This window comes from Lolium rigidum, chromosome 6 (assembly GCF_022539505.1).
Source record: "Lolium rigidum isolate FL_2022 chromosome 6, APGP_CSIRO_Lrig_0.1, whole genome shotgun sequence".
Lineage (NCBI taxonomy): Eukaryota > Viridiplantae > Streptophyta > Magnoliopsida > Poales > Poaceae > Lolium > Lolium rigidum.
In genome coordinates, this window is record NC_061513.1 from 95,437,689 (window position 1) to 95,509,777 (window position 72,089).

At 44.6% G+C, this 72,089-nt stretch overlaps 1 pseudogene; it reads right to left on the bottom strand.

Moving 5' to 3' along the window:
* Positions 1–17,867: 17,867 nt before the first annotated feature.
* LOC124668006 lies at positions 17,868–21,170 on the bottom strand (annotated as a pseudogene).
* Between the last annotated feature and the right edge of the window lie 50,919 nt (positions 21,171–72,089).

The window sequence follows — 72,089 nt, forward strand, 5'->3', positions numbered from 1 at the left end:
GTGGTAAAACTTGATTTATCTATGATTGTTATGATTCCCAACGTGGCAGGTCGCGTAAGAAGACTCCATGAGTAAGTGCCACTCTTTTTTGGATTTTTTTGCACACTAAATGACTCATTTAACTAGTTAATCCCATTTGTTGACTCTATGTTGACCAGCCACTTGAGGGTAAAACTGAGTATATTGCACTAGCCAGTATTAGCACTCAAGGGGAAAACTGAGCATACAAAAAATGCTAGTATATGACTCGAGGGTATACCTGAGTATGTCTAAATTTCTAGGGTTAGACTCGAGGACGCGTGTTGCGGTGCAGAAGTGGAAGACGTGCAATTGTTGACGCGTGTCGCGGTGCAGACGTGCAATAGTGGACGCGTAGGACGCGGGTCGCATTTAGGACGCGTAGGCCCCTCTCTCCCTCCCTCTGCACACAGTATGTCTCATTCTCGCTCACGCACGAAACCACGCCTCTCACGTCCCATCAACTTCTCCAAATCGAAGGAAAAAACCCCAACCGTCATACGCGCGATCCCCTGCCGGCGATGGAGAAGAAGAACTCGCCGGCGGCCATCGCCTCTGAGCCCGTCGCCTCCGAGTCCGTCGCATCCGAACCTGTCGCCGCCGAGCCCGTCGCCGCCGAGCCCGTCGCCTCCGAGCCCGTCGCATCCGAGCCAGTCGCCGCCGAGCCCGTTGCCTCCAAGGGCGGCGCATCCAAGCGCGGCGCCTCCGTGAACTGGGTCTCTCTCATGGCTGACGGACCACTTCACAAGATCGGCGAATGCTTACTGGCGAACGAGGAGCACGTGGACACCTACTCTGCTATGAGGCAAGTCTGTAGAAATTGGCGCTCAGGTTTATCTGAGCCCGACGTGCACCTGCACGAATGGATCATGGTAGACCACGCCCTTCCACGCGCCGCTGAGTTCACCTTCCTCCAACTCGGCACATCCCGCTACGTCACCATAGATCTATCGGAAGTTCATGCAAGATTCAAATTCCTCCGTATCTATAGGGTTAATCTATTTTTATTTTCAATCTTAAACATCTTAGTGCTGAATGTTATCTTCATCAATATATTTTAGTTACTATTTCGTCGGCTTTTGCCGTGGCGTCATCGTGCTTGCCCAGAAGAACCAGCCGCATAAGATACGGCTTCTGAACCCACTCACAAAGACATCGAACACTATGTTTGAGGCACAGATGTCATCTATGTTTCTGGATCCAGTCGCTGTAATGAAATCCCCGACTATGGTCTTCGTTTCCGCACATTACCCGGAGGGAATTGCTTGGGTCAATAAGAGCACTCCAACTAAGGATATACATGAAGATTGGGGAGAAGGAGAATTTTCGATCGAGCACCATTCTCTGCGTTGCATTACCCCGTTCAATGGTGAATTGTATGCAATAGCTGTGGACAATTTTGAGTTCGGAAAATTAGTGTGCACCAATGTACAGTTGGAGCAGCGCGGGAGCAATGTCAAGATGGAGACACTAATTTCATTTCCAGAACTTGGAAATGTCAAGTTCTACCTTGTGAAGTCGGATGGTGATCTGCTGCTTGTGTTGTTGGACAACATGCTTTTGGAGAACCAACGATTGGTGTACCGTGTGAATACTCAGAGCCGCTCTCTCCATGCGGTCAGTAACATTGGCAGTCATGCTTTCTTCGTGCATTATATCCGGTGTATCTCCGACGACACCAGAGTGCACCCGACACTTCGACCTGGCATCTACTACGCGGATTTGGGTTATAGCAGAGAGTACTTTCATGATACAAATGCATGTGATGAGTGGCCACTACGTGTGGATAAAATAGGAAACTACGGTCTGAGAAGTGAACAAAGGCCATACCGTTTGGAGGATGTATTGGCTGCACACTGCAGACGGAAGGAGTTCAATGAATATTTCCTCGGGATAATGCACGAATGGAGTGAAGAAAAAATATATGAGGAATGAAGAACAAATTCATTCATCCTGGGGTATCCTAATCTTCATGTTGGCCATACATTGCGTGCGTCTTGTATTTTTTTCCAGCTTAGTTTGTCGTGAACATTAACAACGTTATTGAGTGCTTTTGGCTGCTGTATGCAATATATGTATTATACTTAGTTTTCTGATTATGCTGCTGTGAATTTATCATATACTAGCTTCTAGATTTTGCTACTAGATTTGCTGCCATATTGGGCAAAAAACGAGGGTCAGAAGGCATAAATAATTGAAGAAAGACAGAAATAGAAACTTCTCTAGATTTGATACTAATTTGGTGAAAAAGACAGAGAGAGAAAGAGGGGAAAAGGTGCTCTTAAAAATGCCAATTTGGGTCGAGAGAGACAAAACCCAGCTCTCACGTACAACCAAACACGGTCTCGTCCTGTCCCACGCGGTCCCTTCCTACCAGCCCCACACGACGCGGCCCCACAAACGACGTGGCCCCACACGTCAACACGGAACGTTCAACTAAACGGATTCTTTCCGTCCGAGCTCCTTCTGCGGGTTTCAGACAAAGGCTTGGGGAAAACTGAGGAAAAACTAAGGGGCTGGGAAAAACTGAGTACAACTAAGAAACTGAGGGCACGAAAATAGAAATCCCAAAATAGTATATTCTTTTCTTCTAGACTGTTTGATTATATATTTTATATCGACAATAATTGGGGTAGAGGCTTGCTGCAAGCTTTCTAGAATGCCATTTATTTTCTACTCTCAGTCAAGTTGTTACTCTCGCTCACATATTTTTTTCGTGTCATGTATTATAAATTAATACAGGTAAGAAAATTATTTTACCATGAGATAGCAATGACCTCCTAATAAATTTGAGGTGATTATAAATCACAAAAATTGACACAAAATGATGTTAATTACATGCAGACTCGAAGGGGCATTGTTTCTTCTCTTTGGCCTGTTGGCCATATGTTATGCCACATCTAATGCCCAGCTCACACAACTTATCACTTCTGGCCTCCTCTGATAAATAAGAAATTCACCGGTAGCATGGAGTGATTTAGGCTGAGCTAGCAGGTAAGGTTATAATGAAGCTGACTTAGGCTCAGGATACAAGGATTGTGCATTTTAAGATAACAAGCCAAGAAGAGGATGCATCACCATCTTCATCATATGGCGCTCTGGTTGAGGAAAATGGTGGCGGTTTGACTGAATGTTGAGGATGAGAGTGAGTGTGACATAGTGAGATCGAGAAAGAATTTGAGTTTTGCCTCATACGATATAGTAACATGGATATGTCCAGCCTAATGAGATTTAACAATTACAATTACCACTTGTTGTGACATGGACTCTATGTGATCCAAACTAATTATCGAAAATTTAGGAAAACTGTTGTATAAATTTTATCTAGGTTCATTGAACCAGTAACAACTAATTTAAATCAGTGGTAGTACTTATGATCTCTAGTTATATCGTATCCATTAATTACATATCTTGTATTTCATACTTTTTGTGTGACATCGATTAGTTGTATCGGTAGATATACATCACATGTCCAGATCAATTGTCAAAATCAAATGTTTGTTATCTATCTTCAAATTTGGATCGATTGGTAAAGGAGTGGCGCGCCTGCAGATTGGGTAAGCTTAACATTTTTTAATACTTCCTCCGTTTTATTTACTTCACTTTCTAGGATTAGCCAAAGTTAAAATTTGTCAAATTTAAATGAAAAATATAGGAGAAATATCGAAATCCATAATACCATATGCACAGAACATTGAAATATACTTTTTGATGGTTCTACTACTATAGTTTTTTACATTGTAGATGTTGAATTTTTTTTCTAAATATTTAATCAAATTTTATAAAATTTGACTTTTACTAACCCAGGACGCAAAGTAGGAAAATAACAACATTTTTTTTTTATTTTGAGAGCAATAGATAGATGTAAGGGTGGTATGAATATTCCCTCTAAAAAAGTACACTTAATGATAAGGGGTGGCCCGATCTTCTCAGTAAGCAACGGTGGTGATGATGATCACGGGATGATGGCAGCGGAGAAACACGACGATGTAGTGGATGATAACTTGTATGACGCAACGAGATCTCTCGATTGGTCCCTGTCGCCAGATGCAACAGCTCTCAACCCTGCAAGATATTCGCAACTCCACACACTTGCGCACGTAGCCGCCGACCACGAAGCGGTAAGTTGCAACCGTCTAATTCCCAATGGAACAGCGAGATCACACAAGACTTAAACAGGATCTACACAATATCCAAGCAATATGGTGTAGGGAATTCAATAGTTTTGCAGAGCAAACAACTAAGAACTAGGGTTTATCTTAAACGTGGTCTAAAGCAACTAGGGGGCGTCCCGGGCACTTATATAGGTGTCCGGGACGAGTTCTGGTCGAAAAGACACAAAAATAACCGACCCGGAATAGATCCGGTCGAGACGGACTCGGACTGGTCCGGTGCGGGATCCGGTCGACCGGGCTGTGGACCGGGCTGTCCGGTCCGTGGTCCGGTCGTACCGGGTTCCGGACCGGCCGGTCCGGTTGGTGGTCCGGTCAACCGGTCGGAAACCGGGAAGCCGCGAGCTTCCGGTCCGGCCCCGGTACGATAAATCTCCTCCGGTTGGTGGCCGGTTTACGACCGGTCGACCGGGCCGAGGACCGGGCTGGCCGGTCCGGGGGCCGGTCGGACCGGGTTCCGGACCGGCCCGGACTTCTTCTTCTCCTCTCGCGCATTCCTCCCGCTCCTCCCTCGCGCGTCCATGAGATATCTTCATGTCCAGCTCCATGTCCAGCTTCACGGCCTTCTTGACGTCCAGCTGCTCCTCTCCTCGTGCGATGCATGTCTCCTCTTGATACCTGTTGTTTAAGTAGCTTCGCACGAGCTCTTGTAATTGGTCCAATCCGAACTTCATTGGACTTGAGCTTCACAGCAGGTTCATCTTCATTTGCTAATGACGGAGGTAGTAGTGAGGTAGGGATGTCCTCATCATCTCCCCCCTTCAAAAGGCGTCGACCCCGACGCTCCAAGGTCTTCTCCGTCATATGGTGTCAAATCAGCAACATTGAAAGAATTACCGACACCAAACTCATCAACTGGAAGATCTATCGAGTATGCATTATCATTGATCTTGGCAAGCACTTTGTAAGGACCAGCACCACGAGGCTTCAACTTAGACTTCCGTAGCTTCGGGAACCTATCCTTGCGAAAATGTACCCAGACCATATCACCAGGCTGGAACAACATCTCTTTGCGCTTCTTGTTCATCCTTGCAGCATTGCTCTTGCCTTTCTTCTCGATCAACTCTTTAGTCTTCACATGGATCTTACGCACAAAATCTGCCCTCTTGGATGCCTCCATATTAACTCTCTCATGTATGGATAAAGGCAACAAGTCAAGTGGAGTAATGGGTTTGAAACCATACACCACCTCAAAAGGACACAGCTCCGTGGTAGAATGTACCGCCCTGTTGTAAGCAAACTCCACATGCGGCAAACACTCTTCCCACTCCTTCGAGGTTCTTCTTGATCATGGATCTCAACAGTTGTGACAAGGTTCGATTCACCACCTCGGTTTGACCATCGGTTTGGGGATGACAAGTAGTACCGAACGGTAGCTTTGTCCCCAGCTTTCTCCAAAGTGTCTTCCGGAAGTAGCTCATGAACTTCACATCACGATCGAAACAATAGTCTTCGGGACTCCATGTAGTCGAACAATCTCCCCGAAAAACAAGGTTAGCAATATGCGACGCATCGTCGCTTTTGTGGCGAGCAATAAAGTGTGACATCTTAGAAAATCTGTCCACTACCACAAATATAGAATCATGGCCCCTTTTAGTACGCGGCAAACCCAACACAAAATCCATACTAATATCTTCCCAAGGTGTAGTAGGTGCCGGTAACGGAGTATACAAACCGTGAGGCTTCAGCTTGGACTTGGACTTGTTGCAAGTAATGCACCTCTTCACATACCTGTCCACGTCCCGCCTCATCTTTGGCCAATAAAAATGATCGGCGAGCATGAGTAGCGTCTTCTCACGCCCAAAGTGACCCATCAAACCTCCGAGCATGTGATTCCCGCAATAAGAGCAAACGCACGGACGATTACGGAACACATAGTTTGTTAGCTCTAAACAAGAACCCATCATGTATGTGATATTTTTCCCATGCTTTACCAAGAGCACATAAGCGATATGGTTCAGCAAAATCATGATCAGTAGCATACAAATCACATAGTATCTCTAAACCAGGAATTTTAACATCAAGTTGAGTTAATAGCATATTCTTCCTAGATAGGGCATCAGCAACAATATTATCTTTTCCCTTCTTATGTTTAATAATATATGGAAAAGACTCAATGAACTCAACCCACTTAGCTAGACGCTTATGCAAAGTAGATTGGGCTTTCAGGTATTTTAAAGCTTCATGATCAGAATGTATGATAAATTCTTTTGGCCACAAATAATGTTGCCAAACCTCAAGAACTCTAATTAAAGCATACAATTCTTTATCATATATAGGATAGTTCAACTTAGCACCGAGAAAGTTTCTCAGAAAAATATGCAATTGGGCGACCCTCTTGCATCAACACACCACCAATTCCAATACCACTGGCATCACATTCAATCTCAAATTGCTTATTGAAATCAGGAAGTGCAAGCAACGGTGCAGAAGTTAACAATCGTTTCAGTTCATCAAAAGCATGATCTTGGGCAACGCCCCACTCAAAGACAACACCCTTTTTAGTCAATTCATTCAAAGGTGCAGCAATAGTAGAAAAATTGGGCACAAAACGGCGATAAAACCCAGCTAGACCATGAAAACTTCTAACTTGACTCACATTCATGGGAGTAGGCCAATTTTGAATAGCTTCAATTTTAGACACGTCTACTTCTACTCCATGCTTAGAGACAACATAACCCAGAAATATGACCTTATCTTTGCAAAATGTGCACTTCTCAAGATTACCATAGAGTTTATTATCACGCAACACTTGCAAAACATGTCGAATATGTATAATATGATCAGATTCATTGCGGCTGTAGATTAATATGTCATCAAAGTATACAACCACAAATTTGCCAATAAATTCACGCAAAACATGGTTCATTAGTCTCATGAAAGTGCTAGGTGCATTAGTTAACCCAAAAGGCATGACTAACCACTCATATAAACCAAATTTTGTTTTAAAGGCTGTTTTCCACTCATCCCCTTCTTTCATCCTAATTTGATGATAACCACTACGCAAATCAATCTTAGAGAACACAGCAGCACCACTCAATTCATCTAGCATATCCTCTAAACGGGGAATAGGATGACGATATCGAATAGTAATGTTGTTTATAGCTCTACAATCTACGCACATACGCCAAGTACCATCTTTCTTAGGAACTAAAATAACAGGAACAGCACAAGGACTAAGGCTTATGCGGATATAACCTTTGTCGAGTAGCGCTTGTACTTGTTTCTGTATCTCCTTCGTCTCTTCGGGATTAGTGCGATATGGCGCCCTATTGGGCAGCGATGCTCCGGGAATCAAGTCAATTTGATGCTCAATACCTCGCAATGGTGGTAGTCCTGCGGGTACCTCCTCCGGAAACACGTCGCCGAATTCTCGCAAAACACTAGAAACACCAAAAGGAAGAGGGGTCATGTCGTTAGAAACCAAAACCGTACCCCTGTACAAAAGCACAAGAGGCATGGCCGTAGGATCCTCACTAAATTCTCTCATGTCTTCTTTGGTGGCTAATGAGACTAAGGAATTCACTCTCTCACTTTTCGTTATATCACTCACGGCATTACAATTCTCTCGCCTATCTATGGATGCATCCTCCAAATTCACTTCAATCTTCTGACGAGACTCATTGACAATCTGTTGTGGTGACATAGGCTCGTAAGTTAATTTTCTTGCCCTTGTACTCCAAGTGATATGTATTGGCTCGGCCATTGTGTTGCACGGAACGGTCATAGAGCCAAGGCCGACCCAATAAGAGGTGACAAACCGTCATAGGAACCACATCAAAATCAATGCAATCCTTATACGGTCCAATCTCAAACTCAACACGCACCATATGGTTTACCTTCATCTCACCATTGTCGCTCAACCACTGAATATAATATGGATGCGGGTGCGGTAGATACTTCAACTTCAGCTTGGTGCATAACTCCTTGCTTGCTAAATTGCGGCAACTCCCGCCATCAATAATGACCTTGCAAGCCTTGTCAGGACCAACCAAAGCTTTGGTTTGGAACAAATTGCAACGCTGAGTAGATGCACTAGGCAACACATTAAGAGCACGCTGCGACACAACAATGGTACGAGCATCAGAGGGATATGCATCTTCACCATCAGTGTCATAGTCATCATTGTCTGGAGCATTTGGATCAACATCATCTCCAGTCTCATACTCATTGTCCTCATTGATAAACATGACTTTGCGGTTAGGACAATCTCTCTTGAAGTGACCCTTGCCACCACATGTATGGCAAAGCATATCGCGGTTGCGCGTTGTAGACACACCAGAACCACTCGTACTTGCCGCAGATTCAGACTTCTTTGCATTAGATACATTGGAGACCGGTTTGCTAGGCGGAGTAGAATAAGGAACGGAGCGCGTCGATGGTGCCGGCGTCGTAGAGGGCGCGCGGGGTGTAAAACGCCCAGCTCCCGTAGCACGTCCTTTAACCTTTGCTTCTTCAGCCAACTGTGATTCAGCTTCTCTTGCATGATGTAACAATTGATTCATATCCGTGTAGGTGTAATGACGAACAATGCCTTTAACGTCATACTTCAATCCATTGAGAAAACGCTGCATTGTCATCTCTAGAGACTCACGGACACGACCACGCTGCATAAGCATCTCCATCTCCATGTAGTACTCATCAACAGTCTTCACACCTTGCCTCAATAGTGTTAGCTTATCAAATATATTCCGCATGTAATTTGTAGGCACAAAACGAGAAGTCATAACCTCCTTCATCGCACGCCATGTACGGATAGGTTGTGCACCATCTTCGTCGCGGTTACGAATCAAAGAATCCCACCAACGCAATGCATAACCATCAAATTCAGAAGAAGCAAGCTTGATCTTCTTATCTTCAGAGTAGTTGGGATGTAAGCTCCATAACTTCTCAATCTTGAGCTCCCAAGTGAGATATTCTTCAACATCAGCTCCTCCTTCAAACTTGGGTATGGAAAACTTGGGCTTACCCAATCCATCTTCTTCATCTTGCCCACGACCATTACGGCCAAGTGGAGCCCAACCACGCGGACGATGACCACGAGGCGCACCACGAGCATTGTATACGTCATCTTCAAGCTCGGGGTCTTCATCATCGTCTTGTTGTTGTTGTGCGGTCAAATTCTCAATAGCGAGGCGCATATCGGCAAGATTGCGCTGTATATCAGATCATTTGATCAGCCAAACCAGTGACGGTGACATTAGTAGCATCCAACGTCTGTTTGATCTCGTCAACTGTACCCTTAAGCTCATCATCCGTAGTGCGGAATTCACGTCGCATCTCGTTACGAAGAGCTTCATACTCCCTCCATGTGATGATATCTGCCGAATTCTTGTTTTCCTGATTAACAATCTTAGTATCACTAGCAGACATGATTAGTAGGTTAGTGCACTAAATCAAAATATATATGGTGGTACTCTCAACTCACTCAAAACTGATAAGAAAAGGAAATCTTACCGTTCCAAAGTAAATTAGTGTTGCTTACCACTTGTAGTAACAACTAGTGCACGGATGTAGCGAAGCGAATATCAAGGGTATAAGAACAATCACACGACAAAGCAGGATATATGTGGGGCTGTAGGTAGGCTACCTATTTGCACCAATAACAAGCTCTAGCGCTGACCGTTGACAACCAATGATACTCACACAAGGCGATATAATGGGGCAATGCAACTATATGTAGAAAAGGTTGCAATGCACAAGAGAGACGCTAGCAAAGCTCAACGAGACAGGCACAAGATTGCTCAACTACAAGTGCAGTAAAGAAAACTTAGGCCTTTCACTTGATTCAACTAGCACGACACTTTTCTTTTTGTATTTTTCTTTTTGTATAACACACGCAGCTATGTATCTCTTTTTTTGCTTCTTTTCAATTTTCTCTTTTTTTTTTTATGACTCAACTCCTTGATAACACGGCCAACAAGATATGCCAAGCACCAAAACCCTAATGAGCAGCCTGTCGAGCGGTAAAACTAGTCTCTTACGGGAAGTACCTAGTCACGTATATCGAAAGGCTGTAGCTATGGTTTGGACAAACACACTTGTATGCTATGTGGACTCGGAGTAAACAAAAACTGACTCTAGATGACAAACTAGATGAAAAGAAAACACAAACCCTAACAATTCGACTAGAAGAAAGATAAAGGTACGCAAAAACAACTACGAAAAGCAACTAAAACTTGAAATTAGTGCAATCTAAGGCGATGGCAAACCCTAACCCTAACTTTTTATGGCTTTTTCTGGATAGGACAACACTCACAACTCAACTATGGGGTGGATTGTGGATGGCTTACCGAGGAAAACTGGAAATCTGATACCAAGATGATAAGGGGTGGCCCGATCTTCTCAGTAAGCAACGGTGGTGATGATGATCACGGGATGATGGCAGCGGAGAAACACGACGATGTAGTGGATGATAACTTGTATGACGCAACGAGATCTCTCGATTGGTCCCTGTCGCCAGATGCAACAGCTCTCAACCCTGCAAGATATTCGCAACTCCACACACTTGCGCACGTAGCCGCCGACCACGAAGCGGTAAGTTGCAACCGTCTAATTCCCAATGGAACAGCGAGATCACACAAGACTTAAACAGGATCTACACAATATCCAAGCAATATGGTGTAGGGAATTCAATAGTTTTGCAGAGCAAACAACTAAGAACTAGGGTTTATCTTAAACGTGGTCTAAAGCAACTAGGGGGCGTCCTGGGCACTTATATAGGTGTCCGGGACGAGTTCCGGTCGAAAAGACACAAAAATAACCGACCCGGAATAGATCTGGTCGAGACGGACTCGGACCTGGTCCGGTCCGGGATCCGGGCGACCGGGCTGTGGACCGGGCTGTCCGGTCTGTGGTCCGGTCGTACCGGGTTCTGGACCGGCCGGTCCGGTTGGTGGTCCGGTCAACCGGTCGGAAACCGGGAACCGCGAAGTTTCCGGTCTCGCCCGTACGATAAATCTCCTCCGGTTGGTGGCCGGTTTACGACCGGTCGACCGGGCCGAGGACCGGGCTGGCCGGTTCGGGGGCCGGTCGGACCGGGTTCTGGACCGACCTGGACTTCTTCTTCTCCTCTCGCGCATTCCTCCCGCTCCTCCCTCGCGCGTCCATGAGATATCTTCATGTCCAGCTCCATGTCCAGCTTCACGGCCTTCTTGACGTCCAGCTGCTCCTCTCCTCGTGCGATGCATGTCTCCTCTTGATACCCGATGATACATAAGTAATAGGACTTAGGCGAGTATAAAGTTCTCATCAATCAAAGTACCGTTTAGAAACAAGTTCACCTGTTGTTTAAGTAGCTTCGCACGAGCTCTTGTAATTGGTCCAATCCGAACTTCATTGGACTTGAGCTTCACAGCAGGTTCATCTTCATTTGTTAATGACGGAGGTAGTAGTGAGGTAGGGATGTCCTCATCATCATGATACGGTGGATCCAAGCCAATCCACCTAAGTTGATGCCCGATCTTTCACAGCGAGAACCTGGGGTAGAGAATCCTCCCAACAACGCGATGAACGCAGCCTGGAGAAGAGGGAACGAATCCAGCAAGCAACGGATCGATGAACGATACGCCTCAAACCAAGAGCTAGACAATCCTTGATGAACACAAGAACCTTCGCAGCGGATAATATAGATAAACGGCAGCGCCGTACCCCCGGAGGGATGATACACGTGAACACACGCAACTAGGTAAAACCTAAACTTTAGACTAAACTTGATCTCCTCTAACCCTAGCCGCACCTCCACTTATATGAGGGGTGGGGTGGCCGGCCAGCCCCTAGTGGGCCTCTCTACCTTGGTTTGGACAGGCCCAAACCAAACTGACTCAATTTATTAAAAACCCTAATTGGCCCACATATGACCATAGACATAAAATAAGATAACTAAGCTGGTGGAGTCCTGAATCGGGGCTCCACATAGGCCTCCGTGCCCATATCATCCTCCCCCCCTTCAAGAAGCGTTGTCCCCAACGCGTGAGGGTCTTCTGGAAAAGGTGGCGTGATATGAACATGACACGTCCTCGCCGTCTTCAAGTCTTGCTTGCCTTCCACACCACATCCTCCCTCGCGGCCTTCTCGACTTGATACAACACTTGGCGCCTCCTTTCTTCTCCACATGAGCTTGGACTTCGGCGCCAACTCCTTCTTCTTGCGAGGTTTTGATGGACCGTTGTGTCGCTGCACATGACCCTGCACAAGATGTGTAATTCCTGGGCCACATAGATGTCTCACACGTCCATCCTTGCCTCGATGCATCCGCGGTGTCGCGGAAAACTGGACTGCAGTACTCCTAGCACGGTAGTGCCACTGCCCACTGTCTCCACTAACACGCTGCGCTACAGCCGGTCTAGGCGCCGGTTGACCGGGCGGGTGACTGGCCCGGCCGGTCCTGGAGCCGGTCGGCCGGCCCTGGCACCGGACTGAAACACCATCCGCACTGGCTTCTCTAACCTTCTCGCCTCCCACTCCTCCCACGCGCATCTGCGCCATATGTACTGGAACATCATCAGCACAAACATCATCAGTCTGCATACTAGCATCAACACAAACTGGAACTGTAGCACATGCTGCAACATCCACATCAACAATAAGTGTAGCTTCATCCGGCTTGTCACCAACAAGAACTTGCTTGTCATCTACAGGCTTGGCTGAAACATCACCAACATCAATGCTCGGCACATCATGCACCTTATGCTGCACATTAGGCTTGTGCAACTTCTCCTTACGCACCACTAACTCCACATCGGACTTGATATGATCATCACCCTTAGGCTTCAAAGTCCGCTGTTTGCCACCATGCTTAAAAGAATATGTATTTTCTCGCCCAGCATGTGTCACATTGCGATCAAACTGCCAAGGACGCCCAAGTAGCAATCCACACACCTCCAATGGCAACACATCGCAATCGATCTCATCAACATAATCATCAACTGTAAATGGCACACGCACCTTGTGAGTAATCTTCAGCATACCACAGCTATTCAACCACTCAAGACGTTTAGGTTCAGGAAGACGCCATGTAGACAACCCCAACGCTCTCACCATCGCCTTGCTAATGCCATTAGTACAGCTACCACCATCAACCATCAACTTGCAAGCCTTGCCCTTGATAAAGCACCGAGTCTGAAACAAACTCCACCGCTGAACCTTGTCAACTGTCTTGCAAGCATCATCGTGTACCTTCTTGAGTTGCATATTCAGCCCGCTCAATGGTACATCCTCCTCAACAGTCACAGCAGCGCTCTTGGTATCAGAGCCAGGTTTCCTCTCCTCTGAAGATTTCACCTCGACCTTAGTGACTGTTGGTAGTGGAACAATCTCCTTAATAGGAACTATGCACTTGTCCACTTTCTCTATTGCATGTACAACTCGGGATGGCTGCACACTCTCCTCCATGTATGGTACCACGAAACCACTACGAAGAAAAGTTTTGTAATCTTCCCAAGTTTCAGCAAATTCACCTCTGTCCACCGCATCTTCCCAACAACGTTCTAATGCCTCGTCCACACGCCGTATAGCAAGGTAAAATGCATAAGAACTGTTGAACTTCCTCTTGTATGTGCGACATCGAGCAAAACCCAATTCCATGTTCCTTTCCCAATCTTCATACTCCTGAACTGTCGCAAGACGGTGTAGATACCAACGAAGACTGGATGGTGGACGCTGCTCTCCCTTCAAACAATCCAGATAGTCATTGAACACATAACTAGACTTCTTCGAAAGAGTACACTTCATGCCCAGAACATCGCCCGGAAACTCACCAACATCAACAGCATCAATAGCCGAAAGCGTCGGAGAAAAGACCGCAGCAACACTGGTTTTCGTCGCCGAAGAAACAGACATAGCAGCAGGCTGCCCGGCCCAGGGCCCGGTTGGACCGGCCTGTGGACCGGCCTGTCCGGTCTGTGGCCCGGTTGACCGGATTTCAGACCGGATTTTTCCTGGTCGCGAATTTTCGTCTTCTTCCCGATTCTGGTCGCGATTTTTCGCGATTTTGACCTCCGAAACAGCCATGGATGACCTCCAAACTGCACCAAACTATGCCAAACTTCCTCCAACCAACCTCCTTTGACCGAGAGCCAAACTCCTCCGATCTTAGAGCTAATCTTCTCCGCAGCAAACCGATCAAAGAGATCGATCAACAACACCTCGCCGTGAGCAACCCAGAAAGCTGATACCACATGATAAGGGGGATCCAAGCCAATCCACCTAAGTTGATGCCCGATCTTTCACAGCGAGAACCTGGGGTAGAGAATCCTCCCAACAACGCGATGAACGCAGCCTGGAGAAGAGGGAACGAATCCAGCAAGCAACGGATCGATGAACGATACGCCTCAAACCAAGAGCTAGACAATCCTTGATGAACACAAGAACCTTCGCAGCGGATAATATAGATAAACGGCAGCGCCGTACCCCCGGAGGGATGATACACGTGAACACACGCAACTAGGTAAAACCTAAACTTTAGACTAAACTTGTTCTCCTCTAACCCTAGCCGCACCTCCACTTATATGAGGGGTGGGGTGGCCGGCCAGCCCCTAGTGGGCCTCTCTACCTTGGTTTGGACAGGCCCAAACCAAACTGACTCAATTTATTAAAAACCCTAATTGGCCCACATATGACCATAGACATAAAATAAGATAACTAAGCTGGTGGAGTCCTGAATCGGGGCTCCACATAGGCCTCCGTGCCCATATCATCAACTAAAACTTGAAATTAGTGCAATCTAAGGCGATGGCAAACCCTAACCCTAACTTTTTATGGCTTTTTCTGGATAGGACAACACTCACAACTCAACTATGGGGTGGATTGTGGATGGCTTACCGAGGAAAACTGGAAATCCGATACCAAGATGATAAGGGGTGGCCCGATCTTCTCAGTAAGCAACGGTGGTGATGATGATCACGGGATGATGGCAGCGGAGAAACACGACGATGTAGTGGATGATAACTTGTATGACGCAACGAGATCTCTCGATTGGTCCCTGTCGCCGCATGCAACAGCTCTCAACCACCGCAAGATATTCGCAACTCCACACACTTGCGCACGTAGCCGCCGACCACGAAGCGGTAAGTTGCAACCGTCTAATTCCCAATGGAACAGACAGATCACACAAGACTTAAACAGGATCTACACAATATCCAAGCAATATGGTGTAGGAAATTCAATAGTTTTGCAGAGCAAACAACTAAGAACTAGGGTTTATCTTAAACGTGGTCTAAAGCAACTAGGGGGCGTCCTGGGCACTTATATAGGTGTCCGGGACGAGTTCTGGTCGAAAAGACACAAAAATAACCGACCCAGAATAGATCTGGTCGAGACAGACTCGGACTGGTCCGGTCTGGGATCCGGTCGACCGGGCTGTGGACCGGGCTGTCCGGTCTGTGGTCCGGTCGTACCGGGTTCTGGACCGGCCGGTCCGGTTGGTGGTCCGGTCAACCGGTCGGAAACCGGGAAACTGCGAAGTTTCCGGTCTCGCCCCGGTACGATAAATCTCCTCCGGTTGGTGGCCGGTTTACGACCGGTCGACCGGGCCGGGGACCGGGCTGGCCGGTCTGGGGGCCGGTCGGACCGGGTTCTGGACCGGCCTGGACTTCTTCTTCTCCTCTCGCGCATTCCTCCCGCTCCTCCCTCGCGCGTCCATGAGATATCTTCATGTCCAGCTCCATGTCCAGCTTCACGGCCTTCTTGACGTCCAGCTGCTCCTCTCCTCGTGCGATGCATGTCTCCTCTTGATACCTGTTGTTTAAGTAGCTTCGCACGAGCTCTTGTAATTGGTCCAATCCGAACCTCATTGGACTTGAGCTTCACAGCAGGTTCATCTTCATTTGTTAATGACGGAGGTAGTAGTGAGGTAGGGATGTCCTCATCACTTAACTTTTATTTTTACACGCTAACATGCTATTTTAGGGATATAAGTGTTTTTAGAGCACTGTACGGGTGCAATGGTTTAAGTGAAGGAGCTAACGGATTTTTTCTTCTGCCATTCACGGGGATGGACCACTGAACGTGCTATTGAAAAAAAGGTTTTTTTGTTCATAAAGGGTGTACGTATGAGGAGATATAAAGACACCCTAGCTTTATTTTACCGTTCCTCATCAACGATGTAACTATTATTTGAACACGGTGCAGCAAGTTTCTTACGCACTCTTTTCTTTACCAGGTACCTGAGGGGACTGGAAGATTTTTAATAAGGCGACTTGCTTGCATAATATATGATGTTTCAAAAAATGTGTACTTACGGAAAAATAGTTATGTTACCTTAGTTAACTAAATCTTAACCATATATTTTAGATCTAACTATCATAAATAACTTAGATGATATGGATTAACGTAGTATCTCGAAACGACAACACTGTATTGTGATTTTAGTTTATATACTAATAGATGGATAGATAAATAATTTAGTATTGTGCATACTCGATGTTTTAAGTTTCTCGTGATATTGAGTTGTTGCAGAAATCAGGTGTACGTGGTATGTTATGGATATTAATATAATAGAGTGATTAGAAATATTTTTCTAACACGTTAGTAACCCGTAGATGCATGGTGTGATAAAATAGACTAAGAACAATTTACTCTGCGCATGGGCGGACTAATGGAAGGCAAAAGCATACAACTGCCACAAACCTGTTTGGGCCAAACTTTCATGTAAAACGTACGGCTTTTATATGGAGACCCTAGACATATGCCCTTTTTAAAGCTTCTATAAATTGTATCATCGTGATGCTAACTTATATGGCTTCAATAAATCACCTTTTATTGAAAATAAAATGCGTAGTGGGCAACATAATTTATGAATTCCATCTTTTGTTGCTCCACTGCGCTTGCCAAGTACAACTCATTCACTGTCATCTGAATGCTGCCCTCACATCTTAGTTTATATATGCACCACCTTCCCATTCAGATAGCTCATGTCTTCTTTGTATAATTTTAGTAGCAGTAGAAACAAAGCACGTAAGCCTAGCAGAAAGAAAGGAGGCAGTGTAGAACAAATACGGGCTTGGCCAGACGTATTGTTCCTCATCCTGATTGTCCTCCATTGTGAGTCGCCTAGCACTTCTTTTACATTTAGGCAATAGGCATGGAGCCTCAGAACACGGACATCGTGCAAGCTAGATGTTTAGTTTCCTTCGCACACTTTTGACATTTTCAGCCACTGTTACACTAGATGGGGTGATGCTTGCAGCGATGTTGGAATGGGCGGCACCGGGAATGTGAGCCAAACAAAAGAGTCCATAGCTTCATGAGAGACAACGATACAATCATGCGCAGACTAGCAGCCAAGTTTCACACTCTGCGGCCGTGAGGAACTGGTAGATTCAAATTGCGTGTCTATGCTACATCAAATTATGTATACCACGATGTGATTGAACGGCAATGATTGATCTGGAATCTCTCGATTTTGTGAAAGGAGACTCATCAGCCCTGAAACAAAAACCATAAGATGGGAGCCCAACAAACTAATCTGAGACGGCATAGAGGGAAAAAGTTCTTTGTAAGAACTTCCATGCGTTCATTCAGTCATGCACCAGTAACTGAAAGTCTTGAAGAACAAAAAAAATCCCTGACATTTTGTTTTTCCACATCCAGTTGAATGCAGGGATGATTTGCTACCCGTTATTGATGCTTCGGAGATAATTGTGGACAATATGAAAAGAATAGCCATATATCCATGATAAAGCTCCCAATCCTGAAAATACATTTGGCAATGTATACCTGGCGTTTTTCCCATTACGATACTCCCAGTTGTAAGATGCCACTTGTCTTTCACCCTCAAAGCATCCCTTCTTTCCTAATTCGTTTCCTTTTCCAATTTAGAAGGCCGTAGAAACCCCACTGAGTCACAGTAGGACAAACAAACCGGGTCGAAATTAGATGTGGGTCCACCCAACTAAACCTGACAGGCAAAGTGCAATATAAAGAGCTAAAATATTGTTGCCTTGATTTGGTCAGCACACCAACATCCTTAAGAACCGATCTAAATCTACACCCAGGCTTACCATTTTGAAAAGGTGCAGCAATAAAGAAGTTTGTGATTTTTCAAAGTACTACAAACATTGTACAGATTTGAATACACCTCACAATGAGATTGGTTAATAATCCATGAGTTACCCATTTCCAAAACCTGATATTTGAACCTCCAAGTTGCAACAAGATCCAGAAACATCTATTGATCACATGATCCCTCGGAGGATTGTGAATCACCGGCATCCGGAGTAACCAAATACATAGGATTGACTGTTCCTTTGACGTTTTTGCTGAGGAGGGGCTTCCGACACGTCATCACCACCATTTTCTTCCCCACTGCCTCTGGCAACCTCATCTCTCACAACACCATTTTCTCTATTGCCGTGATCCACGTCCTCACCACCCCCACTGGTACCTGGTTCATCAGCAACTTGCGCTTCAGTAGCGAGTGCAACGCATAAGCCTGCTCAATATCCAGGAGGGTCATGTAGCCATGAAAAGTAGTTTCTCCATGGGCGACTCGTGCCTCCTTCAGCTTCTGAACTTTGGTCTGGCCATACTTGAGCAGAGACTGACGGTTGGCCTCCTGGGTGCAGAATTCGAAGAGGTGATGCTGTTGTATTTCTGGCCCAAACCTCTCGACAATGTTTGTGGCCCCACGGTTCATATACTGTGACTCCTTCTGACAGTGGGCAAGATAGGCACTCCAGCACTGCCCGCGAAGCTCATGGGTACTCAGGGGCACATAGGAGGAAGACACAGGGTAACCCACCTTCGCAGATTCAACGCTGGCCACAAAGGATGCACGGGCTTCATCGATCATCGCCTGATAATGGGCAATCTTGGCATCTCTTTCACCCTGTAGTTTGCTTATCTCACGTGAGCATTCATCATTCTCAGACTGGAACAGGCGTAAGAGGGCCGTCTGCTCAGGCTCGAAGACACCCTTCCCTGATTTGGCCAACTTGACGTGCTGCTGTACAGACTGCAGACTATGCTTGCCTGTGGTGGTTGTTAGCCACCGCTCGAACCTGAACAGGTCCTTGATGGTCAGCACCTGAGCCGACATGACACCTCCGGAATTGTGAGCCCTGGACCACAGGTCACCAAAGATACCCTGCTGAAGGTGGGGCTTCACGGTGTTCATCGCCTTCTCCAGATCTGCCATTGTGCTGTTGGAGTTGATGAGATCATCATAGCTACAGCTTCTAAGTACCAGGTTACAATCCCCAAAAGTTAACATGAGATCAGCTACCCTCTCAGCGTCAGGATTCCTCTCTGTGTATTCCTGATGAAAGTGGCTCAGGGGATCAACTGGCATTTCCGTGCAAACAGGAGAGCTGGCAGTTTCGTCGAAACAGATTAATGGTGCTTCCTCCGTAGCATGGTTTTCTCGATCATTTTCTCCAAGTGCAGCTGTTATCTCCGCGTTCTTCCTAACAGCATCGTCAGCTTGCTCCTGATTAATTTTCTCACAGAGTGTCCTGATCGAGCCCTTTGTAACAGGCCCGTTGTCCTTTCTTCCAAAGAATGCAGCAATTGTGTTGTACACGCCCAAATCAACATTGTTATTCCTCAACTTGCGGACCAAGTCCCTCGTGTACTTATCTATATGCTTATGAGATGGAGAACTCAACTTGTCTGAACACGCCCTCGAAAGAGGATGATTATGTGTTTCCTTGTGGTTCGCCACATACCATCCCTTGTCAGCGGATCTCAGCAGCCTAATTTGTGCTGTACAGTTGCATCTGACCGATTTGCTGCTATTCTTCATGTTATCCTTTGGTTTACCCTGCAAGTCAAAAGAACTACCGCATAAATTTTCAGGACTGGCTGCCACAGAAAGCTAACCAATAAATTAGAGGTTTTTTCTTACCGAACGGCCGCAAACAATTTCCTGCATACATTTACTTCTCATCGCATTCAACCTGCTCTTGCCATACCTAACACCGAAACCCATTTCCCAGGAATGGATGTTATAAAAATCATACGCCTCCACAAGCGAGTCGAAGATGGTCCCAACTGCTGGATGAACAACAGCATCAGTTTGCCTCTCTGCAAAGCCAGTCAACGCCTTTTCCAGCGCGCTGACATGATCAGCCGGTGTCTCCCGTTCGTCTGGGACACGACCAAGCCTCACCCTGCGTCCAGCAAGAAGCAATAGTCATGGATTTGTTGTACGTTGACACAGTGTTAAGCAGTTGGTCTTCGCAATGGGACAGAATGCTAGATCCATGGTAGGATTGCTTGTTTCCATTTGAGGTTATGGAATTGTAGATGACCAATTGGCATAAATCATGAGAGGTCTGTGCTGATTGATTAGCCTAATTACTTAAGCTTTACTACTTTCGGTAAACTAGACTAAAGAATAGAGAAAGGAAATTGGACATGTTCCGAGATCGGTAGCACTGAACAATTTCTCGACTGTACAGCATGCTGAAGGTCAACCACGGCATACCTGCGAGTCCAGCCACCAGCACCATTGCCTGCATCTGCAGGCGTGGGTTGGGCGGCCGCGTTGTTGTTGGCCGCCTCTGAATTCACACGATTTTCAGAGGTAGATGGTGCATCAATACCGCTGGTAGAGGCACCCTGCTGCGCGCAGATATTCCCAGCCTCCTGCAGATCCACACGATTTTCCGGGACAACTATTGCTGCGTCAGGTCTCAACTCAACAGTTGGGGCTCGATTCTCTGGGTCCTGCTGCCGGCTGCGTTCCGCCGGCGGATCCGGTCGGCCGAAAGCTCGGCTGACCACACTAATGGCGAAATTGTCACCAGGGAAAGCCCTCCTCACTGCCTCCATGGGATCTTCCACGGGGAGGCCCGACCTGCGCCGAAACACGGAATAAGAACAAGAAAGAGAGGACAGGGGCAACGGAATTAATCGGGTCAGTGTGTGCAAACCTCTGGTCCTCTTCGGCGTGCACCTCCATTGCCGTAGCTCGATGGGGCTCTGGGAGATGTGGCAGGCGGAGCGAGGGGGTGTGTGGGGCAATTGAGCAGTTATTGCGGCGGGCGAGGGTGTGGGTGTGGTGTGGGCCTCGCCTCGGGAGGAGGCGGCTTCTGCCGGTCAGTCAGCCACGAGCTGCTGCGCCGCCGTCAAGGGGCGACCCCAGGTAGAAGTTGGCGCGAGCGAGTGACACTGCGAGCGCCGGCGGCTCCGACGAGGTTTGCGGCATCGGCAGGAGGGGGGCGGTGGGCGAGACAGTCTGGGCCTTTTGGGGTCAGTTGAGTTCATCCCGCAGAAGGAAGACAACGATTGATGGCTAGGTTGGGCTTGCTAGCTAGCTTACGTTACCCCAGGCCAGAGATCAACGCTCACCGGCCACGGCCCATGTATCATTCAGAAACTCTAAAAAATATCAAATGTCCACCATTTGCTAAGCTTGACAGATACCATTTTAACAAAAAATTAAATTTTATCAACAAACAAATACATCACACGAATATCTTCGTTATTATATATCGATGAAAGAGGAGAGAAATAATATATGATAGACTGTATAAATAGAAAATATTTCAAGAAAAAGAGGCCACCATATCCATTTAATGGCTAAATAAATAAATTTTTGCCTAATAAAGATGATGACAGAGCTATAAAAATTCGTGATAAAAATATTTCTTGCCTAATAAATATGATGACCGAGCTAAAAAATGCTAAAAATAGTTTTTACCCAATCATTTTGAAGGATGTCTACTAAGAATGGTTGTGTGAAATTAGTCCACATACAAACCTTCTTCCAGCGGCCGATCCAGGATTAGGGTAAACTCCGAGCAAAAAACTAAGCACAAAAAAAAACTAATAAAAAACTCTTCCAATACTACAAAAAATTGGTATGATTGTTTCGAATCCAGCTTTAGCGGTTTAAGAACATAAATAAGAGACAATTAAAAGTAGAAATAGTAATACGAGGATACAAAATACAAACTCGGTTCTAACATATAAGATTATTATACAAAACTAAACTTTCCTTCCAAAAAGGCTTATATTTTGGAAAAGATGTAATAATACCAGATCAATGGTTTAGTTCCGTCTAGAAACATCTTAAATGTTCGGATCCAAGTCCACGGTATGTATCCTAACTCCTAAGAATGAGATCCAAAACAATAAGAGCATCTCCATCCGCGTCTTCTAAATAGATGTCGGCACTATCATATGGAGGACGCTAGAACATCATCCTTCATTTGGAGATGGCGTTTCCACATTGACGTCCCCATACGGCAACCCCCAAAAAAATCAAATGTAAAAACATTTAAAAAACGAAATTCATACGAATTTAGACTAGTTTTATACAAAATTGACTCGAATTTAAACTTAACGAAACTTGAACTTCAAATTATACCGAAATCTAATCTACTCGCTATCGGTTGGGGCATCCGATGGGTCTGCCTCGTCGTTTTTCCCCTTTGTCGCATGCGTCCATGCCCGCCTCTCCGCCCTTGCTTCGGGCATCTGGCGGTGGAGCATGGCCGCGGGCGACGCTGGAGCTTGCCGGCAGTGCTGCCCCTCAGAAACGCAAGCCACTGGCGAGACTCCTCGTTCTGGACGAGCCTCGCTTGCTCGCGGGTGGCCGCCTCGGCCTGGCGCCGAGCGTTGAGCTCAAGGAGCTTTTGTAACTCGGCCGCCATGAGGAGACGTCCCGCCTCCTCCCTGGCCGCCCGCTGGCGCAAAATGTCAGCGGCGTGATCGAAGTTGGTATTCCTCCTTCAGCATCCGGAAGCGCTGCTTTTGTTGAAGGAGGCTAGGATTTCCACCTGCTCCGGGTCACCAGGGACTCGTCGCTCGCTCCACTGCGCCACCTCCTCCGCCGCCTCAGCTTATGCGTCTGCTATGTACGCTTTATCCCACTCGTCGAACTGGGAGTTGCCAAAGTCATCGGAGTTGAAGTCGATCTCAACGTCGGGTTGTGGCTGTGGTGGTGGTTGCAACGCCGATGGTGGCGTGCGACCGTTACGGCCAAGCATCGAATAGATCGTATGCAGCCGCCATGACATTGTTCCGCAGAGGAATGCGGGGTGGTGGAGAGGAGAGGATAACGCGGCAGCGGTGGAGAGTACAGAGAATAGCACGGTGGAGGGCGTACTAATAAACGGTGCCAACTCGCCGCACAGCAGCCGAGGCATCACATTTACGGCGGTGTCTGCGCGTGGACTGGTGGTTTCATCAGCGGTCGGCCGCACAACAGCCGAGCCATCGCATTTATGATACCGCCGGCCATTGAGTCGCTGCCAAGGCGGCTCCATCCGCGAAAACTGATGTGCCGCGAGACGCCGACGAGCTCGATTTGCGCTCTTTGTGAAGGGGTCGGCAATGGGGTTGCCGGCGCTTCTATTGGGCTCGAAACCGCGTCGACACTTTTTTGAACGAGCTGGTGTGAGCACAAAAACCACGCAGACCCCAAAATAGCAATCGGGGCTGCTATCGGGGCTGCCGGTGGAGATGCTCTAACATCCCAGCAGTGTTCGAGACAACTATTGGTATTGGTAACATGGTACGGAGTATGAAAAGTTGCCACTTGTGGAAGGTGCAGTTGTGGGGAGTTGATTCAGTTTGGGGAGCTTCTTCGGTTTAAGGATTTACATTTGATGATTGACTGGATTAGTTTTCAAATTGATGGATAAAATTACTTCTTGTTTTGTTTCTAAATAATGAAGTTGATTACAAACATATTTTAATCAACGCATAAGTCCAGTTTACAACTATAAGATTAAACTGGTGAAGCACTTGCCTAGCTGAGGTATGAGAAGATCCGTAGACGAGCGAGGTGAAATCAAATATGCAAGTCAACAACCGCCAACGAGGCAACGAATGCAGGTTGAAGAAGAGGAGGCAGAGCCGCATGCCCTCAGAAATCGTGCGGCACCGGCCAAAGGTCGATCCGAGGACGACTAGAGGAGCGCGGGCACAGGGCAAGACGGGAGGAGGCCAGGAGGTGAGACTACTTTACAAGAGGATCAGAGATTTTTTTAAAAAAAAAAAAAAAAAAAGAGGATCAGAGGTTCACTCCAGCGATTAATTTCATTTGATAGTTTCCATATTACAACCACATTTTACTCATCCTTCTTGATTAACCCCTACTTTGGCCAGAACACGCGCACGGGCCCAACAGGCCTTACAACCCAACACGAACTCAACTCCTACTCTTTCACATGACACACTACAGAGAGACAGTTAATCTGGAGCATCAACTCTAGGTGTGACATTGTCCTCCTCTTGAGAATCAGCTCCTCCCTAAATGACAGCTTCAGGAAAACATTGTCTCAGACTTCATAGTCTCCCCGTGTGGTTCAAGGGGATACGCCAGACCACTGAATCTATAACTGCACAACAAGAGAATTAATTACCTTGTCTCTTCAAACGGCGTTCCAATATAGCTATTGGTCTTTAGCTCCGTCTTTGTGAGATCAAGAGGGGAAAGGCAACTCATCAAAAACTGGAGTAAATATGATCAGGAGTGCAGGGTTTAAGCTGTGATACATGAAACACCAGATGAATTCTTGCATCGTCTGGTAAGGTAAGCATGTATGTTGTCTTCCGGATTCGCTGCTCCACAGGAAAGGGGCCAAAGAACTTAGAGCATCACTAGCAGTGCTTTTAAACTGGTAACCCTTAAAATCAGTTTAAGGACCGAGAAAACACGAATTTGAAGGCCCAAAACGGTCGGTGCAGATAAGTGCTCTCAAACTAATCCTCAAAACATAATATTCTGTTTATTCTGTTTTGAGGGTTGATTTGAGGGCACTGATCTGCGCGCCAGCCTTCAAACCTTCAAAACAGGATTTTCTCAAAAATGACAACAACATACAATATTTACAAATGGATATTAGCAAAACACAATCATGAAACACACATATAATGAAACAAACTTGCAAATGATTATAAATGATGCATGGTTCATAGTTTTACATCACATAATCAACATTTTGTCCTTGCAAAAGATCATCATCACCACCACCTCGGTGACTCAAGCGAAGTTGTCAACACCTCCGTCGTCACCACCACTCATCGGAGACTCACCTCGGAGAGTAGACGACGCACCACCACCACGCTGTAGCCTCTTCCTCTCCGCGATGCCCGTCTTGGTCTCCTTCCACCACGCCAATTGGTCTTCATCCATGTCCTTTTTAGAGATCATCATGTGCTCCTTCTCCTCGGCCATGATCTCTTTCCATGTCTTTGCTTCCTTGAGCTTGATCATCCTCTCGTCCAATTCGGCCTTTCAGTTGGCATCTTCCCGCCTAGCTTCCAAGCTGTGCAAGCTTCACCTCTTTCTTTCTCTCGGTGATGATGAGTTTTGTCTCCAATGCCTTCAATGTCAATGTATCCTTTGTCTTGATCATTTGATCAAGCTTGTCCTTCAAGATTGATGCATCCGCTTCCAACTTTATCCTTTTCTTGGCCTTCTTGGATCCCTCGGGCTTGCCATGGTTCCTTCCTTCATCCTCACTATCTTCCATATTGAGCATATCCGATTTCTTAGGGTTAGTTTCTTGACCCTTACTTCACTTGTGAAGATCTTTAAGCAATGCCCAACAATGCTTGAAGGTAAAATGTTTTCCCTTGGAACATGTCCTTGTACCGCAAGTCCGCATATGTCTCCTACAATATGCATAATCAGAAGCATAGCATAATCACAACCGTGCATAATGTAAAAATAGGCATGAACTAAAGAGTGAGGTTGAGTATACTCACATCACTCTCAACGGTGCCACTTGGTGGAGTGTTAATCACTTGGTACATAGCCGCACTCCAACGAGCACAAGAGGGCTTTATCACCTCCCACCGTCCTTGAAGTGACCGGTAAGAACGATGGACCAAGCTCCCGGTCTTGGGTTTGAGCTTGCAATACTTGTCCTCGATCCGTTGCCAATAGTGTTTTCCGGTTTGATCCGTACCATGAACCGCATCCATCCCAACTTCGGACCAAGCACGAACCAAAAGAACATCTTCAACCTCGGTGTAATTCGACGATCGGATTATGGGCCGGCGAGCACCCCCTTCCTCTTGAGCGATTTGGAACGCCGCCTCATTGATCTCGAGCCTTCTTTGGCTCCAAGGATGTGCGCCCGCCTCCTCTTCACGCCGACGTGCGTGGAGGCCACCATATCGACCACCACGGCGGTGCTCGGGGCGGGAGGCGGTTGCGCAGAGCCGCTCGAGCCGCGGCCGAGCACGTGATTCGGCGGCGGGTCGGGGGCGCTCGGGGCCTCCATGGACGGCGGCGGGCAGACGAGGGCCGGCGGCTGCGCAGGGAAGGAGGAGGAGCGGTCGAGGGAAATCCCCCCCCCCGCGACGCGCGTTGACCAGATGAAGGGGCCTGTGTTTTTTCCTCTCAACCTATGTTTGTGCAGGTTGGGATGGAAAATGAGGGTTGGGCTTTCATGTTTTTTTGAGGGTTTATGGGTTTAAGGGCTCTGTTCCGCGTCAACTTTCGGCATCAACCCTCAAAAAAGCAGTTAATTTGAGGGTTTGACCAGTTTAAATCTTTTACGCATGAATTGTGCATATGGTTGCAGCTTCAGTAACACCTCCTCGTCCACTCCAAATTCACGTTTCAATCATGTTGCGGACTGCTTTTTTCTTCATACGACCTTGAGCTTGTAAATGAGCAGTATGCTCCATCCATTCCATGCCTTCCGGTGCAGGGGAATCAACATCCCATTGCAACACTGTTCCCATGTTTGGTTTTCTTCGCTACGGAGCGAGCTTTAAAAGGGCTGCAATTCAAAGAGGAAACTGGAAGCCAGCGACGCCATTGCCTTGGTGTATCATGAACTTCCGTGTGTAAATACATTTCCAAACATTGATTTACGCGCTCTGTTTGGCCATCCTTTTGTGGAAGGTACGATGTCGAATAAGTACCAGCAGTAGAAAGAATATCCCGACCAGACACCACTGTCGAAGGAATACCATGCAGCTTGATCCCATTGTCCCAAATTTCTTTAGCCACCTAAGCTGCTATAAAATGATGTTTAAGCGGCACAAAGTGTGCAAATGGTCTTTCTCCACCATAATGACATCACATCCCTCTAATTTTGGCAATCCCTCAATAAAATCAATTGCACTATCTTGCAAAGGTTCAACAGAAATAGGCAAGGGCTGGAGTTGCCCTGTTGGTTTTATGTGCTCATGTTTCAAAAGCTAACAGATTGCCTACTGTGAAACAAAACCAGTGACAGAAGCTTTCAAGCCAGTCCATGCAAATAGCTTCTTTACACATTGATATGTAGCAGTTGCATCCGAATGTCCCATAACATCGCTTTGATGAAAAGCACTGATTAATTTGGTGTGCAAAGTAGTGTTGTTGCCAGTCCACAATCTCCCTTTGAAACGAATGAGACCCTGGTTTAAGGCAGAACTCTCCTCATTTGGACTGTACACCGCTAACTCAGCCACTAACATTTGAGCCTCATTATCTGAGTCCACTTTGGTTGACACACTAACAGAGCATTGATTGACAACAAGTGCGCCAGTCGTGACAATGCGTCGGCAGCATTATTTTTAGTCCCCTTTGCGATACTGAAACTTGATGTGTAAACCAACCAATTTTGACATGCCTTTGCATTGATCAGAGCATCTCCAGTCGCGTCCCCTAAAGGGATTTTGGGCGCGCCGAATAAAAAAACGTTCCCAGCCGCGTTCCCTAAAGTCTTTTTTGTCGGCGCGGCCCTATACGGTATCCGGCGCCCCGAGCCCGTCCCCGCTACACAGGGGACGCTCGGGGCACGTTTGACACACCGAAATACGAGGCGAGACGTGGTGGGACCGACGCGTCAGCGACTCACGAACGGATGCTCAACCGCCGCCTACCTAGGAACGATGCAGTTGCCGGGAAGTGGAACCGTCGCATTGGCAACTGCATTGATCGACGCGCGAACCTCCGGTATGGAGCGCGAACTCTACGGAAGAGCAACCGCCGGTCTCTTCGATATATGTGCAGCCGTTCATCCGCGCTCAATAAGACCCGTACGTAGGCGCTTTCGGATCTTCAACCGGCCGCCATTCATCCAAGCTTCTCACGATGAGCGACCTCTCCAGGCTTCCATCAGACACCGACAGCGAGGGCAAGTCTCCAGGATGGCGCCATTGGTGGGACTGAGTCCGGACGCCCAGCAGCGGCGATGATTCCCCGCTGCCGGACAGCGGCGAGGAATGGGAGGCCGAGGAGGAGGAGGAGGCCGAGGCCGAGGAGGAGGAGGAGGAGGCCGAGGAGGAGGAAGAGGCTGAGGAGGCGGCGGCCCGGGCGAAGACGGAGGCGAAAGCGAAGCCGAAGGCGCAGCGGGCGAGCTCCGTCGACGATGAGGAGGACACAAGTTCCTCCGATGCGTCGGACGACACCGCCTCTTAGGAAGAGGTGACGAGAAGGAAGTGCCACCGTGAGGACGATGAGGCGGGGCCATCAAAGAAGAAGTAGTTTAAATTTTTATATGTAAATTTGTTTATATTTTTCGAAGTTTTTATATGTAATTTGTGTATGTTGCACATCTTTGAATATTAGCAGCTTTATTTAACCTACACATTTCTTCTATATACTAAATAAAAAAGTATTTAAATATTTGGGGGCGGCATTTGGGGGACGCGGCTGGGGAGCGACGTCCCCCAAACGCAGCACGAATGAAACACGTCCCCCAAATGCTCGATCCCGTATTTCGGGTCCTTTATAGGGAAGGCATATCATAAAGAATTCAAATTATCATTTATATAATATAGGGTAGGTTGTGGTATTTCATTGCTACAAACATGGGTTATTGTAAAATAACACATGTCATTTGGATACTTCTTTTCAACTCCGAAGTATTTTGATACAATACAACATAGTTGAAGTTAATTTTACGAAATAAAAAAAGGCGGATTATGGGAGTGTGTGACTTGAATTATTCATTTGGCCATGCAGATAGAGAATCGGACTTTGGGGAACGCGGCTGGTGATGCTCGGTATCCAACTATTGATCACCCAAGTTACACAAACTCCTGTGGTCAGTGACAATGACAAAAGGCCCTAGTTCCAAATAAGCCCTCCACTTTCCATAGCCATCATGACAGCCAAAAAAAATTCCATGCATGAGTAATTGTTGATCACACAGCCAAAAAAAAAAGGAAAACTAAAAAGCAAAAGTCCCGCTACAGTATCTCGGGCCTAACAATAGCAATACATCCACCACCATGACAACACCTGAATTGCAGACTCTCCAAAAAACGACGCCTCCAAAAAGGGAACAGTGCTCCAACACCGTCGTCGCCCGATCAAAGATCTTAGGTTTTCACCCTGAAGATAGTCCCCACTCTCAAAACAATGCCTCCACCAAGGTCACTGCCAGGCACAACCAGTTAAGGCCAGATCTTGGGTTTTCACCTTGAAAGGTAGGACTCTGGGCATCACATCTGTTGTCGCCCCCACTTTCATACCGCTGTTGTGAAGCCCAGACACCAAGCAAGCCCCTCAACAGCGCGGAGACTTGAACCTCCCTTAGCTAGTCCTCCCCTCCGGCTTTCATGAAATTCTCTTCTTCCGACTTTCATCATGGATCCATAGTCACTTAATGTCAACACAGAAAAAGAGCTTCGCGCCGCTCCCTCCAGAACCAAACGGTCGGAATAAAAGCATGGGTGCGCACGACCGAATACCTCAGATCCAGCAAACTGCAGGCATCGTTGCACTAGTACATTCGCCTTTGGAGCATTCCAGAACTCAACATTCCGGCCAAATCGAGAGAAACCAGCCTCAGAAAGATCTTCATCTTCGCACAAGAAGAATCCTATGACAGCCACCTTTCTTCAAAGAAGCAGACGAACAGGCCCCCACGCCGTCATCCGCCGTCCAACACCGACAAACGAGGTTGAAGCAACCTCCACCGCAAGAGACACGGCGGGATCAGCGAGCGAGGCCACAGCCCACGCTACCCAGATCGGGCCCGCGCAGCCCAGATCAGCCCAGATCGGGCCCGCGCAGCCCAGATCAGCCCGCACGGTCCGCCGGCAAAGCCGCACCGCCTCGCGCCGGCAGGCCTGGCCGCCGTCCGCCGGATCCCCGCGTCCGCCGCTGGACGTACCACCACCGCGCAGGTGGAGGAAATAGCAAGTAGCACCAGTTGTTGGTGAATCTTTTGCATAGAACCACATGTTGCAGTTTGTTTTGCACAGAACACCATATTTTCTTGTAATCTTTGCAAGAAACACATAAAACATAATTAGCCTATTTGACACAGTAATTTAGAGGAGTGGTCTGGTTCGATCGATCTGGTTCGACCAGTATATTCTTCTACTAACCAACGTAGGCTAGGATGAGGCGATGACCGAGGCGACCGAGATGGCGTGGTTCACGCCGGCGTCTAGGCTCCGGCGGCGGCTGGTTTTACCGCCGATCGGGCCGGTGCTCACGCCGATGGTGGGTCCCCGGAGCTCGGGGTCGCGTTTGATCCCATCGGCGAGGTTTCCGACGACGAAGACGAGATCTCGGTGGCCGAGGAAGTTGTGTGGCGCGGGCTCGACGATGTGCCGCATGTGCTGCCTCTCCGCAACGTCGACGGCCAGGGCGACGGCGAGCATCTTGATGAGTTCTGGTCCAAGATTGGCCAGGGCGACGGTCGCGGTTGATTTGCTAGAGGCGATCGAGGCTCTTCGTCGCCCTCCTCGTCCTCGACTTCGCCAGGATCTGCGCAGCGGCGCTCCTTTGCGCAGGTTGTCGCACCAAGGTCACTTTCAATACCCTGTGCCTGGACATCAGAGTATGATGCAGCCACATATGCAGCAACCTACGCATCAACAGCCACCGTCGCGGCCTAGACAAGTGAAGAAGAGAAGGAAGAAGAAGAGTGCCACTACTTTGGGGCAGCATGTGCCACCTTTAGGGCAGCCAATGCCGCCGTTGGGATAGACCGCGCCGGTGTCCATGGGACAACTGCCTTTGGTGGCAAATTCCGATGCTTCTTTAATTCCTATGTACACGCCTACAGTTGTCACTGTTCCTGATGCACCAGCGGTGAAGCAGAAGAAGGTGGGACGCTGTTGGAAATGCGCCGTAAATACTCATGCAACAAAGGACTGCAAGGTTATTCATTATTGTTTGGTTTGTGATTCTGGGGCACACCCAACCATTCGGTGTCCTATTCTGAAGTTGCCGAGACCTACGAGCTTTTTTGTCGGTTGTGGTAATGAGGCTACGCTTGATCTTCGATTCACCGGACTCAGTTTATAAACCTCAGTTGATTACTTCTGGAGCACCTACAACTTTGTTGGTGCCGCTGCCGGACGCCTCGAAATCATTCTTCTTCTTTCCCATGGTGGTGCGGCGGCGCGGCGGTGGTGGTGGGAGTGGAGGTGTGGGCGATGGCAGGAACGATGTCGGTCGACTTTCAAGGCCGGCCCCTCGCGGGAAGCAATGCCATTGAAGACGGCGCAGAAGCCCAGCCGCCGCCCACCAGTGCGCGCGTAGAAGAGGCAGCCGCAACATTGATGGCGAAGGCTGCGGCGCAGACGTGGAAGCGCTGACCGCGGAAGTGATAGCCGCGGAAGCGATGACCTCGATACAGGCTCGCTACCAGGCGGGCCCAATGGAGAAGCGAGCGGTCACTTGGGGCGTCCGCCGCGACGCATTCCAGGCGCAAATATGCGGCAGGTTTGTGTCGCTGCGGACGCCCTGGTCACTTTTGCGTCGAACCGCTGGAGGGGTACCCGACGCATTTTCGGCATGCGCGGACGCAAACGGTCGCTCAGCGTCCGTTTGCGTCGCCCGTTGGAGATGCCCTTACTACTAGTGGGCCCAATCATCTAATTACTGTGTCAACAGAGACTAATCAAGTATTATGTGTTTTTTGCAAAGATTACCAAGAAATCTGGTGTTCTGTGCAAAACAAACTGCAACCTGTGGTTTTGTGCAAAAGATTCACCAACATATGGTGCTATGTGCTATTTCCTCGCGCAGGTGTTGGAAATGCACGATCCCAAGTGATGGAGTCCCTAGTGGTCATGAAGCTGGAGGCGTTTTTAATTTTCCTTTTGTGGTCCTCCAAGTCTGGAATATGTAAATTACGTTCTTATGTGTCCTATTACGTGATGTACTATGTATGTGATTAATTTAAGAGGCTTGCTTCGGTACACCCCGGTCACAAACTTAGTTTGGGCTCTTGGAGAATTACCCAATTAATTAAGTAATTGAGATCCCTCGTAAGTACTAGTGGAGACAGGGCATTCAGTCCCGGTCCGTAATGGCCTTTAATCCCGGTTTTCCAACCGGAATCAATTATTGCGGGACTAAAAGTTGTTTGGTTACCAGTCGGGACTAAAGGCCCTCCACGTGGGCGCCGCGGAGCGCGCTGGGGCGAAGAATCTTTAGTTTCGGTTTGTAACACCAACCGGGACTAAAGGTTATTTTGTAAAAAAAATATTTTTTAATTATTTTTCACTCCCTCTTTTTTCTATTTTTATTCAGAATTTCTAGCATTTTAGCTATTTGACAAGCTTAGTCTCTAACTACACTTAATCTCTAGTTAAATCACTTACTCGTGGTCAAAGTTCCCGCTTGGTCACCCATCCTCTCACTATTCTAGCGCTAGCACGCTTAACTTCCGAGGTCCTTCTCGTCCGCTTCCAAGTGCTTCGCACGCATATATGTGATAGTAGTATCATATCAATCGTATTAACATGTTGGTCGATGTCACATTGCTTTATTATTTTAATTCCAAATAATTATTTTAATAAACAAAAGTAATGATGTAATAATAATTTTAAATAAATAAACATTAACTTTTTAAATTTGTATTATTTTTTAGTTATTTAATTTTTAAATTTTAATTTTAATTTTTTTAACTATTTTTTTCCCAAATCTGAAAACCTGAAAATTCTAAAATCTCCAAATTTGAATCCCAAAATTGCAGGATGCAATTATTAATTTAAAATATGAAAAAATATGAAATCCTGAATTTCTGGTAAAACTAAAATCTTCCTGCTTTCATTTTTTTCATTTGGATTTTGAGAATCTAAAAATTGGCTAACTGAGTAAACCCAGGTGAATTCGGATGTAACTTTTTCCCACGATCATTTTGATATATATACGTTTTTTTCGACGCCGTATGCAAAAGTTAATGTCGTTTTACCTTTTTCTAAACTTATTTTGCAAAAAAATTGAAATACAAATTTGTTAATTTCCCCTAATAGTAGTTTACGTAACATATAGGAATCTAAAAAGATTTTACTTTTTGAATTTTCTATCATTTTGTTTTATTTTCTACAAAACTAAAAAGGGGATCGGGGGGGGGGGGGGGGTGGAGGTGCGTGGGAAGCCAAAATACCTGGAAAGCCTTTAGTCCCAGTTTGTATTGCCAATCAGGACTAAAAGGTAGACCTTTTGTCCCGGTTGGTAATATCAACCGGGACTAAAGCCTTTTGCCCAGATGCAACCTTCCGCCACCCCTTTAGTCCCGGTTGATATCTTAAAACCGGGACAAATGGGTGCCGTACGATTGAGCGAATTTGGGACGACGTGGTCAGGCCTTTAGTCCCGACCCGGGATACGGCCGGGACAAAAGGGACATGACGAAAGGCCTGTTTTTTACTAGTGAAGCACGTATTCAAACCTAGTATACCCACGCATGGATATACCGTACAGTTTACAAGATAGTCTGGTTGTTAGCGCAAGATAGTCCCGCCTATAGCACAAGATAGTCTGGCTAAATCTCAAGATAGATAGTCCGGCTATTCTAGAGGCACATCGCAACGTTGCGCCACCGCCGAGGCCTTGCCGCGGCTCGTGGCAGCTTGCCGCGGCTCGTAGTGCCTCGTGGCCGGCACTGTCTTGTCGTGTCTTTCACCAACCAACCACGACCGCCAAGGCCAGCTAAAGTCACCACTGATGAGCTGAGAACGACGTACATACATATTATTCCTAACTATACTCACCACTACATATTTCTACAAATATGTTGAACCATATGGGTTTGTACAGTGCTAGGTATACTCATTTAGATTCTTGAAAGACCATCTTATCCTTAATTATGAAGGAGTACAGGCCGATCGCAGCGCAACCATCTTTGTGTTTGAATTTGTCTAAGTTTGGGGGAAGGGGCAAACGACTTAATTTAATCTAGCTTATGTGATAATAATCTCATGCTTGTGCTTCAAAAAGATACTAGTATATGCCACCCACAAAGCTGGTAACACAAAAATGTTGACCAGTGGGGGAAGATTTTCTCCTTGGCTATACGTTGTTAGATAGATGATGAGACCTCTCCAGCAGCGAATTTATACGCGCTAGATAACATCCCGTTTAATTCGATCCCGTTGGAACTCAAACCCGGGTGAGCTGGCTGCAAACTCGCAAGCCTTGCCAGTGAGCTAGCACTCAGTTCTCAAGCTGGTCTAGAATACTATATATGCCTTCTCTAATTCTTACATTTGCAACGTCACTAATAACAGTTATCTCTTTTCTGACCTTTCCATGTAACTAGGTCGATGTAATTTCATTTAGTCCCTCTGTTCTTGTTCATAGGTCTTGTCTGTATACCTAGATCATAAATTTAAATATGATAATACAAGATATATAGTACAAAACATATATAATTAAAAAGTTCAGATATATTTTCTAATAATATAATTTTTGTGTTGTACAACTAATATTATGTTGACTTAATTGATAACTTGGGAACACACGCAAACCCTATAAATTGGGATGGAGGTAGTAGCCAACAAATTCGCCTATTATCTCCTCCCATTAATACCTACGGCTTCTAGTTCATCCATATAATGCCCAAGCCCAACCCCTTGGCGCTTATGTATTGTTGCCGTTGTCACTTTTCACCACCAGACTTCTCCGAGCACTGCGCTCTCAGTTGATATCTACTAGCAATTATTTTTTTTGTTGGAATTTTCAATAGATAAAATTTTGGTGTTGGACATGGAGCCACACTTGGCTCATATAGGGGACTGCCGTCACAGTCCATTTCGATCAACTGCTTGGAAATGAGCGGCATCAGAGAATTATGTTGAGCTCCAACTTCACGTTTCGCGATGTGTTAGCACTGACAGCAAACTGCCATGAGCGTAGGACTAATCTTTGGTACACATAACGCTAGACCTACAGAATAAACAAGGACACACTGAATGTAGCAAATTAGCATGTTTATCGTCACGATCAACTTGCCAGTTAGCAATTGCAAGGTTTGGAATTGTACTCATGGGATGCAACTCGCTCTGCCGAGTCGTGGTGTGATGGAATATTCGAGTCGCAGTTGACCTTCGCCCACGGTATCAATGGAGCGGAGAAATGGAGTCAGAGAAGCTGCACATCTCTTGGCTTCAAGCCCGGACCTGAAGGGACCTGAACAGGACTTGGGAACGAGCCAGTGTGTACGTAGCATTGCCATATTTCCGGCCGCTAGGCAGATTTGGTTTTAGTTTTGTTTAAACCTAACTGAGGTTTGTGCTCACTTCACCTAGGACCAAGAACTTTTGGTCATAATTTGCCCAATGTAAAAATAAACTTTCGAGAAAAATTTAAACACTATTTAAAACCGTAGTAATAAACTCTATGTATTAGCTAGAGATTTAGGTGCAGATGCACACTTTATTGTAATTTGAAAATATTAAAAAATATTAAAAAATATTAAAAAATATCAAAAAATACAAAAAATGTCTCGTGTATATCTTGACATGTTACATGCTCACAAAGTTGTTTCAGCAAAAAAAAGCGACTTATTTTATGCCCTTTGTAAAAAGACAAAATTTGGTGCTAAAATAATCTATTTATTGAGATTTTTTTTTCTCTTTTTACACACGGCACAAAAAATGACAGTTTTATGTGAAACTTTACGTGCGCACATAGGACATGTCCCTCTACATGCAAAAATGAAATCCTAATTTTTTTAACTTTTTGAAATATGTTTTTGTACATACCAGGATCAGTTTTGAGTTTCCGTTTTAATTCCCCATTCTTACGAACTTACGTACCTACCATTATATAAGGCTTGTGCACTCAAAACCATTTTGAACCAAGTTATTATGTTTACATGTGTCCAAATAAAAAGCATGGGGAGAGGATCTTGATTTTTTATGCTATCATTAAATTTCAAAATTCTCTTATTTGCGTTCCTACTTACATGGGAAGTGGTGAAGTGGATTGTGATCTTTAATGCTAAACAAGTTTCTCCCTCATCATGAAAAATATGAGGATGCACAATGTAATTATTTAAATTTGCAAAAGAGCTGATAAAGAGATCCACTGTACGAAATAATAAATAAAAAGAACTCATACAAGAGAGGTTAAAGTTTTGTAGGAAGCCGAGGGTTTAGTTAAAAATCTAAACAATGTTACATCGGACGATTATGAGTTTCTTCTCGGGGAAGACTTGTATAGGATCGCTCCATTAGATGAGATCATAGGATCAGCTTATAAAATTCATATGTATAAGCTGCAAAAAAATCTGAAACTTGTATAGAACATACCTATGAGTTGCATCTACAACTCCAAAAAAAATCAGCTTAAAAATCCATCTACATGCAGAGAAACAAAAAAGATAAACTCTACTATGAATAGTGCCAGATTTAGGTGAACAGGATTTTACACTATTCACACCTAAGTTTTATCTTTTTTGTTCTCTAAGTATAGGTCGAATTTGAAGCTGCAATTTTTAGGGGTTGCCAATATAAGACAGATGTTTGTTGTGAATTTTTTCTAGAATTTTTAAACATGTTTTGTCTATCCAAAAAAAATGATTTCATAGATCCTATACAAAGACAGATCCTATCCAAGTTGCCCCCGTTTCTTCTCTAGGAGAAACGATTGACCTAAGTATACAGCTCTCAAAATACTTTTATTTCTGTTTTAAGTTGTAGCATATTTTCAATCTATGCTTCCTTCTGTCAAGATGCATTAAAATCTATATGAAGATGAGAAGCCCTAATGTTGAAGGAGACCATCGTGTCAAGCTCAGACGTTGTGTGCACCATCGTGCTGCCTCGCCAGACGGAGCTGCGTCCAAGAAGGATCAAACAACAAGCCGCACAGGAGCCGCACCACAAAACTGCCAACAGATGGGTCGTGATTGTTATGTTGTGATCAAAATTCACATAAAAGGAGGTTAATTTCTAACGCGGGGGGGGGGGGGGGGTTTGCCCCCCGGTACGAATAGTCATTGTTGCATATTTATACCTCTTGTAAGCCACCAACTATGGTTAATCGCTTTATAAGATAACCCGCGTCGTTTGTAAACACTCTCTGATACGGTGAAGTTTTACTGACAGACGCCCATGATATTTCCTCTATGTGTTGGATGGGTTTTACACGTTAAAATTTTGTGTCTCCATCTCTGATTTCCTTTTCATTATTCGCTATTGATTGACATGTTTATATCAAGTGATATCAGAGCCTGTGTTTCAATCTAGGACTTGCGACATGGTGTCATTGAAGTTCGATCTACCGCAACTGGGCTACATCTCAAGGTTCTCTATATGAAAATGAAGATGAGAGCGATCCTCGCCCAATCTTCTAATCTGGATGATGACTCTAAGGATTTGGAGGTAAAGCGGCATCGACATGGACATATGAAGAAAAGCGGAAGGACCGTAAGGCCTTGTCTTTGATTCAACTTCATCTATCCAATTATATTTTGCTAGAAGTGTTGTTGAGAAATATGCAACGACCTTGTGGTTGAAACTGGAATCGATATATATGTCAAAAGATCTAACCAGTAAGATGAAGTTGTTCTCGCACAAGTTGCAAGAAGGTGCGTCGGCGAGAATCACCTATCGATCTTTAAAGAGATCATTTCTTATTTGTTGTCCATGTAGGTAAAATATGATGATAAAGAGATCTCTCCTCTACTGTTAGTCTCATTGCCTAGTTCCTTTTATAAATTTGCGGGACATCATAATATTAAGCTGTGATACACTAACTCTTGCCAAGTTTATGAGGCCGCAACAAGTAGTGTCGACAAAAAGCTGATGCATACGCAAGTTCCAGCAATGCATTCCTGGAACACTAACAAGGCACATGATATTGTCTTCCTCTCCCAAGCGACGCATCAAGCTGCAGGTTACAGCTGCATATGGATACAAGATTTTAAATACTGAAAGTGAAAAAGAACCAAAATTGATTGCTGGGTCAATCTACTTAACAACCTTCTGTACATGGACAATTTGGGGCAAAACAAACTTGGCCTGGTGACACTATCGAACGCTCGCACCCGTGCCTCGGCTTGGTCCACGAGCCTTCATCTACTGTAGCAAAATCCAACTGCACCAATAGTGGGGTAATCATGGCGAAGGCACGTGGACGCGTGGGAGGAGAGGCGGCACGGCCGCAACTGGACGGCGCCGGGCTGCGGTCGGAGATGGGCGGCGAGCCGGACAGCGTGCAGCAGGACGCGGTCGGGCGAGCGGGAGCATCGGCTCAGGAGAGGAGAAGCTGCTGGCGGAAGGACAGGCGTTGGACGTGGCCGCATTCGGCCGCCTCCCGTGGGGATGAGAAAGAGCGGCGTGACGGGTCCATGGGGCAGACGACGCCCAACTCGAGGCAGCCGGCGAGGATAGAGGCGTGGCCGACGAACTCGACCATGGAGCCGCGTGGCGGTGGACCATTGGGGTTGAAGGGCACGATAGACTGCATCTTCCTCGGCGTCTGCAACGATTGCGCCGACCAGCCGGTTGTTGGTGCAGCACCTCGGCTGCACCTTCCTCTTCCTCAGTCGCACGAACGAACGGAGGGAGACAATGGAGTGGAGACACAGAGTTTTCCCCGACCGGCGCACGAACGCCCCCGTGGGCGCACAGACGCCCTACTCTTCTTCCTCTTCAGCTCAACTCAAACACAAACATAGGTGCACACGCACACACACATCACTACCCAGAGAAGCTCTCCTGCCGGCCGGCCGGGCACAAACCACAGCCACGGCGAGACTACATCTCGGGCTCACTCTCCACACACACACATACGTGGAAAGACTACACAGGAGACTACCTCATCTGCTAGCCATACTACACAGCTAATAAACATGGCCTTTTATAGACATCCGCACGTACCCATGCACGACCCGGCCACGAGCGCACTGCTGCAGGTCGCTGATCCGTTTAGTCCGGCCATGCGCACGACGCGGGCCAGCCAGCGCCTGAACGCCAACGGCTTGACGTGGTTTAGTGCTAACAATCTCCCCCTAAACCACGACCTACCGTCGCTGGAGTTGCTGCAGCTTCCATCGTCGTCGTCGCCTCGAACGCCTGACGCCTTCGCACACCTCTATGCGCCACTGCATCTCCAAGGTTGCTGCTTGACGGTAGTTGCACCCTGCAGACTCAGCCGCACGGCACCTCCATGCGGCCACGCCGCCGTGTGCATGCTGCACCATGCCTGACCTTCGCGGCCTTCTCGCCGCGCTGCCACGCATCGCCTACGCGGCCTCCGTGCTCGTCGCACATACGACGCAGCCGCAGACTCGGCCTGGTGCACATACGCCGGTCACCACCGTCATGGACTCGACCTGGTGCACACACGCCGGTATTCCTTCACCTTGGGCGACAAACGCCGAGCTCCTCAACCGGCGACACACGCCGGAAGTTCCGGCCGCACTGGACACGACCTTCCCGGACGCCGCTGCATGTCGTCGTCGTGCCTCTGCATCCACCGCACGAACGGCGCCACAATGCGCCACGTCCGCGGCCGCCACCGTCGCCGTGCTCACCGCGGAGTCGCCGCGCCACATCCCCGAGCCACGAGGCTCTGATACCACACGTTGGTGCAGCACCTCGGCTGCACCTTCCTCTTCCTCAGTCGCACGAACGAACGGAGGGAGACAATGGAGTGGAGACACAGAGTTTTCCCGACCGACGCACGAACACCGCCGTGGGCGCACATATGCCCTACTCTTCTTCCTCTTCAGCTCAACTCAAACACAAACATAGGTGCACACGCACACACGCAGCACTACCCAGAGAAGCTCTCCTGCCGGCCGGCCGGGCACAAACCACAGCCGTGGCGAGACTACATCTCGGGATCACTCTCCACATACGCACATACATCGAAGACTACACATGAGACTACCTCATCTGCTAGTCATACTACACAGCTAATAAACATGGCCTTATATAGACATCCGCACGTACGCACACAACCACTAACTCATGCACGACCCGGCCACTAGCGCACTGCTGCAGGTCGCTGATCCGTTTAGTCCGGCCATGCGCACAACGCGGGCCAGCTAGCGCCTGAACGCCAGCGGCTTGACGTGGTTTAGTGCTAACACCGGTCGTCTCTCATTAACATTGCCGCGGTACTGATGTGCTCTCCAGATAGGCATGTGCGCTCGGCGCCGCCTCCCTGTGATTTTCCTCCAACTCCGGCGGCGGCGCAGCATAGGCGCGCGGCGTGTGCCCCAGTTCACTCTTGCTCAGGTGTCTCTCCGGCTGTCGCCGCCATGCTTCTTGCTCCCGTAGTCCCGCTCAGTCCGGTGTGGTACAGAGAAATGGGATGACTGTTTGGGTAGGTGTCAGGATGCGTTTGGGTCCACGCATGTGCGAGTGACTGAATCTGTATTTGGTACTACTGCTACGTACTCCCTCCGTTCAGAAAAAATTGACGCGAGTGGTGCATAAAAAGTAGCCTAGAAACGTACCTATCTCATGTCAATTAAACATGACCAGAGGTAGTACCATTACCCTTTGGGCCCGCCACTTCTGGCCAGTAGATTTTGGACATCTGTCCGGAGCAAATGCCGCTAGGTTCTATATATGCAGTCTTGGCACTTTTGTTTTCATTGCCAATGCAAACCCAATGCGATCAACTAGAGTTTTCTCAACACCGCGGCTCTCATTTGATACATTTGGTTACAAGATAAACATTCGATGGGTTGACTATTGGTATCTGTATGTGTAAGCACCTAGCTCATATAATCCAACCCCGTCATGGTCGAACTTGTTCAACTGCTTGGAATGAGGGACATCAGAGAAAAATGTTGAGCGTCTAACCCAATTTCTACGGCGAGTCAGCCTCAAGAGTCAACTCGAGTGTGAAGAGGAACTATCTCTGGTACACATAACACAAGGCAGATACGAAGCTGAAGTGAAACGTAGATAAAATTTCGTATTTGACATTAGAACAAAATGTGTTTCCCTATTTGACACCGAAAAGTTTTTATTGCTCTAATTTCTTTTCTAATATGACAATGATATTCATTTTGACCAAATACACAACCGAAAATTGGGCGTTGCATAGCGACATGGAAAGATGTTTGCAACCCTCCTCCATTACATGACAAAAAACATGTAACACAAAACTACGCAAATTAGTAGTATGTTATGCAACAAAGACCACCTTTCTAATGGCTCGTGCTCTATCCACTTTGTAAATTTTTTAATCCGTTTTCCAGGCCTCCTTCTAGTATTCGGTGGGTCCAATTCGGGCAGGTCACATAGCCCAATAGGATCTGGCTCTGTGACGAACATGTGTACCTTGTGCAGCCACAGCTGCGGCATGAGCTGCTACTAATGCAGCTCGCGCCGCTTTCCTTTGTTGCACATGGTTCTTAGTGAATTCATCCAGCTTGCCACGGATAAAATTATACTTGCATTCCTGATTCTGCTTGCACAACTTCTTGAACAGATTCATAAGACTCCTGCTCCTGAACCGCGAGAAGAAATTGGACCCCAGGTGACGCATGCACCACCTCCTCTGCATGTCCATCCATGGTGTCTCTTCATCAGGTCCGGCTTCTTTCAGCGTCTTGATAACCGCAAGTATATCTGCATGCCTATCGTGGAGCACACACACATTTGGGCGATCTTTCACAATTGATTTTTTAACTGCCTGAAGAACCATAACTAGCTACCAGTGTTCTCGCTCTCAACAAATGCTAATGCGAGAGGGACAATTCGATTGTTGCCATCCATACCAATGGCTGTCAGAATCTGGCCCCTATACTTGCTAGTCAGAAAAGTTCCATCTACATACATCACCAGACGACAGTGGTTGAAAGCCTCGATGCATATGCTGAATGCGAAAAACACCCTCTGGAGAACCTTGAAATTAGGGAACTCTGGTATCGCAAAGTCTTCTATGTCCACATAGGTGCCCGGATTCCGGTCCTTCAATGTCTGGAGGAGACGGATGACACCGTCATAAGCATCTAGGAAGGTCCCAAATATGTCCAGTGTCATCTGTTTAGCCCTCCATGACTTGCCATATGAAATTTTATTTATATTTAAGGTGAACTCTTTCCTGGATGGTTTTAACCCCCATCGCTTTATTCTCTACAATCTCCTTGTACAACAAGCGAGCAAGCAGAGTGGAGGTAAGATTTCGATGATCCAACAGCATACTCCTAAGGACACAGGTGTGCGACACGAAGTCGCTCACAACCCAAGTTGTGTCATACTTCGGACAGTACCCATGCACCCTTGATGAACATCTACCATCGTTGCAGACCACTGTCAAGAATTTCTAACTTGAAACGGTGGTTCTGAATATCCGTTACGTGTTCATTGCCCACTGAGTGATTGCTTCCTGCAGATGTCTCTTATCACCATATCTAGCACAAATTAAGATGGTGTTCATGTTGTACTCCTAGGCAGAATCATGGCGGTCATTCACTATCATTGCCTCCGACAAATCCTGGTTCCAAGAAGAGGGGATCGGATCCTCCTCCTCGTTGTCATCTGAATTAGCGGATCCATAAGATTGATCGGAGTCAAGCTCATCGTCCACACCATCCTCGTCTTCCTCATCCATCATGTTCTGCATCTGCTCTTCTTCTTCATCCTCGCTTTGAAGCTCGACACTACCATCATGCCCACCAACTGCATGGCTACTCTGCCCGGAATGGAAACTGCTGCCTCCAGCATCTTAACTTTGACTGCTCTAGCCAGGATGGAACTCACCCTCGCCTTCGTGGGAATTGACCTCCTTCGCCCCAGGAAGCATTAAGGCGATGGGGTGAGTTCCCCTGCGCTCACACGCTTCTAACCAGTGCACCCACTGAGATGTCCGCTCAATCGGCTTCAACCGCCAGAAAATCTGGGTACTTGAGATGTTCCACAAAGCATGCACACCAACAGTGTATGCTTCGGGATTAAGCCCGAAATTCACGGTCAACCACTCCTTCAACTGACTAAGTCGTCATGTTTTTGGGTTTGATAAATGCAACTCCTCATACTGAAACTCGCTCAGATCAGCTCCCATCGGAGTTGTCGGACCATGCCGTTACCGAAGTAAACAACGAATTTTACTCTATCTGACATATCTGCTCACCTATATAAATTACAGACTCGTCAAAAAAATCTAGCACCTACACTCATAAATAAAAAAATCTAGCACCTACAGTCCTAAACAAATACTTTTTAACGGTACCTATTTCAGTAACTAATCTGCGAAGCTAACGAACGCAACATGCATGATTATACCATCTAATATCAGGAATTAGGGTTTACCCTTGAAGCGTGCCAAACACCTCCGTTAGCAGCTCAGCTCCTCCACCACGTAGCAGCTGCACCACCATGCAGCAGCAGCAGCAGCACCACCACCACCACCACAACCTACTCCAACAACACCTCCACCGAAATGTCTTAAAAACTAACCCATCTATAGATTAGGTGATTCTATAGCATTTGGTGATCAAACTACAACAACTGGGTGGACAAATCGCTCACAAATGAGAGAAAATGCTGGTGGGCTAAGAGCAAACGAGAGAGAGAGAGAGCAGATGAACTGAGAGCAGGAGGAAGAAGAGAGCGTCGCCGCAACAGCTCGGCTTGGTCGAATTTAATACCCGCGTGCTTCGGGGTCAGCGAACCCGACTCGGGGTCAGGAAACACGATTCCCACGCCTCGGGATTCCTCTCTCCGACGGGCGCTGCTCCTGGCCAGCCGACGGGCCGACACGGCCCGCGCGTGGCCGACAGGCACGACTCGGGGTCAGCCACCCTGACTTTGGCTGCTCGACAAGATTCCGTCCCACTCGGGTTTCTGAACCCCGATTTTTCAATTTTGGGTTCGTGGACCCGATGGTGTATTATTCGTGTAAAGGTGAAAAACGAATATATTTCTGGAATTAATAAAAAAAAGTGTATTATTTAAAAAAATCGCCTTACACCTGCCATTAGTCCTCTTGAGTACAATCTATTAAATTTCATTTTATTGCCGCTTTCAGTAGTTCCTCTTAGTTTATATATATGTTCTCGTGCGACCATGTCGCTCATGTCTTTAGTCTATTCAATCTTACATGTGCTAGCTGCTGTAAAAATAAACTAGGGTTCCACTGCTATCCATTAGGAAGTATGTACAAGAAAGAAAGATAAATAGTAGTGTATGGAGTAGCTGCCAATAGCCAGTCATTGTGCCTCTTCCCCGGTCACTGGTTATCCCATCTAAACCACATAGAGCAAGCGGTGTGCAAGCTAGCAGTTGTATCAGCGAGTTAGCATGTCATGCTTGTATGGCCACGAAACATTTCGTAACCTGGACCGATGCTTGGGTCAACACAGTGTTCTTGAAATGAGCGGCACCGGGAAGCTTGTGAGCCTAACTACCGAACCAGGATGCACGCGGCCTGGTGGCACAACTGTTCTCACGACCGTGAAGCGGGCTGCGCAAGTCGCACGACAGAACAAGGCCCCTTGATTCTAGGGTGAGTGCTTCAGATATAGCTCTAGCAGCCCCCATGTCATTGTAGTCGGTGTTTGCTCTGCGGCCTGCATCCGTTGCCAAAGGCCATCAGTACGTGAGGCGAGGCAATCTCCCGACCTGATAGGACAGTCTCCGCTTGTATGACGATTCGATTCAGTCAGCGGCTCGGTCCGGTTAGCTAGGCCCACGAGGTCTGCTGGTGGGGATCGAGATCCTCTGACGTTTGAGCCAAGTACTGTAGGGGAAAGTTGATGATTCTAGTCCGTTCGTTCGCAAAAAAATATCCAAAAATACAAAAGTAAAGAGAAAATGAATTAGTTAATTCAATAAGAGAGAAAAGGGGGCCAGGACTTTATTTCGTTGCCCAAGCGAATCCCATTCAATCGTTTACTCATGGAATGAGTCCGTTGGAAAATTCAATCAATGTTTTTTTCCTATACTATACATTTTGCCTTTTGTGGAAGATATGTGCCTACTCTACTTTCCTATCTAGGACTTCGATATACAAAATATATACTACTGTGAAGCATAGATTGCTGTCAACGGAGAATTTTCTTAGTATTTGCACTCAACCGGTAGCTCCTAGAAACACAGCGAGCATATCCGGCCCAAAGCCCACTTTAACAAATACTCCGTAGAAGAGAAAAAGCACTGCTTCGCTTGAGAGAAAAAAAAGCTCCCGTCTAGAATTCCTCTTCCTTGCTATCGCGGTTCGCTCACTCACACTGCGTAGCTCCACACTAGCCATCAGCTGCACTAGGTCGGAGAGGCCGCTCTCAACCAGCGCCCGTGCCGGCCTGGTCGACGCGCTCGACCTCTCATTGGTGCTATCTTCCTTGGCGAACTCCGGTAGAGGCCTCCAAGCGGAGGAGGGGCTTGCCGGCCTGGTCGCCGCGCTCCATCTCTGTGTTGCGGCTTCCCTGACGCACACTGGCCGCGTCCTCCAAGTGGAGGAGCAGGAGCGCCTCCCAGGATGCTCGACGTGCTCCGCTTCCTTGGCGAACGTCGGCCGTGTCCTCCAAGCGGATGAGCAGGAGCGCTTTCCGGCTTGGTCGATGCGCTTGATCTCTGTGTTGTGGCTTCCGTTGCCGCCGCGGGAGCGTATGCTTGCCGTGTCTTGATTTGGTTGTTTTGACTGAAAACTGATTCCAGTTGCTACCGTATCTGCACTCAGTTTAGTGCTTGCTCTGATATTATGAATAAATTGGTGTTAAACTATTGTTCTAATATACTTTGTTCATGTGTAAATTGAACAGAAGTTCTTAGTAGAAATCTGATCTGAATGCAAATTGTTGCTGCTAATTGATTTATGAAGATTATTTATGATTAGAAGATTGTCATCAGAGGTTAATTAATTTAGTCTTCCCTGGTGTGCTGCTGGCTCACTTGCTTGTACTGGTTGTCTCTCTTCTTTAGAATCCTCTGTTTATTATACGGTGCCCAGTACTTACATAATGCAAAATTTTGCTGCTACTGAATTTAAACAAAATGGAACCCAGAACTGAATTAAATGGCAGCTATTGCCTAGAACTAAACTGAATAGCACTAGAACAAAACTGAATGGCAAGTATTTCCCATAGCTAAACTGAACTGAATTGAATGGCATCCAAAATCAGAAGTATCTCACCACAACCCAGTAAAAACGTCATCTGTTATTGGCCCCTGTAAATTGCATAAAAATAAAGTAAGATTTGTAAGTTATGATCTCTAGAAATGTAAACCAACTATATGAACAAGATTACCGTTAATAGTTGAGTGAAGCTAACATTGGCCTTGTAAACTTGAGATGCCTCCACTTCGCCAGTACAAACATTATCATTTGCAAGTTTGCAACTTGCGCAGTACCACTACCTGCCTCTGCCCCAAGCTCTTGTATCTTGTAATGAAATAAAATTGGAAAAAGATTAGAATTTGTGGACATAATGATAGCATTGACAATTAAATTTTTATTTACCAACATACCTCTTCTCCTAACTGTGATGTAGCTTTGCCATCTTTTTTTTTCTAATCTTGTGCTTCTTATCAAGCCAAGTTCTTCTTCGTTTTGAAGTTTTTGTTTCAACCTCCTTTTTCTTTAGGCATGCATTACTCAACAAGTCATTTGGTGGGCTAGCATATGTGGGAGTGGTACATGGATACCGTGGCATGCTTGTAGTTGCATTGATTTTTTCTTCAATTTGCTTACCAACAAGGATGTCAAGTGTGCTAGCTACCAAGTCGACGCATTCTGGAAAGTTGGATGCTCGATCTGCCAAATTATGAAATTTGTGGGACATATGTCTGTAGCTAAGCATGGCATCCATATGTGGATTTTCTATTATGTTTCTTCCCTCCTTGTCTAGTACAATTCCAGTCAGTGCTTCCCATGTCCATCGCTTTAACACATAATTTGGTGGTAGTGACTTGATATTCATTAAATCAAGAACTTTAAGAGCATGGCCACACAATATCCCAATTTTATCAAATTGGCGGCAGCTGGACATAGCTATTTGTTTCGAAGGATCGCCAACTACTTTATACTCCTCCTCAAAGGTAAAATCTCCAACTTGATATTCATTGCAACAATCCAATGCATTGGTGCAAGCTGACAATGATATTTCATATTCACCTTGAAAAGCTTCAAATATACCAGGTGTATATAGCTTGCTAGCCTCGCACCAACATTGGTGGTGGTCTCCTCATACATAGTTTTGGCAACTTTTTCCTTGATTCAAATTCTGAATTTAGTTCGGTATTCCTTTTTTCCTTGCACCACTTGAAGGATGCAAAGGTTTAATCATACATGAGAGCAGCACCAAAAACTATTGTTTCTCTAAAGTGATTGAATCTGACAAAAACACCAAAAGGCCTGCTCTCCTTGTTTGTTCCAAAAGTAGTGTCAAAAATAACTACGTCACCAAAATGTGCATAGTCCATTATCATTTTAGCATCAGCCCAAAATATGTTTGATATTTTCTCTTCACAATCCATTTGCAATGCATATTGGAATGATGGGTTTTCAGCAATCTTGTCTTGAAAATGCTTAAGCATGCTACCTGCTTGGTAATATGCCATTTCTCTTTGGCGCTTGGTCCTCAAATAATTCTTGTGATCACAGAGGGTATAGCTAAGATTGGGTCGTCCACCAACTTGGCGACTTGCCAACTCATGTGCGGCTTTTGGCCTAATTCCTGCATCATCCGCCATTCCGATTTCCAATGCTTGTAACTCTGAAATTTTTCTTTGTGACACCATTAAGTGTAAAGTTTCCGGCAGGTGTAGTGTGTGATGGTGTTCCAAAACCAGCGCAAAAACTATGGGATTTTCCTTCTCTCAGTCCATTTTCACATTCATGTGGACTCGGGCAATTGGTTCTAGTTTCAGCTCGAGGTAACTTTGTTAAATAATCCCTCTTGTCTTGTGATCAAAGATACTCATTTGAACAAACAAATTTACATGATGTAACCTTTCCATCGGATGGCCTTTTGTTTGTCTACCTTTTCCTGATCTCGAAGCCTTGCTGCCCACTATAGGTTAGCCAAAATGCACAAGTCTCATCTGAATTTCTAAATTCCATGCCAACATGAGGTACCGAACCAGGAAGTACAACTCTGTAGTGTAAAAAATAAACCAGGTAGAGGTAGTACTTAGGGATATAAAAAACTACAACTTCTTATTAAATCTAGGAAATTCTGATGCCAATGTACTTGGGATAATGAAATTACCGATTGATATTGGGATCATGATGCGATAAGTTAATCTGTTTTGACAATTCTGTTTCTTTCTCAGTTTCTTCCATTGGCAAGCAGGGGCGGAGCTAGGAAATTTACTCGATGGGTTCACTTAGGATTTTGGCATGAAACTAACTACATTACTGTACACTTTTCAACCATCTCTAAACACCATCATACCACTCAGCATAACATGTGCAAATGAAATATCTTAACATAAATAGCAATTCCATACTTATATTAAAATTAATACATGGAGACATACCGAGTAACTGAAATCCTAAACCCACTTCTTTAGGTATTTAATATAAAATAGTAGTAAAAAGCTTTGTAATCTAGGGGGCTGCTTCCACCTTCCTGTAAAAGATCAAACAAAAATGACAAGTTAATTTCATGAGTTTTAAACAAGTAAAATTACGTGAAACATATAGATTCACTCACATTTAAAGTTTTCCTTGTCGATCTTTCATCTTCTTAAAGAGATCAAACACTTCAGCATTACGAATAGGAGAAAACATGTCTTTCTCCACATAACAAATTAGACAATCACTCATAAACTGATCACCCATTTTATTGCGCAACTTTTTCTTCACCACATTCATAGCTGAAAAGCATCTCTCCACTGATGCCGTGGCAACCGGCAATATCAACACTAACTTTAGAAGGTGATATACCAATGGAAAAGTAACATGCTTATTTGTTTGCACCATTAGTTTACCAAGATCAGCAATTCCATCCAAATTAGCAAACCTTTCATCCGCTCTTACATTGTCAATGTATGTGACAAGTTCATGACCAAGATCATCAATTTTTTCTGAATTAAAATCATCTGGATAGAACTTAGCTAGCTCCACTCAACTCTCTGAGTTAAAAGCACCAAAAGAGTCTATTGGACTGAAAGAAGCCATGCGACCAAGCAACACGGAATTTACCTCGTTGAAGCGGTCATCAAATTCTTGAAGTTGCCAGTCAATAACAGAATTGAGACAGTCTATTTGGTAATGTTGAAGGTTTGTTTTGTTGGTTTTTTTCCGCGGTGCATGCCGATCAACAAAATCTTCATTCATGTTTGCATTCTGAATTTGGTGTTCTTCACAGAATAAATATGCCTTCTGTACAAGTGAGTCCCATCCATTCTCCCTTAGTTCTTGCAGGTCATTCCTTGTTGACTTCACACATGATATGGCATTCAGGATGTCTTGATCCTTCTTCTGTAAAGATTGTGACAGGGTATTTGCACTACCTAATATATGTAGCATCATGTGCAAATAAAACACAAACTCAAAGGTCTCAAAATATGCTACAAGACCACGTGCCTGGCATTTCTTATCACCCTTTCCTTCTTTTGCAACATACTTCAGAACAGAGATGGTAGCTGTGAACAATTTCACAAGACCTGAAAGGGTTCTGTAGTGTGAACCCCACCGCGTATCACCAACTCTTTGGAGAGTTTGATCTTGATTTTGCCCTGTCCCTGTGCTAATCCGCCCGCTGCCTATGGCTTTTATTACCTCCTCCCGATGTTTCTCTCTAATCATGTCTTTTCTTTTGCAAGAAGCTCCAACCACATTAAATAAAATAGAGATCATGTAGAAAAAATCTGCAATATCGTCATTCTTCTTTGCTACTGCCACAATAACCAGCTGGAGTTGGTGAGCAAAACAGTGCACATAATATGCTGAACTATTCTCTTGCAGAATTTTTGCTTTCAAGCCATTAAACTCACCACGCATGTTGCTTGCCCCATCATAGCATTGACCTCTCACTTGTTTAATACTTAATCCAATATCAGTGAATAATTTCTGAAGAGCATTCTTGAGACATGTTGCTGATGTTTCCTTCACATGTACAACTCCAACTAACCTTTCAACGATGCACCCACGCTTGTTAAGATATCTCAAGACAACTGCCATTTGTTCTTTGTCGGATACATCAGCAGCTTCATCAACCAACAGACTAAACACATCACCTCCAATTTCTTCAGTGATAGTATTTAGAGTTATCTGCGCAAAATATTAACGAACTCATTAGAGATCAGCTATAACTTGCAAGGTAAAAACTATTAGACAATATAATTTAATGATGACGTTACCTTTGCAAAATAACTAATAAGTTCCTTTTGAATATCACCGCATATCCATTGAAGATTTTCTGGAGCATTCTCAAGGACTACCTTCTGTATCTGGTCGTTCTGATTTGCCAAAGTTTTTACTAACTCTCGAAAGTTTCCCTTATTTTTTGACTCCTTTGATTCATCATGTCCTCGAAAAGCTAAGCCTTGACTCAACAAGTATCTAACTGAATCAATTGAAGCATTAAGCCGAATACGATTTTTCTTTTTTGTAAGATCAGTTTGCCTATTGAGAGCAACCTGAATTGATTGATCTTGATTCATCAAAGCATCACATCTTTTTACTGCTACATTATGGAAGCTGTTAATGTTACTCTTACCCACATGAGTATTTAGTCTGGATTTCTTGTTCCAACCATTCCAACCTTCAATTACAAATGTCTCATTCCCAGCTTGTCCCTCGTTGGAATCTCTAAATAGGTAGCAGCACAAACAAAAAGCCTTATCAACCTTGTCACTGTACTCAAGCCAACCACCATATTTCTTGAACCATGCTGGATTAAATCTCCGTCGGTCTTCACCAATGAGCCTATGTGGATAAACAAAATCATGTGGTGGCCTGTATGGTCCCCTGGTTAAGTATCTTCTCCTAATCTCATCTTGCTTCTTAGGATCACGGGTGTATTGGGAAATTCTCTTCCGATCGGCCGGGTCATAAGGCAGTTCATCTAAATTGATCTCTCTCTGATTAGAAGGATTTGGAAGACTAGCATTCACAGCAACCGATTGCTTGCGTCTAACAGATGGTCGTGAAGTACCTTCCTCATTACCTGACTCTAATGCTCGTTTTGCTTTTCCGTAATACCTTTCCATGACCTAGTATCAATCAATGTTTAGGGGAAAGCAATCAGAAAATTAGGGCGCGCTGCAATCTTGACAAAAATCATATTAGGGCTGGACAAAAATTGCACAAGCGGGTGAGAGATACCTGCCTGGAGTGTTGCGGAATTGTACTGCAATTTCCCCGGCTTGCCGCTGCCGGCCGGCGACGTAGACTTCCGAGCGATCGAGCGGAGGGTCTGAGAGAGATGCGAGAATTCAGTTTTGGTGTTGTGTGTTGCGGCTGGGATTAGCGACTCGAGCGGAACGGAAAGACGGCAAAACGTGCAGCTAGCCGGGTATACACGCACGTATAGCTACCAGATTGTACGAGCCCCATCGTTTTCATGCGGCCTGTTTAATATTTTCAGAAAGTGTGGGCTTTTAGCATCCTAATAAAATATATTATCTATGGGCCAGAAGGCTTTTCATTAGTTCAGCTGAGGAGTTGATGGGTTCAGTCGAATTTTTTTGTTGGGTTCAGCCACTGAATACGTATAGGCTGTTCCTAGTTCGGCAAAATCCATTGGTGTCATTTGCACCCAATGGTTATACGCTGGCTCCGCCACTGTTGGCAAGGATGCTTGATGAACTTCAGCAAAACTACTTCCATGAGAAACATGAAGATTTGATCAAGTTCCAAAGAAATCTCAAGGTGAGAGTTTGATCTACTCAGGTGATTACCTTCGTGTGGAAAATTGTACGACAAGCTGAGAAATCCAAGCCAATGACAATTTACCTGAGAATGATGAGGTGAGTAGCGCGCCCAATATAGGTTCTGGCGATCCCTTTTTCTCGCATTGTTTCTTTCTATCGATGATCTCACGCTCTTTTTCTCTTCTGGCGCCTTTTCTGTATTGGAGCGAGCCATTACCTCTTTACTGATCTGGGCTTTTGGGCCGGATGTGCGCTGTGTTTCCAGGACTTGGCTGTGCTGCCATGTTGTCGTACAATGCGAACGAATGGACTAGAATCATCAACGTCCCCCTGCACTCCTGCAGTACTTGGCTCAACGTCAGAGGATCTCGATCCACTGGTATCGCTCATTCGGCAGCTGATGTTGCTATGCTCTCCCTCTCTCACTATGTTGCTATAGCCTTTGCCTCTTCAACATGGTCCGCCTATAAATTGATGAAGCGATTCCAAAATCTGGAAATTGATAGATCTCAACATTATAATATTCTCATGGTTTTAAAACCTTGTGCAATGAATAGTTGATTAGGGGCATGCAGTTGAGTAGAGCGTGAGCAACAAAAATAGCCGCACTGAAGCCGACAAACTGCTCAGCACCGTGATACGTCTCCGACGTATCGATAATTTCTTATGTTCTATGCCATATTATTGATGATACCTACATGTTTTATGCACACTTTATGTCATATTCGTGCATTTTCTGGAACTAACCTATTAACAAGATGCCGAAGTGCCGCTTCCGTTTTCTCGCTGTTTTTGGTTTCGAAATCCTAGTAACGAAATATTCTCGGAATTGGACGAAACAAAGACCCAGGGGCCTATTTTTCCACGGAGCTTCCATAAGACCGAAGAACATACGAAGTGGGGCCACGAGGTGGCGACACCACGTGGCGGCGCGGCCCAGGGGGGGGCCTGATGTCTACGGGAGCTTCTATTCTTGTAGACAGTGTTGGGCCTCCAAGAGCAGAGGTTTGTAGAACAGCAGCAAGTTTCCCTTAAGTGGATACCCAAGGTTTATCGAACTCAGGGAGGAAGAGGTCAAAGATATCCCTCTCATGCAACCACCGCAACCACAAAGCAAGAAGTCTCTTGTGTCCCCAACACACCTAATAGGTGCACTAGTTCGGCGAAGAGATAGTGAAATACAGGTGGTATGAATAAGTAGTAGCAACGGCGAGAAAAGTGCTCGCCCGGGACGAGTAAACAAGCAGTAGTAACGCAGCGATAGTAACGCGAAGAAACAGTAAACAAGCAGCAACAGCAGTATTTAGGAACAAGGCCTAGGGAATAGACTTTCACTAGTGGACACTCTCAACATTGATCACATAACAGAACAGATAAATGCTTACTCTACACTTTGTTGGATGATGAACACATTGCGTAGGATTACACGAACCCTCAATGCCGGAGTTAACAAGCTCCACAATAATGCTCATATTTTAGTAACCTTTAGTGTAAGATAGATCAACAGACTAAACCAAGTACTAGCATAGCATGCACTACTCGTCACCTTCATGCATATGTAGGAGGAATAGATCACATCAATATTATCATAGCAATAGTTAACTTCGCAATCTACAAGAGATCATGATCATAGCATAAACCAAGTACTAACACGGTGCACGCACTTGTCACCTTTGCACACATGCAGGAGGAATAAACTACTTTAATAACAAATCACTAGAGTAGCACATAGATAAATTGTGATACAACATGCTGCAATCATAAAGAGATATAAATAAGCACCTCACTATGCCATTCAATGAGTAAGTATTACGTGAAATATGGCCTAAGAGACCCACACGGTGCACACACTGTCACCTTTACACACGTGGGACGAGGAGTCTCCGGAGATCACATAAGTAAAACTCACTTGACTAGCATAATGACATCTAGATTACAAGCATCATCATATGAATCTCAATCATGTAAGGCAGCTCATGAGATTATTGTATTGAAACACATAGGAGAGAGATGAACCACATAGCTACCGGTACAGCCCCGAGCCTCGATGGAGAACTACTCCCTCCTCATGGGAGCAGCAGCGGTGATGAAGATGGCGGTGGAGATGGCAGCGGTGTCGATGGAGAAGCCTTCCGGGGCACTTCCCCGCTCCGGCAGGGTGCCGGAACAGAGACTCCTGTCCCCCAGATCTTGGCTTCGCGATGGCGGCGGCTCTGGCAGGTTTCTGTGGGTTTCGTCAATTGTGATAGGGTTTTCTGATCCATGGGCTTTTTATAGGCGGAGAGGCGGCGCAGGAAGGTCGAAGGGGGGCCCACACCCTAGGGGGGCGCGCCCCCCCCTTGGCCGCGCCGGGGTGTGGTGTGGGGCCCCCAGGGCTCCTCTCGATTCTTCCCGGGTGTTCTGGATGCTTCCGATGAAAATAGGAACTTTGGCGTTGATTTCGTCCGATTCCGAGAATATTTCGTTACTAGGATTTCGAAACCAAAAACAGCAGAAAACGAGAACCGGCACTTCGGCATCTTGTTAATAGGTTAGTTCCGGAAAATGCACGAATATGACATAAAGTGTGCATAAAACATGTAGATAACATCAATAATGTGGCATGGAACACAAGAAATTATCGATACGTTGGAGACGTATCGGCATCCCCAAGCTTAGTTCTACTCGTCCCGAGCGGGTAAAACGATAACAAAGATAATTTCTGGAGTGACATGCCATCATAATCTTGATCATACTATTTGTAAAGCATATGTAGTGAATGCAGCGATCAAAACAATGTGTATGACATGAGTAAACAAGTGAATCATAAAGCAAAGACTTTTCATGAATAGCAATTCAAGACAAGCATCAATAAGTCTTGCATAAGAGTTAACTCATAAAGCAATAATTCAAAGTAAAGGTATTGAAGCAACACAAAAGAAGATTAAGTTTCAGCGGTTGCTTTCAACTTGTAACATGTATATCTCATGGATATTGTCAACATAGAGTAATATAATAAGTGCAATAAGCAAGTATGTAGGAATCGATGCACAGTTCACACAAGTGTTTGCTTCTTGAGGTGGAGAGAAATAGGTGAACTCGACTCAACATTGAAAGTAAAAGAATGGTCCTCATAGAGGAAAAACATCGATTGCTATATTTGTGCTAGAGCTTTGATTTTGAAAACATGAAACAATTTTGTCAACGGTAGTAATAAAGCATATGCATCATGTAAATTATATCTTATAAGTTGCAAGCCTCATGCATAGTGTACCAATAGTGCCCGCACCTTGTCCTAATTAGCTTGGACTACCTGGGTTATCACCGCAATACATATGCTTTAACCAAGTTTCACAAAGGGGTACCTCTATGCCGCCTGTACAAAGGTCTAAGGAGAAAGCTCGCATTTGGATTTCTCGCTTTTGATTATTCTCAACTTAGACATCCATACCGGGACAACATAGACAACAGATAATGGACTCATCTTTTAATGCTTTAAGCATTTGACAACAATTAATTCTTTTCTCATTAGAGATTTGAGGATATTTGTCCAAAACTAAAACTTCCACCATGAATCATGGCTTTAGTTAGCGGCCCAATGTTCTTCTCTCACAATATGCATGCTCAAACCATTCAACTCGGTGTAGATCGCCCTTACTTCAGACAAGACGAACATGCATAGCAACTCACATGAAATTCAACAATGAGTTGATGGCGTTCCCCAGTAAACATGGTTATCGCACAACAAGCAACTTAATAAGAGATAAAGTGCATAATTATATATTCAATACCACAATAGTTTTTAAGCTATTTGTCCCATGAGCTATATATTGCAAAGGTGAATGATGGAATTTTAAAGGTAGCACTCAAGCAATTTACTTTGGAATGGCGGGAAAATACCATGTAGTATAGGTAGGTATGGTGGACACAAATGGCATAGTGGTTGGCTCAAGTATTTTGGATGCATGAGAAGTATTCCCTCTCGATACAAGGTTTAGGCTAGCAAGGCTTATTTGAAACAAACACAAGGATGAACCGGTGCAGCAAAACTCACATAAAAGACATATTGAAAACATTATAAGACTCTACACCGTCTTCCTTGTTGTTCAAACTCAATACTAGAAATTATCTAGACCTTAGAGAAACCAAATATGCAAACCAAATTTTAGCATGCTCTATGTATTTCTTCATTAATGGGTGCAAAGCATATGATGCAAGAGCTTAAACATGAGCACAACAATTGCCAAGTATCACATTACCCAAGACATTATAGCAATTACTACATGTATCATTTTCCAATTCCAACCATATAACAATTTAACGAAGAGGAAACTTCGCCATGAATATTATGAGCTAAGAACACATGTGTTCATATGAACCAGCGGAGCGTGTCTCTCTCCCACACAAGCATGATGTAATCCAATTTATTCAAACAAAAACAAAAACAAAAGCACACAGACGCTCCAAGTAAAGCACATAAGATGTGGCCGAATAAAAATATAGTTTCAGGGGAGGAACCTGATAATGTTGTCGATGAAGAAGGGGAGGCCTTGGGCATCCCCAAGCTTAGACGCTTGAGTCTTCTTGATATATGCAGGGATGAACCACCGGGCATCCCCAAGCTTAGACTTTTCACTCTTCTTGATCGTAGTATATCATCCTCCTCTCTTGACCCTTGAAAACTTCCTCCACACCAAACTCGAAACAACTCATTAGAGGGTTAGTGGACAATAAAAATTAACATGTTCAGAGGTGACACAATCATTCTTAACACTTCTGGACATTGCATAAAGCTACTTGGACATTAATGGATCAAAGAAATTCATCCAACATAGCAAAAGAGGCAATGCGAAATAAAAGGCAGAATCTGTCAAAACAGAACAGTCCGTAAAGATGGATTTTATTAGGCCACCAGACTTGCTCAAATGAAAATGCTCAAATTTAATGAAAGTTGCGTACATATCTGAGGATCACTCACGTAAATTGGCATAATTTTCTGAGTTACCTACAGAGAATTAGACCCAGATTCGTGACAGCAAAGAAATCTGTTTCTGCGCAGTAATCCAAATCTAGTACTTACTTTACTATCAAAGACTTTACTTGGCACAACAAAACACAAAACTAAGATAAGGAGAGGTTGCTACAGTAGTAAACAACTTCCAAGACACAAATATAAAACAAAGTACTGTAGCAAAATAACACATGGGTTATCTCCCAAGAAGTTCTTTCTTTTTAGCCATTAAGATGGGCTCAGCAGTTTTAATGATGCACTCACAAGAAATAGTATTTGAAGCAAAAGAGAGCATCAAGAGGCAAATTCAAAACACATTTAAGTCTAACATGCTTCCTATGCATAGGAATCTTGTAAATAAACAAGTTCATGAAGAGCAAAGTAACAAGCATAGGAAGATAAAACAAGTGTAGCTTCAAAAATTTCAGCACATAGAGAGGCATTTTAGTAACATGAAAATTTCTACAACCATATTTTCCTCTCTCATAATAACTTTCAGTAGCATCATGAGCAAACTCAACAATATAACTATCACATAAAGCATTCTTATCATGAGTCTCATGCATAAAATTATTACTCTCCACATAAGCATAGTCAAATTTATTAGTTGTAGTGAGAGCAAATTCAACAAAGTAGCTATCATTATTATTCTCATCAAGTGTAGGAGGCATAGTATAATCACAACAAAATTTACTCTCCATAGTAGGTTGTACCAAAAGACCACTATCATTATCATCATAAATAGGAGGCAAAGTATCATCACAGAAAATTTTCTCCTCAATGCTTGGGGGACTAAAAATATCATGAAAACCAGCTTCCCCAAGCTTAGAACTTTCTATATCATTATCAACAATGGTGTTCAAAGCGTTCATACTAATATTACTACCAACATGCAAAGAAGATTTCATAGGTTTTTTAATTTTCGCATCAAACAATCCATGTTTTAAATCAGGAAATAGAATAAGAAGCTCACTCTTGTACATTATGCCAAACTAGTGTAAACAAGAAACAACAAGATGCAATTGCAGGATCTAAAGGAAATAGCTTCGAGCACACACACAACGGCGCCGAGAAAAATACTTTACCCGAGACCGTAGTATGAGAGCCTTTTTACCTTTCCTCCCCGGCAACGGCGCCGGAAAAGTGCTTGATGTCTACGGGAGCTTCTATTCTTGTAGACAGTGTTGGGCCTCCAAGAGCAGAGGTTTGTAGAACAGCGAGCAAGTTTCCCTTAAGTGGATACCCAAGGTTTATCGAACTCGGGGAGGAAGAGGTCAAAGATATCCCTCTCATGCAACCCCGCAACCACAAAGCAAGAAGTCTCTTGTGTCCCCAACACACCTAATAGGTGCACTAGTTCGGCGAAGAGATAGTGAAATACAGGTGGTATGAATAAGTAGTAGCAACGGCGAGAAAAGTGCTCTGCCCAGGACGAGTAAACAAGCGTAGTAACGCAGCAGTAGTAACGCAATGAAAACAAGTAAACAAGCGAGCAACAGCGGTATTTAGGAACAAGGCCTAGGGAATAGACTTTCACTAGTGGACACTCTCAACATTGATCACATAACAGAACAGATAAATGCTTACTCTACACTTTGTTGGATGATGAACACATTGCGTAGGATTACACGAACCCTCAATGCCGGAGTTAACAAGCTCCACAATAATGCTCATATTTTAGTAACCTTTAGTGTAAGATAGATCAACAGACTAAACCAAGTACTAGCATAGCATGCACACTGTCACCTTCATGCATATGTAGGAGGAATAGATCACATCAATATTATCATAGCAATAGTTAACTTCGCAATCTACAAGAGATCATGATCATAGCATAAACCAAGTACTAACACGGTGCACGCACTGTCACCTTTGCACACATGCAGGAGGAATAAACTACTTTAATAACAAATCACTAGAGTAGCACATAGATAAATTGTGATACAACATGCTGCAATCATAAAGAGATATAAATAAGCACCTCACTATGCCATTCAATGAGTAAGTATTCCGTGAAATATGGCCTAAGAGACCCACACGGTGCACACACTCGTCACCTTTACACACGTGGGACGAGGAGTCTCCGGAGATCACATAAGTAAAACTCACTTGACTAGCATAATGACATCTAGATTACAAGCATCATCATATGAATCTCAATCATGTAAGGCAGCTCATGAGATTATTGTATTGAAACACATAGGAGAGAGATGAACCACATAGCTACCGGTACAGCCCCGAGCCTCGATGGAGAACTACTCCCTCCTCATGGGAGCAACAGCGGTGATGAAGATGGCGGTGGAGATGGCAGCGGTGTCGATGAAGAAGCCTTCCGGGGCACTTCCCCGCTCCGGCGAGGTGCCGGAACGGAGACTCCTGTCCCCCGGATCTTGGCTTCGCGATGGCGGCGGCTCCGGCGGGTTTCGTGGGTTTCGTCAATTGTGATAGGGTTTTCTGATCCAGGGGCTTTTTATAGGCGGAGAGGCGGCGCAGGAAGGTCGAAGGGGGGCCCACACCCTAGGGGGCCCCCCCCCCTTGGCCGCGCCGGGGTGTGGTGTGGGGCCCCCAGGGCTCCCCTCTGATTCTTCCCGGGTGTTCTGGATGCTTCCGATGAAAATAGGAACTTTGGCGTTGATTTCTTCCGATTCCGAGAATATTTCGTTACTAGGATTTCGAAACCAAAAACAGCAGAAAACGAGAACCGGCACTTCGGCATCTTGTTAATAGGTTAGTTCCAGAAAATGCACGAATATGACATAAAGTGTGCATAAAATATGTAGATAACATCAATAATGTGGCATGGAACACAAGAAATTATCGATACGTTGGAGACGTATCAGGGCCCGCGCCGCCCTATGGTGTGGCCCCCTCGTCTGGCCCCCGACTCTGCCCTTCCGCCTACTTAAAGCCTCCGTCGCGAAACCCCTGAGGCGAAAAAAACCACGATACGGAAAACCTTACTGAGACGCCGCCGCCGCCGATCCCATCTCGGGGGATTCTGGAGATCTCCTCCGGCACCCTGCCGGAGAGGGGATTCATCTCCCGGAGGACTCTACACCGCCATGGTCGCCTCCGGAGTGATGAGTGAGTAGTTCACCCCTGGACTATGGGTCCATAGCAGTAGCTAGATGGTTGTCTTCTCCTCATTGTGCTTCATTGTTGGATCTTGTGAGCTGCCTAACATGATCAAGATCATCTATCCGTAATTCTATATGTTGTGTTTGTCGGGATCCGATGGATAGAGAATACCATGTCATGTTAATTATCAAGTTATTACATATGTGTTGTTTATGATCTTGCATGCTCTCCGTTACTAGTAGAGGCTCGGCCAAGTTTTTACTTTTAACTCCAAGAGGGAGTATTTATGCTCGATAGTGGGTTCATGCCTCGCATTGACACCGGGACGAAGTGACGAAAGTTCTAAGGTTGTGTTGTGCTTGTTGCCACTAGGGATAAAACATTGGCGCTATGTCCGAGGATGTAGTTGTTGATTACATTACGCACCATACTTAATGCAATTGTCCGTTGTTAGTAACTTAATACTGGAGGGGGTTCGGACGATAACCTCGAAGGTGGACTTTTTAGGCATAGATGCGGTTGGATGGCGGTCTATGTACTTTGTCGTAATGCCCAATTAAATCTCACTATACTTATCATGTCATGTATGTGCATTGTTATGCCCTCTCTATTTGTCAATTGCCCGACTGTAATTTGTTCACCCAACATGCTTTTATCTTATGGGAGAGACACCTCTAGTGAACTGTGGACCCCGGTCCATTCTTTTAATACTCGAAATACAAATCTGCTGCAATACTTGTTTTACTATTTTCTCTGCAAACAATCATCTTCCACACAATACGGTTAATCCTTTGTTACAGCAAGCCGGTGAGATTGACAACCTCACTGTTTCGTTGGGGCAAAGTACTTTGGTTGTGTTGTGCAGGTTCCACGTTGGCGCCGGAATCTCCGGTGTTGCGCCGCACTACATCCCGCCGCCATCAACCTTCAACGTGCTTCTTGACTCCTACTGGTTCGATTAAACCTTGGTTTCTAACCGAGGGAAACTTGCCGCTGTGCGCATCACACCTTCCTCTTGGGGTTCCCAACGGACGTGTCAACTACACGCATCAAGCAAATTTCCGGCGCCGTTGCCGGGGAGATCAAGACACGCTGCAAGGGGAGTCTCCACTTCTCAATCTCTTTACTTTGTTTTTTTCTTGCTTTATTTTATTTACTACTTTGTTTGCTGCATTATATTAAAACACAAAAAAATTAGTTGCTAGCTTTACTTTATTTACTGTCTTGTTTGCTATATCAAAAACACAAAAAAATTAGTATACTTGCATTTACTTTATCTAGTTTGCTTTATTTACTACTGTTAAAATGGCCAACCCTGAAAATACTAAGTTGTGTGACTTCACTAGCATAAATAACAATGATTTCCTATGCACACCTATTGCTCCACCTCGCTACTACGACAGAATTCTTTGAAATTAAACCTCGCTTTACTTAATCTTGTCATGAGAGAGCAATTTTCTCGGTGTTAGTTCCGATGATGCTTGCTGCCCATCTCAATAATTTTGTTGAACTATGTGAAATGCAAAAGTATAAAGATGTAGATGGTGACATTATAAAATTAAAATTGTTCCCTTTCTCATTAAGAGGAAGAGCTAAAGATTGGTTGCTATCTCTCGCCTAAGAATAGTATTGATTCCTGGACTAAATGCAAGGATGCTTTTATTGGTAGATATTATCCCCCTGCTAAAATTATATCTTTGAGGAGTAGCATAATGAATTTTAAACAATTAGATAATGAACATGTTGCTCAAGCTTGGGAAAGAATGAAATCTCTCGGTTAAAAATTGCCCAACCCATGGACTCGACTACTTGGATGATCATCCAAACCTTCTATGCGGGACTAAATTTTTCTTCGCGGAATTTATTGGATTCAGCTGCTGGAGGTACCTTTATGTCCATCACTCTTGGTGAAGCAACAAAGCTCCTTGATAATATGATGGTTAATTACTCTGAATGGCACACGGAAAGAGCTCCACAAGGTAAGAAGGTAAATTCTGTTTAAGAATCCTCTTCCTTGAATGATAAGGTTGATGCTATTATGTCTATGCTTGCGAATGATAGGACTAATGTTGATCCTAATAATGTTCCATTAGCTTCATTGGTTGCCCAAGAAGAACATGTTGATGTAAACTTCATTAAAAATAATAATTTCAACAACAATGCTTATCGGAACAATTCTAGTAATAACTATAGGCCATACCCTTATAATAATGGTAACGGTTATGCTAATTCTTATGGGAATTCTTACAACAATAATAGGAATACACCCCCTGGACTTGAGGCCATGCTTAAAGAATTTATTAGTACACAAACTCGCCTTTAACAAATCCGTTGAGGAAAAGCTCAATAAAATTGATATTCTTGTTTCTAGAGTTGATAGTCTTGCCTCCGATGTTGATCTTTTGAAATCGAAAGTTATGCCTAATAGGGATATTGAAAATAAAATTGTTACTACAGCAAATGCCATCCAAGTTAGAATTAATGAGAATATAAGATTAATGGCTGAAGCTAGCGTGCTAGGTGGGATAGAGAAGAAAATGAAAAACTAGCTAAAAAGGAAAATGTAGCTAAAGTTTGGACTATTACCACCACTAGCAATGCTAATGATTCATATGTTGCTGCACCTCCTACTATCAATGGTAAAATAATTGGTGTTGGCAATGCTTCTACTCCTAGTGCAAAGCGCGCAAAATTACCTGAAACTGCTTGTGATAAAACTGCTGAAATTTTTTCCAACCTTGGGGATGATAATCCCATTGCTTTAGATTGTAATGATTTAGATTTTGATGATTGCAACATCTCTGAAGTTATAAAGTTCTTGCAAAAATTTGCTAAGAGTCCCAATGCTAGTGCTATAAATTTGGCTTTCACAAAACATATTACAAATGCTCTCATAAAAGCTAGAGAAGAGAAACTAAAACTTGAAACTTCTATTCCTAGAAAGCTAGAGGATGGTTGGGAGCCCATCATTAAAATGAGAGTCAAAGATTTTGATTGTAATGCTTTATGTGATCTTGGTGCAAGTATTTCTGTTATGCCTAAAAAAGTCTATGATATGCTTGACTTGCCACCATTGAAAAACTGTTATTTGGATGTTAATCTCGCTGATAATTCTAAAAAGATACCTTTGGGGAAAGTTGATAATGTTCATATTATGTTTAACAATAACCTTGTCCCCGTTGATTTTGTTGTCTTGGATATTGAATGCAATGCATCTTGCCCCATTATATTGGGAAGACCTTTTCTTCGAACCGTTGGTGCTACTATTGATATGAAGGAAGGTAATATTAAATATCAATTTCCTCTCAAGAAAGGTATGGAACACTTCCCTAGAAAGAGAATGAAGGTACCTTATGATTCTATTATTAGAACAAATTATGATGTTGATGCTTCATCTTTCGATGTTACTTGATATACACTTTCTGCGCCTAGCTGAAAGGCGTTAAAGAAAAGCGCTTATGGGAGACAACCCATGTTTTTACTACAGTATTTTTGTTTTATATTTGTGTCTTGGAAGTTGTTTACTACTGTAGCAACCTCTCCTTATCTTAGTTTTATGTTTTGTTGTGCCAAGTAAAGTCTTTGATAGAAAAGTAAGTACTAGATTTGGATTACTGCGCAGTTTCAGATTTCTTTGCTGTCACGAATCTGGGTCTATCTCCTTGTAGGTAGCTCAGAAAATTAAGCCAATTTACGAGCATGATCCTCAGATATGTACGCAACTTTCATTCAATTTGAGCATTTTCGTTTGAGCAAGTCTGGTGGCCTAATAAAATCCATCTTTACGGATCGTTCGTTTTGACAGATTCTGTCTTTTATTTCGCATTGCCTCTTTTGCTATGTTGGATGAATTTCTTTGATCCACTAATGTCCAGTAGCTTTATGCAATGTCCAGAAGTGTTAAGAATGATTGTGTCACCTCTGAACATGTGAATTTTTATTATGCACTAACTCTCTAATGAGTTGTTTCGAGTTTGGTGTGGAGGAAGTTTTCAAGGATCAAGAGAGGAGTATGATGCAATATGATCAAGGAGAGTGAAAGCTCTAAGCTTGGGGATGCCCCGGTGGTTCACCCCTGCATATTTTAAGAAGACTCAAGCGTCTAAGCTTGGGGATGCCCAAGGCATCCCCTTCTTCATCGACAACATTATCGGGTTCCTCCCCGAAACTATATTTTTATTCCGTCACATCTTATGCACTTTGCTTGGAGCGTCGGTTTGTTTTTGTTTTTTGTTTTGTTTGAATAAAATGGATCCTAGCATTCACTTTGTGGGAGAGAGACACGCTCCGCTGTAGCATATGGACAAATATGTCCTTAGGCTCTACTCATAGTATTCATGGCGAAGTTTCTTCTTCGTTAAATTGTTATATGGTTGGAATTGGAAAATGATACATGTAGTAAATTGCTATAATGTCTTGGATAATGTGATACTTGGAAATTGTTGTGCTCATGTTTAAGCTCTTGCATCATATACTTGGCACCCATTAATGAAGAAATACTTAGAGCTTGCTAATTTGGTTTGCATATTTGGTTTCTCTAGAGTCTAGATAACATCTAGTATTGAGTTTTGAACAACAAGGAAGACAAGTATGGAGTCTTATAATGTTTACCATATGTCTTTTATGTGAGTTTTGTCTGTACCGTTCATCCTTGTGTTTGTTTCAAATAACCTTGCTAGCCTAAACCTTGTATCGAGAGGGAATACTTCTCATGCATCCAAAATACTTGAGCCAACCACTATGCCATTTGTGTCCACCATACCTACCTACTACATGGTATTTCTCCGCCATTCCAAAGTAAATTGCTTGAGTGCTACCTTTAAAATTCCATCATTCACCTTTGCAATATATAGCTCATGGGACAAATAGCTTAAAAACTATTGTGGTATTGAATATGTACTTATGCACTTTATCTCTTATTAAGTTGCTTGTTGTGCGATAACCATGCTTCTGGGAACGCCATCAACTATTCTTTGTTGGATATCATGTGAGTTGCTATGCATGTCCGTCTTGTCTGAAGCAAGAGAGATCTACCACCTTCATGGTTGGAGCATGCATATTATTAGAGAAGAACTTTGGGCCGCTAACTAAAGCCATGATTCATGGTGGAAGTTTCAGTTTGGACACATATCCTCAATCTCATATGAGAATAATAATTGTTGCCACATGCTTATGCATTCAAGAGGAGTCCATTATCTGTTGTCCATGTTGTCCCGGTATGGTTGTCTAAGTTGAGAATAATCAAAAGCGAGAAATCCAAAATGCGAGCTTTCTCCTTAGACCTTTGTACAGGCGGCATGGAGGTACCCCATTGTGACACTTGGTCAAAACATGTGCATTGCAAAGATCCGGTAGTCCAAGTTAATTAGGACAAGGTGCGGGCACTATTAGTATACTATGCATGAGACTTGCAACTTGTAAGATATAATGTACATAACTCATATGCTTTATTACTACCGTTGACAAAATTGTTTCATGTTTTCAAAATAAAAGCTCTAGCACAAATATAGCAATCGATGCTTTCCTCTTTGAAGGACCATTCTCTTTACTTTTATGTTGAGTCAGTTCACCTATCTCTCTCCACCTCAAGAAGCAAACACTTGTGTGAACTGTGCATTGATTCCTACATACTTGCATATTGTACTTGTTATATTACTCTATGTTGACAATTATCCATGAGATATACATGTTATAAGTTGAAAGCAACCGCTGAAACTTAATCTTCCTTTGTGTTGCTTCAATACCTTTACTTTGATTTATTGCTTTATGAGTTAACTCTTATGCAAGACTTATTGATGCTTGTCTTGAAGTACTATTCATGAAAAGTCTTTGCTTTATGATTCACTTGTTTACTCATGTCATTACCATTGTTTTGATCGCTGCATTCACTACATATGTTTACAAATAGTATGATCAAGGTTATGATGGCATATCACTTCGAAATTATCTTTGTTATCGTTTTACCCGCTCGGGACGAAGCGGAACTAAGCTTGGGGATGCTGATACGTCTCCGACGTATCGATAATTTCTTATGTTCTATGCCATATTATTGATGATACCTACATGTTTTATGCACACTTTATGTCATATTCATGCATTTTCCGGAACTAACCTATTAACAAGATGCCGAAGTGCCAGTTCTCGTTTTATGCTGTTTTTGGTTTCGAAATCCTAGTAACGAAATATTCTCGGAATTGGACGAAACAAAGACCCAGGGGCCTATTTTTCCACGGAGCTTCCAGAAGACCGAAGAACATACGAAGTGGGGCCACGAGGTGGCGACACCACGTGGCGGCGCGGCCCGGGGGGGCCCGCGCCGCCCTATGGTGTGGCCCCCTCGTCTGGCCCCCGACTCTGCCCTTCCGCCTACTTAAAGCCTCCGTCGCGAAACCCCTGAGGCGAAAAAAACCACGATACGGAAAACCTTACTGAGACGCCGCCGCCGCCGATCCCATCTCGGGGGATTCTGGAGATCTCCTCCGGCACCCTGCCGGAGAGGGGATTCATCTCCCGGAGGACTCTACACCGCCATGGTCGCCTCGGGAGTGATGAGTGAGTAGTTCACCCCTGGACTATGGGTCCATAGCAGTAGCTAGATGGTTGTCTTCTCCTCATTGTGCTTCATTGTTGGATCTTGTGAGCTCCCTAACATGATCAAGATCATCTATCTGTAATTCTATATGTTGTGTTTGTCGGGATCCGATGGATAGAGAATACCATGTCATGTTAATTATCAAGTTATTACATATGTGTTGTTTATGATCTTGCATGCTCTCCGTTACTAGTAGAGGCTCTGGCCAAGTTTTTACTTTTAACTCCAAGAGGGAGTATTTATGCTCGATAGTGGGTTCATGCCTCGCATTGACACTGGGACGGTGATAGAAAGTTCTAAGGTTGTGTTGTGTCGTTGCCACTAGGGATAAAACATTGGCGCTATGTCCGAGGATGTAGTTGTTGATTACATTACGCACCATACTTAATGCAATTGTCTCGTTGTTAGCAACTTAATACTCGGAGGGGTTCGGACGATAACCTCGAAGGTGGACTTTTTAGGCATAGATGCGATTGGATGGCGGTCTATGTACTTTGTCGTAATGCCCAATTAAATCTCACTATACTTATCATGTCATGTATGTGCATTGTTATGCCCTCTCTATTTGTCAATTGCCCGACCGTAATTTGTTCACCCAACATGCTTTTATCTTATGGGAGAGACACCTCTAGTGAACTGTGGACCCCGGTCCATTCTTTTAATACCGAAATACAAATCTGCTGCAATACTTGTTTTACTATTTTCTCTCGCAAACAATCATCTTCCACACAATACGGTTAATCCTTTGTTACAGCAAGCCGGTGAGATTGACAACCTCACCGTTTCGTTGGGGCAAAGTACTTTGGTTGTGTTGTGCAGGTTCCACGTTGGCGCCGGAATCTCCGGTGTTGCGCCGCACTACATCCCGCCGCCATCAACCTTCAACGTGCTTCTTGACTCCTACTGGTTCGATTAAACCTTGGTTTCTAACTGAGGGAAACTTGCCGCTGTGCGCATCACACCTTCCTCTTGGGGTTCCCAACGGACGTGTCAACTACACGCATCACACCGCTGCCCCATCTCAATCCTCTCATGCACACCTAGGTTTGACGATTTAGTGGAAGCGGCGGCAAACTCGATCCACGAAAGTGGTGGTAGGTGTGGATGCACCGCCGCTGGTGTATCCTCCATTTATTCTTCACATGCCCAACTTGGCTGACGGTGGGTCTACACATTATAAATGCTTCTTGATGGTGTATTTTTGATTTCTCTACTCTTTGATGTTTGATTTGAGATGTGTATCAACAAAAACAACAACCATGTATTTGTAGCCGTGTTACTTTTTGATCATGTCGTAGTAGCCGTGTTACATAGAAATCGGAACAATCTAGGTAGCACGTCATAGCAATGGTAAAGCATGCATTCTAGGCCATGCATGGACTTCCTTGAAGCTAGCGGTATCGGGAAGCGTTGGGTACATGCCGCTTGCTCGTGGTATCCATGCTCCGGAGGAGTCCGCATGCTCTGATATTCATCGTTGCGAGAGGATGGAAATCCCACATAAATGTAATAGCTTGCTGGGTTGCGAAGTTTTGGATCGATATTGGAAAGTTTTCATTGGTGCTTCATCTTGACTATGGAAAATACGCAGGTTATACATCATCCTACCGTACCGTCCGTCTGAGCTAAGGTTGTAGTGGTCATTCCACCCATAGTCTCATGTGGTAAAGAAAAAAAATAGTCACGCACTACTTCCTCTAACAATCTTTTTTTTTGTTAAAAAAAATCCTCTTTTGGCGTTGCTAGGATGGTGTGATGTACTCGGGATAGTCGTACTTAATTAAGTTCCATCTGGAGCTAGTTCACTCTCATAAGTCATAACCAACCTCGATCACCTTACTAAGCATACAATCAACATGATCAAATCAGATACAAATTCAGGTTTCGAATAGAAAATAAGTAAAATCAGTTCGGGTGCTCAATTAGGATAAAGTCACTAGGATATTGCGAACAAACCCAATGAACTGACCGCGCTGAGGACATGAATGAGGCCTTTTTTGCTCAATTATTTTGGCGATGAGCTCGTCCTAATATGGTCTCTTCAGCTATAGAGAAATGATGTGGTTTTTAATGGCAATATTTCTTCCACTTTCTAGGTCATTATTGGTGTAACAATTTGCTCTACTCATGGTTGCCTATAGTGTACGGAGAACAAATCTCTCCTTATAGAGGTGTCTACATAGTTAGAGAGGGGCAGTAAGAGATATTTTATCTCACGTGGATTGGCAGCGTACTCTTCGGATTGGCATTCCACTGACTTAGGCGCTATACAATATCTACATGTTTTATTCTTATACTTTCATGTATTTTTGTTTACCAATTGCGGCTGTATGTATCATACCTATGCATTGGACATGTGTAAATGTAAAACACATTCTCTAGCCAATGCAATTAAAATGCCGATCGGATGGAAGAGACTAGGGAATACCTTTATACTTCAACACTCCCCATCGTGTGTAGCTCCTCGGGCCTAAACGCGGACCGAAAGTAGGCTTCAATATTTTTATTTTATAGTGCGCCTGGTATTGAATCTTTCTTGAGGGTCACGTGCGGCTTTGAGAATTAAGAATGATGGTTAACGTGTAGTTTTATTGTTTAAGAGGGCTAAGTGAACTTGAAGAGATAGAGTGATACATTTCATAAAATATGAAGGATTGTTGCACCGCACCAGCTTAACTATAACATTGAACCAATAATAATTAACACAAATGTTTCTAACCTAAAATCAAATACCTACAAGCTGTTAAGCTTTATGCAGTAGCCACTTGAACCAAAAGTCCGAACTAATGGAAGGACTAAGCAATCTACTTATACACTTCAACACCCCCTCTCACGTGTGACGGGAAGAGGAGAAGACAAGTCAACACGTGTAGAGAGGCAAAGAGGCAGCGGGAGGCCGGGTGCGGCAGGAGGCTGCGGAGAATTTAGAATATATTGTGAAAGCCAGGATTTGATCTCGAGACATGGGGCTCTGATACCATGTTAAGCTTCATGCAGTAGCCACTTGAACCAAAAATCCGAACTAATGGAAAGGGCTAGTCAAATATCTCTCAACAAAGTCCATTGTTAGGGACAGATGATAATTTATTTTAATGCCCTTTCCGCCACGGTTGGATTGACAAATAGTAGAAACCTACATTCTTGAGCTTTTTTATTGGACTATGCTATCCAGCGGGGCCGTATAAAAGCATACTCATGTGATGGCTGACATATGCGATGGCTGATCAATTAGTACTTTGAGCATGCAACTATTTAATTTATTTACTCACTCCAATACACATATACATGCACGTAATTAATTAGTTCCCATGTGGTTAATTAAAGGACACACCCATGCGGTCAAGTTCTTAGTTTTCGTGCACCCAAGAAAGCTCACGTCATCTAGATTATTTTGATTTCTAGTTTTATACACGTTTTATTCCCAAATCATTGATCTAATTGACAATCCGTTTTCAACGTTAGCTTACTCACGACGAAATCTTCGAACGTAAATTCCATGTCGCTTTATTCTGACAATTTTTTTCCTTCCGCAACTGCAATATTATTATTACGTACTTGCTAGATTATCATTACTTAGTTGCCGGATTAGAAAATAAACTCGTTTTTTTTCTTGTTATTTGCTTGATTGGTGTCACATATTTGCCGAGCATGACAGAGTTTCCACCACTTGCCAGATTGTTGTCACATACGTGAGGTTATTCGTTACTTAATTGTCGGATTAAATAACTTGTTCGGTAGTTTGATGTACGCCATTCTACATCGATACAATATGCATGATACTGTTTTTTGTTGAACAATGTCATCTCGTAGTTGATTTAACATGTATCAAGGCTCACTCTTAAAATTGTGTAAATTATTTTGATGTATAAGAATATGTAATACAACATCTATAACTATGCATGGTAGCTACTTGATCCTAATCTAGCCACTATGAAAATATAATCCGGTAACTAACAGGACGAAAAAATATCTCAAAACGTAACAACATGGGATCTAGATTCCATGCCCTCGTCGAGGGGAACTCGATGGTGCAACGAATCACTAATCAAATTAACTGTTTAGGAGATAGATTATTTTAAATTTCCAGGTTTAATGCGATGATATCATCACTAGGTGTGAGAGTGCTACATGCATGCATGTCATCAATACTATAAGGAACAAAGCAACAAAATCACACCGCCGCATGAGCAGTAGTGTTGTGAGGGGCCTCTTCATAGATTTTTTCTTTTTCATTTTTTTTAAGTGCTACATACAATCTTTGTGTATTTACGGATCATTTCCTCTCATTTATGCTCTCATTTATCTGCACATACACTTTTAAATACGACTACCACTCATGACTCCTCCTTGCAATATATGCCACATGTTTCCTTTTGTTTCTCCTCGTGCTCGATTCTCTCAGCAAAAGTGCAGAATTGCCTTAGGCCGGTTCGTATGTCGGAGGAAGAAATTGGTTTCACTTCGCTCCATCTTGGAATGGGCGGCATCCAGGAGCTTGTTAATAACTAGATAGATCAGCGAATTCCAAATAGGAAAAGTTGCGCCAAGGAAAAGGGGCTGAAAAGCACACATATGCATAGTGTCTTAGAGAAGAATTGTGTTTGCGTGTCTGCACGTCTGCGTGAGCGTGTGTGTTTTCATGTACCCCCTTCGTTTCATTTAAAATATTTGAGATTAGTCTAAATTTGAATGTATTTATACCTCTTTACTATCTAGACACATCTGAATTTTGATAACTCGCGGACAGCTTTTGTGGAACGAAAGTAGTAAAATAGTATGCTTTAATGGATAAATAATCCCCCGAATAGAACGGTCCAAATTTTAAAAAACAGAAAGTTGAGTATCCTAAGAACCATGTCCGAATGTGTATGTCCTGTTTCCGGAGCCATTATTTTTCATTTTACGATTACACATGAGTAGCGGATGTGCTACATATGGCAAGCACACGGTCCAGACATTTAGGGAGTTAACGGAAGCCAGCACTTACAGAATTCTATAATTTTTTTTAGGGTGACAAAACTACACATGCTAGCACAACACAATTAGATGAGCACATTGGAACTCTTGGTAATCTTGTTGATATTTTGAAAAATACTCCTAATCAGGCGACTTCGATCGGTGCAAAAGATCGGTCCCTCTCGACTGAGTGCGTGTGATGTTCTTTTTTCTGTGCGGTTGTTAGAGCTAGGCCTGGGCCTACCTGTTGCCTTTCCCGTGCGTTGATTGCATCTTTTCCCTCGCATGTCCGCTATTGTTTTTCTTTTCTTTTTATGCAGTTTATACTCTCTCTGTTCACAATTATTTTGTGTTCTAGGTTTACTCGAAGTAATTTAATAAAGATTGATCAAATATT